The following is a 72,089-nucleotide window of genomic DNA, read 5'->3' on the forward strand; positions in this document are numbered from 1 at the left end:
AGAGGAGTTACCTCACTATGCACAACTTATAAGGTCCTGAGCATGTTGCTGAAGCAACTAGCATCGTACACTGAGAATATACTTGGATCCCAACAAGCAGGGTTTAGAAACGGGAAATCAGCCATAGACCAACTACATATAATAAGGCAAATGCTATGAAAGAGCTGGGATTCTCACAGAGATGTTCACTGCCTTTTTTGTGGATTTCCAAAAAAGTGTATGATAATTTGAACAGGCAAGCAATATGGCAATAACTGGAAAGAAAGGTTCCTAAAAAAACTAATAAAAATAACACAAGCATGTAAACAAGATACAACATGCACGGTGAATGTGAATGGAAAGATATCACAGAAATTAAAACTGAAGATTGGAGTGCAATGGGTGCTAAATCTGTTTCTGGAAAGATACCTTACAAAGGTAATAAGCCTGAAGAAAGGAATACAGCTGGGCAGAAGAATGAACACAATGTCTTATGTGTATAAAGTAGTTTTAGTAGCAAAGAATGAGCAAGATCTACATGGCAAGAGTGCTAATGGAAAAGGCAATGAGAACAGGCCTTAAGATGAATATGGATAAGACCAAATACCTCATTGTGAGCAGAGAGAATGATGACACACCTTTAGATGTGGATGGTAAAATTTCTGAAAGGGCAAGACAGTACAAATATCTTGGGGCAGTACTCTGTGAAAGGAATGAGATGGACCAGGAAATAATGGCAAGAATCCAGGCAGGAAACAAGTAAAGGTTTGCACTCAGAGAGCTGCTGAAGTCCCAGCTTCTACAGAAATCCACGCAGATCGAGATCTACAGGACAGTAATACAGTCTGTTATCCTATATAGAGCAGAGACCTGGATTATGACACAGTAGAAAGAAAACTCCTCACATTTAAGAATGCTGTTCTGAGCCAGATTTTTGGGCCAATGAAGGATGGAGATGACTGGACAAAAAGGAAAAACCATGAATTGCACGAGCTGTACAAGTCACTAGACATAGTGGCTGTGATTAGAGAGACATGATTGAGGTGGTACGGGCATGTAATGCAACGAGAAGCCAGGTCACCAGGCAGATGGTGGAAGATGATATCAGAGGCAACAGAACGAGGGGAAGATCACTTCTGAAATGGACTGATGGGACCAGAGAGGATATGTGTAAGATGGGAGTAGCTGGAGAAGATTACAGGGCCTGAGGAAGATGGAGGAGGCTGACTGGTGAGGCCAAAAGCCAACTGCAGTTTGTGTGGCCAACCTAGTAAGTAAATAAGTTACAAAGTCTTTTCTGAAAGTATTTGTGTAGCCTTATAGAGAAGTGAAACATGGGTTGTAAACAGTGCAGCAAAGAAGAAAATGGAATCTTTTGAAATGTAGTGCCACAAAAGAAGGCTGAAGCTTAGATAGACAGATCATATAATTAATTAAGAGGTAATGAATTAAAATTAGGAAATAAGAAATTGATGGCACAACTTGACTAAATGCTTGGATTAGTTGATAGGACACATCCTGGAGAAGCAAGGGAGACTTAATTTGATAATGGAAATCAGTGTGTGTGTGTGTGTGTGTGTGTGTGTGTGTGTGTGTGTGTGTGTGTGTGTGGAGGGGTGGGGGGGGGGGGGGGGGAGGGGGGGGGCCTCATGATGGCTGGAATACAGTAGACACATTCAAGCAAGTCTATGTTGCAATAACTATGCATAAACAATGAGATGTGCACAGGACAGGCTAGCCTAACGGATAGCTGCAACAAACCAGTCTTCAGAGTGAAGACCAAAATAACAACGAATTGGAGGATGTAAGAATAATCACCACCAACAATACAAACTATTGATATAAAAAAGCTTATCCCATATCTCACTTGAAAAATGGAACAATGAATCACAGATCAAGATGCAGCAAACAACTGCAACGAAATACTTGAAGGAAGTGATAAAAGGAATAAACTAGCCTAAAATTAAACTTGCAGTGACGCAGTACAAAATATACATGGAAAACACTCATCTCAGGAAATTGGTAAAAAGGTACATCCTCCAGAAAAATGCACATAACACCGAACTGCATTACAGTGATGAAAGAATGTCTACCATGATACACACATTTTCAAGTACTACCTGTGCACAAAAAGAAACAAGAATTTTCACATTACTGAAGAGAAATATTTGCCACATTTAGTTGGCCCACCACCATATTACAGCACCTTGTAGACATGTCATCTGGTGACAATGATACAGCCTGAGTTACCACTGGTGCACTTATCGTGCTAACAATGAGACTGTTGATGTCTGCCACAAGGCTTTCCTACTAGTGTTGAACATGGACACCAGGCACTTTCCTCTTACCATGCCCCTCATTCCTCTGACAGTGGATATCTCATGGTGTAACCATAGTATTAGTATATGGCAATTTGTTTACTTTGAAATTCATTCCTACACAGTGACAAGTTTTATCCTAACTGTGGCACTGGACATGCAGTTTATCTGGGCAATATTCTAACACTCCAACATAAAACATTATGAACAAGGTCCAACACAAAACAAACAAGACTAACATTAAAATCTGTATACTGCTTGTTTGGCTAGTGGGGGTTGCCGAGAAAATAAGACCTAACGATGCCCAAATATGTCCGCATTCTTTCCTTCCATTGCTAAAATCACTTCTGCATATCATGTTTCATGTTGCAGTGTTACATTTTATTGACTTCTGGCACAGTGCAATTACATATCTGTAGTAAACATTCGACCACTACCAGTGTGTTTATTGGTTTTAATTAAACTTGTAACAGAATATACATTAAGATTGGTTAAGCACTAATATTTCGTGAAAAATAGTTAATAATGCAAGCATTTTCATGTCTTTTGTGTCTCAGAAACATACCACTGAGGCCTAAGTGTATTGAAGTCCTACATAAATGAAAACACCTAATGTGATGGGACAACTTTAGTATTTGCTCACAGATGCCACACTCCAAGGCACTTACATCATTATTTTACTCATGATTAGCATTACAGAACTGCAGGACAACATGTTAACAACCTGTGGAACAACTAGAAAATAACTTGAACAAAATGGTTTTGACACTTTATCCATATACAACATTGGTCAGCCTTTCATTCTTTCATTTTTTGATAGAGTATTTTTTGATTCAATGAGAAGGTAAGACTAAATACTGAAATACGTCACTAAATGCTGTTGGTGTAACAATCCTTAGTTATGCAAGAGTTTAACATAAGGAAGACATAAAAGCGGTGAAAAAAAGTATGCCATTGTGCCAGAACATACTCACTACATAGAATAAATATTATAAATTTTTGTTAATTGTGTGTATGTCTGGTGTAGAGATCAAACAGTGGCATATATCTGAATAGTAATGCAGTCAACCAGGCCTCTCAAAAATTGGTACTTAAACTTCAAGCCAGAACTTCTGCTCAAAGAAAATGACATTAACAGTCAATATGGATGTGTTGGTGCCACACAGACCACCTATAACAAGAAACAATACTCAAACAGAAATAACCCTTACAAACATGTGCCCACTGAATAGTTTTGCAGTTGCAAATAAGTAGACAGAAAAATTTTTGAGTTCACATGCAATGAAAATCAACAATATAGCATAACATTGTAGCATTGCTCACTGTGACAGAAAACAAATCTGCATTGTTCTTTTTTTTCCTTCATTTGCACAGACTCATTCAAGGTTACTTACTATCCAGTCAATATGGTATCACACATACCTCACTCAGCATGCTTATTGTCACAATTGCGTATCAACACTGATAACCTTACAATCTTCATTTGAATCAAACACTCAATAACAACTGAAGTTTTTCATAAAATTTCCATTTTAACATTTATGCACTTTTTAAGCATGTAATTAAAACTATAAATTTACTTGTGAAAAAGAGTTTAATATACGAAAACATCCTTGGAAACTGAAGATTATACTATGATCTAGTATTTCTCTTTCAAACATGTCAAGAATAAATGCTCTTTATAAACCGTATCTAGTTTCCTGCACGTATATATCTTAAAAATTAATGCCCATATATTTATGAATGAAGATGCAGGTGACACTAATCACTAATAGTTACATTTGGGTAACATGTTTCTCACACACACACACACACACACACACACACACACACCACACACACACACATACACACACACACACACAATTTTCCCAGATACAAGTGTTGTATACAGGCATTGTATACTCATCCATCAGTGACAGATAAATATTATTTTTAGAATACATATGATGATGTGCAAACTTATGGTTAGAAAACAAAACAAACAAAAAAATGGAACGCAAAACATGGAGATACGCACAACTGCTAAACCATCATTTTCGTTCTTCACTGTATAACAACTCCTGACATAAACCTGCTTACAAACTAAAAGTGGAAATATATGCAACTGAAATTAAAGAGTGGGACAATAAATACGGAAAATTATAATTAATTAGGCAATCCAATAAATGATAGATAAACATGCTTCATGCTTTGACAATATATTTTCAGTAATGATTGGCAATTTAAATGGTAACAGACTACTTATGATTATTTCTACTTTCTTTTTGATTTGTAATCAATACTTAATAAACATACACAAAGGATGGAAAAATACCTTGTATTAGCATATTGTTACAAGATTTCTTTCTGTCAAGTACTGAGTAAAGTATTGGTCCAGTCAAATGACCACACTGTATCAATAACCACTGTGTTATAATATTTACCCTTATCTCCACATAAACAGTGACAATTTACCAGTCTTGCAGTGTTCACATGAATACTTATATGCATGCTTAATTTTATTGCATTTATAAACAAAATTTTTAAGTTTTGTGCTTAAATTAAGTCTCTTGTAATTAGCAATATTATGAAAAGGATAGATTCTACTCACCATGTAGACAAGATGTTGAGTCACAGACAGGCAAAACAAAAACTGCTAAACATTGAGCTTTCAGCCAAAATGCCTTCTTCTTTTGGCTAAAAGCTCACACATTTAGCAGCCTTTTTGTTGTGCCTGTCTGCAACTCAGCATCTCCTCTATACAGTAAGTAGCAGTCTATCCTCTTCATAATATTGTCATTATTCCATCTTGGATTTTCTCTTGTGGTTTACATTTTAAAAACCTTTTATGTTTGCACTGTCAGTATCAAAAGATTAAGGGCTCCACTGCAACCAATATTCAGTATTACTGCTCCAAACTATCCTCTAAGCAGTTTTCCATTGGCAACTTGTATGACTATGAGGACAAAATCTGTGGCAGTGATTTTGCCATTATGTGATAAAAACATTCAAATCTACCGTACTGTTCATTCTAAAAGTTTAAGCAACATCTTTTTACTATTTTCATACACTAGAAATAAAGTAGCACAGGCTGGTATTGTTCTGACAAGAGATGGTTGCAAGCCGTTGTACAAGGCAGAAATCCCTGAAAAATAGCAAAAGACACATGGAAAATACCTTAAATTTATATAAATACCAGTAGGTTCATTTTAGTCGATTTTACTAGTAATAAGTACTTCAATAAACAATGCCATACAAATTAGCAAAAATTAGACTAAACTCAAGAATTTAGTGACTCACAAATTTATTTTACATAACATGAAGATAGAAATCTACTACCACATCTATACACTCAAATAAGACTTGGCAGAGGGTCTTTCCCATTGCACAGTATCTTATGTTTCCTCCCTGTTCTGTTCACAAGTGGTACACAAGTAGAATGACTACTTAAATGCCTCTATGTGCATAATAATTAATCTACTCTTGTCTTTGCAGTCCCTAGGGAGCAGTACACAGAGGAAAGTAGTATATTCCTAGATTCCTCTTGCAATACTGGTTCATTAAATTTTGTAAGTAGGCTTTTGTGGAGTAGATGAGTGATATAAAAGACAAATATAAGAGACAACAAGAAGCTACACCAATAGTTGCTCTCTGCTCTTCTGGTACTGCTAAAATTTATATCTTCGAGACTTAGTTGAAGAAAACAGTCATTTATACTTTTGGGGTCATGGGCAGAAAATAAACATATTGCTGGAAAGTATATATCTGATCACTAGAACCCGTATGACAGTTCAAGAAAGTGCAATAGTTAGGATGTTCAACTCATACTCAGAGATTGTCTTCTTAGAGTGGTGAAGAAGTTTGTGAGATTTGTTATTACTCTGGAGCTCTGCAGGACCATCCACGTCTTCCAGGCCAATGGACATTAACTAGAAAAAGAGCAGTCCATAAGAAAGGCCACGAAGAGAAGAGGTAGAGGGAACTCATTAGGTGTGGTGAAACCACTTCCTCTAAAAGAATGAATTTTGAAATGAAACAGAGATAGAGATATTTGTCAGCCATGCCAAAGATAGCTTCTGTAGGAGTAAGAGGCCCTGAAATAAAATCCTCAGTCCCCCTGGTTGGGGGTTTTGTGGCTGGTGGGTATTAAACTACACATGTCTTGACCTTCCAGTTTCATTACACCCACTTCGGATGTTGCAGTTTATTTGTCAGCTGTTCCTGAGGCTCAGTCTTGTAAAGAATGTAACCATCTTATACTGATTCTATTATTCAAGTCTTTCTCTAAGTCTGCAAATGCTAAGAGAGTATCCTTGCTCATCTTCAAATTACCCTCCATTAACAAATGCACTGTCAGAATTATTGCTCTGGTACTTTTTCATTCCTTGGAGCCAAAAAGTCTTTTGCAGCACAGCTTTAATTTTTTTTCTTCATATTATCCTGCTTAACAATTTACAAGTATGACTTGTCAGACTAATCATCCAACAGTTTTCACATTAATCCACATGTGCCTGTTTTGGTAATGTGATGATAAGACTTCACAGGAAATTCAATGGTAAGTCACTTCTTCCATAGATTACTGACATAAACTCAAATAATAATCTAATTCCCACACCTCCCACACAATTCAGTAGCCCCAAAGGTATATCATCGATTCCTGATGACTTGTGTGCTTGTTCATCACCATCATGAAATACAAATTCGTACATGACACACTGACTGTAAGGCTGGAAAATGGGTCAAAGGATTCTGTTCTGATACTGCGCAGTTCTCAAGTTACCATCTGTGATACCAGCATAAAACATGACTCCTAAATCCATGGGGCTGCATACACCTGAGACATGTGTAGGTACATGCCCTTCTCCACAACCTTCAATACTCTTTAGCCACAAGGCAAATCCTGGACTCTGTGAGGAGAGCCCAATGCCACTGATTCAGATTCCATTTCAGATGTTCCTCTGGCCATCATCTTAATGTACCATAGTGGATGAGGGTTTAAACTGTTGAGCATAATGGTAGTCTAGAGGGCAAACTGATGGTATGGAGATGAAGGATTACTGATTGCATGAACACTACCCTTCTAATTGGTGCAAAACTATTTTTGTGCAGTTTATGTCAATGTCTCCAGATCGATTCAGCAAAGGCAGTTCAGTTATCTTCACTCACTGTTGTATAACTTAGAGGAATCTGATCTATGGTGTAATCTTCACATGTGCTAGTTTTTCCAAACAGATGTTTGGTGTCTATATCACATTTTAAGTAAATAAGGCATATACATGGACAAGCAGCATTTGGCAGGCAACATCAATTTATCAGTGCCAAATAACCTGAGTCCTTCTTAGGGAACATAAATTGTTATAGTCATTCCAGTTTTGCACCACCCTCATGACTTGAGTGATTTCCCAATACTGTTTCGACTACGCGAAATTGCTACATACAGTCAGCTGTTTACTAATGGAACTAAAAGTAAAACTGCACTCTCAGCACAGTTCAGTATGTCTTCAATCATGAACAGGTCAGTTTGGCTTGAATACACTGGTCAATCTGGCAACATGCCTTGAAGAGTCACACTGGTGTGCACTGTCACTTTATGGCAAGAAGAGTTTTGTGCGTGTGAAATTGCCCATCAAATTGGTGAACACCACAGAGATGTCATTTAGAAATTCTGTCACTACTGTGAGACACCAAAACTTCAAAGATCTGCCTCATCATGGTCACCTGTGGTCAACACCAGCTGATGATTCCTAACTCCAAATTAAGGCTCATAGGAACCTCAAAGATAATGCTACTGAACTGCATGTTGCCTGGGAGAGCTATGTCAATGCAGACCATATGGAACTGTCTCAACCAATCAGTTTGACCTCTAGGTGCCCATTATGAACAACGTTACAAACATCCCAGCACCGTGTTGCATGATGGTGGAAGGTGGGCAAGGGAACACATGGAATGGAAGTGGGATCAATGGCATCAGGTTCTCTTCAGCAACAAGTGCAGGATCTGTCTGATGCCTGATTATCATCACAGAAGAGTGTGGAGGCAGTCACATACTAGTGCATGTCTGGAGTGTCAGTCCCACAAGTTCTGTAAGGAAATGAGTTGGTCACATTTTAGAACAGTATCGTGTACGGATGTTGGATGCCTCTCATTGCTGTTGAGGCTCATTTGAAGGCTGTGCTGTACTGAAACAGGATTCCCAAGCCTACTTTTTAGCCCTGCAGTCAACATTTTGACAATATGTTCATTTTCTAGACAATGTGTGAGTACCCCATGCCCACCTTGTGAACACTTTCCTCCAGGAGGCAGGAATCAGTCAATTCAATGGTATCTGCTGACATGAACTCAATTGAGCCTACTTGAACCAGAAGAAACTTGCAGCATATCATTGCAGGAACCCTCTTCACACATGGGATGATCTCTGGATGGCTGCCACTGAGGAGTGGGGCAGGCTTGAGAATCAACATCTTCATCAGCTTGTGAACAACATGCGATGGAGGATCCGACTTGCTACAATGTATACAGCAGAGCAACACAGTATCAAATGCTACCCAGCAGCACATTTTTATTTCATACATATGTCACAACTGTCTTTCTGATTTTCTTGATTAAATTTAGCTGGCAAAGGATTAATGGCACAATGCAGTATAATGATAGTCAACTGTTAGAATGGTATACAGGTTAAAGATTCTACAATTTCCATATCTTTCATTAATGTATGCCTCGGCTCATTCCACAGCCCTTGATGGGATCCTAGGAACATGACAAATGATGCAATCAGTCAATAAATTGATCAGTCAATGAAAATGAATGAATGAATGCACTTTTGAACAGGTTTCCTTTATTTTGATTAATGATTTGTTTTTATTTCACAATGACATTCCTTTTTTAAGTTTCCTTGAATCTAAGTCCACACATTTTTGGAGACTTTTTGCAGGCATGAAAGTGGTGCAAAACGTTTTTGGGCAGTTTACATGTTCAACATATGACCAGTTCGGTAGATGGTGCTTCTCAGTATGAAGTCAAAGGAGTTTTATGACAATGAAATCTCAATGCCTCCAAACACCTATAGATTAAACCAAGATGAAGCAGATCTCATGTACTGAAGGACAAGAACCATCAAGCATTTAATATTGTCCAAGAAAAATTAATACCGGACGGAAAGAGATACATACACACATATTTATGATCTGTGGTTTCACTTGTAATGTAATGGAAACTGCTGGTCATTTTTGGACATGCTGCAATATACACAATAAAATTTAACAATACTTTCAATGATGGGCATTATATCTCAGCATCTGAATCTACAAGATTCACTTCAAATTAATCACCAACACCCAAACAATGAAGCTTTGTCGTGAGTCCCCATAGACCTTGGCTCTCTATTCAAGCAGTCTATGAAATTTGTCATTAAAAATATATCACTTTTTCAAACCAACTGCTCCATTAATGGAATCAATACTAGAAATAATAATAATCTTCACAAGGTTTTAAGTCACTTACTCTTGTACAAAAAGGTGTGATTATTCAGAAACACACATTTTCAGTAACTTGCCAGCAGCCATAAAAAGCTTAACAACCAATGAAATTCAGTTTAAGAGAAGCCTAAAGGATTTATTGGTGGCCAACTCCATTGATGAATTTCTTAGTAGAATCAACTGATATCTATCTCCTTTTTTTTCCTCTCTCTCTCTCTCTCTCTCTCTCTCTCTCTCTCTCTCTCTCTCTCTGTGTGTGTGTGTGTGTGTGTGTGTGTGTAAGTACAATCTAACTTCTCAGTGCAGTAGTGTGTTCATTGTAAATAAGTACTGTAGTACTTCTATTATATGTTTATTGCCTAATAAATAAAAAAGAAATTTAATTTTAAATTCAGTGCATTAATGCAATCTTAGTAAATGAGTGATGTAAAATGATCCTTTCATGTGGTGTTAAAAAAGAAAAAAAAAAGACGGTCATTCCACTTGAGACCTGTGGAAGATACATTCACTTATTTGTTTTAGTTGTAAATATTTGTCATGTATTATTGTTTTTCTGACATGTTCTACATCCTGGAGGACCTCCTCATTACAGATCAATTGGAATGAAAATAAATCTAGTCTAATCTAAAGTCTATCAAATAGTATCATCTTGCTCCACACAGAAGAGTACTGTGTGGTCGATTAAAAGTTGTGTTTCCTACACTACAGCCATCGATAGAAGGCTGACATGAAGAACCTAGCCCCACAACATGAGTATTAACCACTATATTAGCACTGAACAGATGATTCATGCTTGTGGGAGGAGTGCAAAAAATCAGGCAGAACTGCACACTTCTGCCACCTGGCTTATGCTGGACATATTAAGAGACAGGTTCCATACTGGCTTTGAGAGCTTAATCTTTAAGCGCATGTTGACGGTGGTGATAGATCCAATATCCAAACACCCCAACTAATGGGTATGCCATACACCTGAAGTGTAGCCACTTTCTGGGCACTAACACTATCTTGACCATTGGAATCTAACCAAAAACTCTTATGTGAGAAAACAGCCTTTAGTTCTCATCACAGATATTGATGCAGCACTAAGATCAAAGCTGTTTATAACATCTAATGATGACACATTCAAGCAGATGACTAAGATTTTCAAGCAATATATGTGGTAGACCACAGGAGAGATATACACTGAGGCTAGGCTGACCCTCCATGTGTACTCTCAATCTCTCAATGGCCACAGCCTCACTGACCACCTACATGTCAGGCAACCTCTCTCTCTCTCTCTCTCTCTCTCTCTCTCTCTCTCTCGCACACACACACACACACACACACACACACACACACACACACACACACACACACACACACAGAGAGAGAGAGAGAGAGAGAGAGAGCCATACATGTTGCATCCAACATCAGCTGCAACCATCTCCCTGCAGATACATGAAATGAATTCTAGTCTGCACAACTTTGAACAGTGTCTGGGTTGACTTAAGTTATAGTACTGAAGGTAACCACATTTTCACTGTTTCATTTAAGGCATCAAAAGACTCCACAAACATACTTCAATAATTATGAGTGCCCCACTTTTCCACAGTGGTTTTTGCAATCCATAAAATGATTTCTCCTAACAAGTGGACATCTGTTCACATCGTGTTCCCCACTTTTCCAAGTCTACATAAATTACTTCAACCTCAAAATGAGCATAAAGCAATGACACTTATTTTTAGAGCCTCTGACTGTAATGCATTAAATAATTGTTGGTTCTGATATGAAGCCTTTCTCATTTTTTTAACATTTAACTAAACTTCAGTACTTTACTCACTGCATTTTCATCCATTTTTAAACTTCACACGACAATTTGTTCACTTCAAATACCTTTTGAACTTCCAATGAACAAATGTAATTTGTACTGCATACTAAAATAATAAAACTTCAAAACAAACCTTCTTGACGGGCCACCCTTAAGGCAACAGATATCATGGGTTCTTTCAGACCGCCAACCTGTATTCTTGATTTTACAGCATCCACAGGAAACACAACAAGCCAAAAAACAAAACCACCTGTAGCACCAGCAACCATTGTACGTACAGCTCCTGTAACACAAATTTCACATTAAAAAGTTCTATCATGTGTGACATAAAATACATACGATGCATGTAGATGTACAAGGTCTGTTCAAAAAATTCCAGAAAATTCATAATTCCGCACCAATGGTGTGTTGGAGCAAAATGCGACTGGCATCCCTGCACATGCTTGTGTTTAATGTGTAACTGCTGGAAGTTTCACTGTTGTATGTTTGTTAGTTATTGTTCAGTGCTGTGTTGAGTAGAACATTATGTCACACAGTTGGCAAATTTCGAAATGGCAGAGTTCAAGGAGCAGCATTTTGCATGAAACTCAAGAAAACCTTTACAGACACAAACCTACAGGAAGCCTATTGTTATGAGTGCTTAAGCTGTACTTGGTGTTACGAATGGTTCACATGGATTAAAAATGACCAGATGGAGGTTAAAGATGACCCTTTCCAGGACGCCCTCCGGTGTCTATCAAGGACACTCATGTCAGGAACATCAACAAAATTGGGTGTGCCAATCAAAGACTGACTGTCCAAGAGATGCAGAAGAGTGTAACATTTCAGTTGGATCATATCATGCAATCTTGACACAGCATCTTGGAATGCATCATATTGCTGCCAAGTTCATCCCATTGCTCACGAGTAAAGACCAGAAAGACCTTTGCCTCACAATCAGTGAAGAGCACAAAAAATTAAACCACTGTGCTGCCTCATCTTCTGTACTCTTCAGACCTGGCCTCTGCAGACTTTTTTCTTTTCCTCCTTAAGTCGAAAACCCCGTTGAAAGGATGAAGATTTGCAACAATACACTAGATAAAAAAAATTTGCAGACGGTGCTTTGCCTGATCCAGCAAGAGGGATACCAAGACTGTTTCAGGAAGTGGAAACGGCACTGGGAGCCATGTATCGATTGTGGAGGAGAGCATTTCAAAGGAGACCATGCACAGTAAGTAAAAGGTAAGCATCGAAAAAATTTGTGGACAAAGTTCAGAAATGTTCTGAACAAACCTCGTATATTTGAAAGAAAATTATTTCAAACATCTTACCAATTTCATCCTTTGATTTCCCTGGAGGTGTGAGCAACTGACGAGCACCTTCATATCCTCCAAAAAAGAAGAAGTTGCCAAACATTTCTCGAGCCATAGTTGAAGTCAGACCTCTAAACAGGCCCATTGCTCCTTCATTTTTTATTATGTATTTCGTCATTTTTATGGGCCCACAGTTTTGCTTCAATGCAGACAATAAATAATTAATTGGGTGGCACTAATTTAGAGCTCAATATTTTTACACATACATCAATACAGTACTTGTGTCAGAATTTTTTTTTTTTTTTTTTTTCATAATGGTTCATAATGGTAAAAAGAAAGATCAATGTACATACAGAATCAATACACATACTGGCAACAACTCTTTTCAACCATAAATATAAACAAATAGGTCTTGTTTCGCACTGACTCCCCATACTCTCCTCATATCTAGTTCATATATGTGTATGAAGTGTCATAGCTTTATAATGATTCTCTCAATTTTTTCCCCCCAAATATTAGAGCAACTTTCACAATTGCCCTCCATGTTATGGATATTGCTAGAAGTTCCTTTATTTCTTGAAAGTTTAATAAGTCAGTGGCCTTTATACAAGCTCATGCCTTAATCACATTTCATTTTGCCTCAGGTACGGGGCATATTTGCATACACCCAAAGAAATTCAGTTGGATCTGTACATAAAAATTTCTTAGTGAACATCAGAAAGCAAACCAACTGAATCTGATATAGCAATCAACGAAACTGCACCAAAGTTATAAAGTAGTACGGAAGGAATATTAGGGTTTAGCACCCCATAACCATCAAGGTCAAATGAGATGGATCACATGCTCACAATAGTGCAAGAACAGGGAAGGAAATCGACCATGCCCTTCTAAAGGAACCCTCCTGGCATTTGCCTGGAGCAATTTAGTGAAAGCATGGAAAATCTAAACCTGGATGGCTGGACATGGATTTGAACCATCACCCTCCTGAGTCGGGGCCCGTGTGCTAATCACTGCGTCATCTTGCTCAGTACAGCCTTAAAGTACTGTGGGGCTCTGCACTGTCACACAGCAGAGACAATAAATTACATTTTGAATTATGTGGTGTTCATACTTTTTTTAATGATGCCAAAAGGGTCTGGAACTTCCTGTGGAGGACACAACTAAAGATGGGATCAATGAAAGTTGTAATTCTGTGTTACAACCAGAAAGTGAAGACCAATGTGAGAGAATGTCTCTGCAACTGGATAAACGTGATAACCTCTGTGCTATATACATTATATATTCTTTAACAGATGATGCTGTTACTTATAGATAGGTTATCACCCATGAGAATTGTACTTGTGAGGTTATATTACATGTCAGCACTTTGTAGAGCAACTAGTAATTGACAATAAGCATGTACAAAGTAAAACACACAAGTAGACAAGTTCCCTACAATGTATCGGTATAGTATCAACTACATATCACTAAGGTCAGTGACATTGCTAGCATTTTCAGATTACTGTAAAAGAGAAAACCATGGTTCTTGTACTGCGGGAATGACAAACACCAGACAACAATTTTCTGAGATACTTCTGAGTAGATGCAGCGTCTCTACAAGGCCATTTGCATGATCCAGTTTCAAGTACTGTTTACCTGTCTGGGCCATATGATTGAAGGGTCCACAAGAACTGAAACAAGAGCTATGTAATTTGCAGAATGTTTGTTTGGCCATTTTGAGTGTTATATAAGAATGCTTGAGTAACTAAAATGTCATACTCTATGAGAAAGGTGTTGTATAGTCTGTCGGTAAACTTATGAAGGAGCAGCCACATGAGAGAGCAACCAGATCCCAACTCTGCCTACTCAGTTACATCACAAGGTACTTCTAAAAGCTGTTTCACAACATTGTACTGGCCCTTCCATGGCATATGCTTTAAATCAGGGACAATAGAGTGAGCAGATATGTCTGAGCAGTGTTTATCTTTTGCTATATGAAACATGATATAGCACAGATTTCATTCACATAGGAATGAAAGTCATAAATCAGGGTTGGTACATATACTACAAATACAGAACAGAATACATGTTCATCTGCATGCATGTTTGTCTACGATCTCCTCCTAAACCGATACACATGTTCCAACACGATTTTCAACGCAACATGGTTCAATTATTCTGTAAAATTGAAGTGTTATTCCTTCATTGTGGTTCTGCAGAAGTATAGTTTTCTTTGATGGGCTGCACTGAAATACAATTCTTATGAGGAGTGCTCAAAAAGTAACAGGGAAATGGTAACTTTGCGTGCTGTATTAGTAAAATTCATGCAACTTTTTCAGCATTATGTTGGTAAACACATCTGAAAAGTATCTGTACAATGATAGGCATATTGAGTATTTAGTCTGTTGTCAGCTGTCAACAAGGTAACATGTGTTTTGGTGGTAACGGTGATTATTTACTTTTTATAAAAATAGATCAGAGAATTTGTGTTAAATTTTGCTATTAGAATGAAATAAAGTGCATCAAAGTTTCAGAAATGTTAAATATTATTTTCAGCGACATTGCTGTGAGTAAAACAAGGGTTTATGAGTGGTACAAGCATTTCAAAGGAGGTTGTGAAGACATTGAGGATGACAAGTGCCCTGGACGCCCCAGCATATCAACCAATCATACCATGGAAAAAGTGAAAGAGACAACTATGACTGATCACTCAATCATAATCAGAGCAATCATTGATGATGCTGGCTTGTCAACAAAAAAGGTGGTGAATTCATGATGTTCAGGAGTCACCAGATGAAATCAACATCAATGCAGACCTACTGAAACAGGTCATAACAGGTAATGAAATATGTGTTTACTAATATAACATTGAAACTAAAACTCAATCGTCCTAGTGGGCGCATTCTGCCAAGGCCAAAAGAAACCGACAAATACAGTCAAATATGAAGGTTATGCTCACAGTGTTCTTCGATTTGAACAGTGCAGTGTACCATAAGTTCTTGCCACAAGGTAAAATGATCCACCCAAGTTTCATCAATACAAAAGAACTTTCTGCCTCGCTCTCTTAATTTCCTTACTTTTATCAACTATTTGCATTGCTAGTCAATTACATCAGTTCTGTCTACCAGAATCTTTTCTTCACTTACAGATCTCTTCCAGATAAATCCCATTGCACTGTGTCTTGTGTAAACACAGGTTGCTGGAAAACTTCCTGCACGAGTTGATATGAGTAGAACTCTTACACAATGTTTTGTCAGTAACCTCTCTTTCAGGGTTACTGTGCGGTTCGGTCTCCAGTGGACCCCCCCCTCCCCCCCCCCCCCCCCCCTCTCCCGGGAACATCCCACACACCAGCAAAGACTTTCAATATCTCAAGTAGACTGATATTTAATATATGCATTTGGATGTAAGGAAGTTGTTGGAAAGATTGGTGTCACAACTCCTCATAATCATGGTTTTTGCACAAGTGTCAGCACTATTTTTTGATTTATGTAGAAGCCCTAATTTTGTAAAACTGTCATTTAATGGTCTTTCACGGCAATTCCAGTAAACACTGTGATTTATTTTCACATTCTTTTCTAAAGTGTCCTATTGTGCCAGTGATAACTTTTGCATTCATTGTAGTCCTTTCACTGGGACTGGTAGTATTAGCCAACAGTTCTTTTAGTGACAACTCTTTAATACAAGATGTAATTACATTAGAGGTGACCAAACACACTTTACTCAAACAGCTCTTCTTTGCATTGTGCATTATTTTCTTGCATTGTAGTATCTTTCTCCACCAGTTCTGAATAATTAAAAATATCACTAAAAAAATCTACTCACCAAGTGGCAGCAGGAGAACACACACATATAAAGATTAATGAAATTTGCTAGCTTTCGGAGCCAGTAGCCCCTCCTCCTGGCAGAAGTCTTGATGAGGAAGGAACACGAATGAAGAAAAAGTACTGGGGAGATGTAGGAAATGGAGAGAGTTTGGAAAAGTCACCCAGAACCCTAGGTCAGGGGTGTATTGCATTATATGTTAACTGGGTGGGGGGCCTAGAAACAACGGAGGCTCTGTCCCCACTGCAGACGCAGTGGTCCACAACCCCATGACGGCTAGCACAGTCCACTTCACCCCTCCGCCACCCCACACCGAACCTATCTTTCAGGGTTACTGTGCGGTTAGGTCTCCAGTGGACCCTCCCCCCCCCCCCTCTCCCCCCGGGAACATCCCACACACCAGACGAGTGTAACCCCTATGTTTGTGTGGTAGAGTAATGGTGGTGTACACGTACATGGAGAACTTGTTTGCACAGCAATCGCCAACATAGTGTAGCTCAGGCGGAATAAGGGGAACCAGCCTGCATTCGCCAAGGCAGATGGAAAACTGCCTAAAAACCATCCACAGACCGCCCGGCTCACCGTACCTTGACAAGTCCGAAGGGCGGATTCATACTGGGGACCAGGCGCTCCTTCCCAATCTGGAAATCCGAGCGTTAGACCGCACAGCTAACCGGGCGGGCCCAGGTCAGGGGTGACTTACTGGTTAGAATGAAAAGGAAAGACTGACTGATGGGGACTGCACCAGATGAGATTTGAAAACCTGTGAGCTTACAGATGGAAGACAGGGCACTAAACAGGACAGAGGTTGCTGGAAAACTTCCTGCATGAGTTGATATGAGTAGAACTCTTACACAATGTTTTGTCAGTAATTTCTGTCTTGCTTATTACCCTGTCTTCCACCTCTAAGCTCTCAGGATTTCAAATTTCATTAGGTGCAGTCTCCAACAATCAGTCTTTCCTTCTCATCCCATGCAGTAAGCCTCCCCTGACCCAGGCTTCTGGGTGGCTTTTCTGAACTCTCCCCATTTCCTAAACCTTGGCAGTCCTCTTCTTCATCTGTCTTCCTTTCCCTTCAGCACTTCTGCCAGACAAAGGAGCTACTGGCTCCAAAAGCTTGCAAATTTCCTTAATCTTTATACATGTGCATTCTCCCACTGCCACTTTATGAATAGATTTTTTATCTATACAGTTACATAACATTTTCAAAAATTGAAAACTGACTAATTTTGTAAGTAGACAAAGTAAGTAAGTAAGTATACAAGTATACAAAATTTTGTAAGTATACAAATATACAAACTGATCTGAGTGATGCTGTAACTAAAATCACATGAATAGAATCGACATAAATCACCTAATGTTGCACAACACCGCTACACAGGAAACGGACAACTGTTTTTTGGTGCCCCTATAGTGCAGTTTCAGGGTTCTTCCAGGAGAGGCCCACTTGCCCTACAAAGAACACTGCTCGTTCACGAGTTTACCAACACACTATACCTACAAATACTGAACACCTCACTTACGTGAATATTCTATGAAATAATTCATCTGCCCCTTTACATATGCCTCACACTGTGACCTTAGTGACCTTATAGCATGAACACAAGCACACTGAAAATTATTATTCTCACAAGTTTTTGAATGTAATGAGATACGGGGAAAATGGTTTTTGCACAAACAACCATCTCCTATGCACCACATAGTGTGTTTTGAGATGCAACAAAGACTTTCAATATCTCAAGTAGACTGATATTTAATATATGCATTTGGATGTAAGGAAGTTGTTGGAAAGATTGGTGTCACAACTCCTCATAATCATGCAAATATTTTATAGCAGCATCTGGAAATGCTAATGTAAACCACATCAACTTCACAGATGGTTTGTCATTGCTGATAAAAGTGTAGCTACATCACTTTCAATCTGGAGAAATTAACAATCAAAACAATGGATGTCTCATATTTAATTTCTCCAAAGAAGCTGAAAATCTTTCTTTTATATGGAAATAAAATAGTGGCAGATATTTGTGATTTAAATGGCGTGATATTCAGGGACTACACACGAGAAATAACATACTGTTCACAAGTGTATATTGTGCCTCATAGTTTATGCAAAAGAGTAACCTCATTTGACAAAGAAAAATATTCCTTTTCACTTGGACAGTGCACCTGGTCACGTCTCTGCAAATGCTTTAGGGAAAAATTGTTGAAATGTGCTACGAATTATATCTTGTTCACTGTGCCAAAAATTTGTCTCCTTGTGATTAGTTTCTCTCCACAAACCTGGAGAAATAGCCCTTGGGTAAAAGGCCCCATGCTGAATGAAGAGATGATGATTAAAACAAACTAGCTTTATATAGGTCCTAGCAACAATACTTTTCCCAAAGATTTTATAAGTCAGATAATGTTTCAAAAAGGTTGTATTGTTCCAACAGAAGACTCTTCTGAGAAATAAACTAGACTTTAATGAGCCAATCATAGGGGCATCTGTTTTGTCATGGCAAGTCACTTATTCTCTATTTTCAGTACATGTAGAAATTTGCCTAGAGTGTTTCAAATAGTGGATATTTTGTTGTAGTGAATCATACAACAACGACATATCCTCTGGACTGAAGTGAAAGGTGCCTTTTAGTTTTCCAGGCAGACACCAACCTTCATCATAAAATTTCAGTCCATGGTAAAGGTATTATACTTACAGATAATGCAATTGACTTATTGTATGAACCTTCTTGACAGATTAAAAATGTGTGGTGTACAGAGACTGTAGCCTGTTCATTTGTCTTTCACTTTCAGCCTTCTACCAACTATAGCTAGCACAAAATCATGTCTCAGCATCTCTCAACTCAAAGCTTTATTCTGGAGTAGGGAAGGAGTTATTTAAGATGGAACACGACGCATTCTTAGTTGGCTCAACCAGTATAGTCCCACCCACAAAATGCATCAGTTTTCCTTAATAACAGCAAGAATATTTATGGAAAATAGCTTGTGGAAGAAAAGTAGCATCTTAGAAATTGGGGATTTGTGGTAAGTCCTATGGGACCAAACTGCTGAGGTCATCGGTCCCTAAGCTTACACACTACTTAAACTAACTTACACTAAAGACAACACACACACACCCATGCCCGAGGGAGGACTCAAACCTCCAACAGGAGCAGCCGCGCAAACCGTGACAAGCTGCCCTAGACTGCACAACTACCCCGGGCGGCAATTGCATCTTAAACAAGCTTTGTACTGAAACCTTTTTATAGGTTGAAATTACATAATGCACTTTAAGATAGTAGCTGATTCACTAAGAACAACTTTGAATTAACATGTTAAAGCTACACAGAAGCTGCTTGTTTTCCCACTCTGATTAAAACACTTTTAAGGTACAGTTTTGACATGTTCAAAGAACTAAACATTCAGTACCATTATATTCACAAAAAGATAAATGCATTAATACAGAGCACACCTCCTTACAGTAGCTGTTTTAGACTGTGAACTTGTCTCTCGCAGAGCCTGCAGTTTGCATTTCACCAACTCTGTTGGACAAAGCGTAAGGGATGAGAAAATCGCAGAAAGTGAACCAGCTGCTGCATTGGAGAATGTTCTTAGTTCCTCCACTCTCTGTAATAAAGAGAAAAATAGGCAAAACCTTACAGCATAAAAAATATTCACTAATCCATAAACACCAAATGAAAACAGAATGCATAAATCACCAAATTCTAGTTAAGCCCCTGACGTATTTTTGAAAGCACACTCTGAATAGGCAAAAGTAGAATAATTCCAATGTTTTTCTCTTCCTAGCAATGTTTCAAGAACTACTGTCTATCTATACAAAGGTGGTTCAAATGGAAACTTTGAAAGTGCAATAAAGTTCATAAAATTTTTACTATTGATTTGGCAATTGGAAGGAGCTATACTTGTGTTTCCGTAAGTGACCAACTGATGATAGCCTCTAGTCGCATCATGGAAAAGGAAGCTGTGTCAGTGCAAAGATGGCCATCCTATTTGAGCCATGCAAGAGCCTTTATCAATAACTGCCCCTGTGGCATATCGACTTTGGTCATAACTACAGCTCAGGCATCCCATTGGGGGGGGGGGGGGGGGGCAGCAACCTAGCACTCTGTAAGGATAAAGGCTCATGCAGGAGCTATGGAAGGGGCATTGGCTAAGCATCCGCTGCAGTACTGCGACTTGTGGGAGGCATTTTGCCGATGGCTCCATGTAACAGCCAAGAGACTGGCTTCAGGCTTCAGCAGTTGGGTATGCCTGGACTACTGATTCAGACATGTTGGCCATTAACGGGGTGGCCACACTGTTGGAAGTGTCTGTCTGCTTCCTGGTAGGAAGTCCCGGGTCCCTGAATAAACAGCCTTGCCTGTTGGAACAATGTGGAAACTACGGTGAACATCTGCTTTACAGCCATCACATTCTGGGAAAGGAATTTTGGAAAATCCCTGTGTTCTGCTGTAAGGTTCCACCATCCTGGTTATCAAGACATATCATGCTGTAATACTGTGTGGTCGCAACGTGTGGGTGCATTGTTTATCTCTATTCTTGTAATAAGCAAATATGTTACAAATGAGTCGTTACTTGTTAAATTTTTATGAAGTTCAGCCTCACATCTGGTGGAGGATTGCCTTGTCAGTCTATATGCAGTTAAGTGGCAGGTGGTCATTGTCTGTATGTAATCTGTTTTACTTGTGTTCACATTGTGTAGAAAACTGTGTGAGATCAGTGGCAGCACTGGCAGAAGTGCTGCTAATGTATATTATTACTTGGCTTTCAACTTGTTCTGTGCCACTTTGGCACTTTATATCTTGATTCTTGTGGTCTCTCACGCTGCTGGTCACTTGGTGACTGTGCTTTGATTTTAAATTCAGGTTTAATTCCATGTGCTTGTTCAAGTGGTATTTAAAAGCTTTAAGACTTTTGATGTGTTTCGGGCAGCCACTTACTGTCTATGGTCCTCAAATTGTAAGGCATTTAAAATCTTAAAAGATAGCCAAGTGGAGGATCTTTTGTTTCCTACAGGTTTCTTTTCAGTAGTTGCTTTCTAAGTTTCGGTAACTCATTTAAAACGATGTTGGCCATTTGAGGTGGATAGTTAAATTTTGATGTTCTTTGTTTTGATAATTTTATCTGACTGCTGTCACATCTAACAGCTAAATGTTATTTTTTTAATTATACTAATCTTGGTTGCCAACTGAAGTGAACTAATAATTGTAACTATTTTAAAATTATATTTAAACACACTGGCCGCCTTGAAGGCACTTCATTCTTTCGCCTTTTAAGGCATCTAATAGTTGCAACTGTTTTTCATATTTTACTATTTGTGACCTCATTATTTTGAGTGTTTACCAGAGCAGAAAAGTTAAAAAGAGTGCAAACTGCTTTTCTAAAGTGTCAGCCTGGAAGATCAAGAGAGCTCAAACTTTGATTGCTTTTGATGTTATTGTTAAATACACTAATTGAAAATGTATCAAATTATTTGACCCAGGACCTTACCACTACGTTTGAGCAGTGATCTGTAATACATTTCTTGAGTACTAAACCTGTTAAACATGTGCAAATACATTGCAAGATGAAACCACAGAGCAGAAATTCATGTGTGCCCCTGCAGCAACTGTATGAGTGGTGCAGCAACTTTAAAACTGGTGTAACTTCCAGGGAAGATACTCCATGCCTGAGCCAGGCATACCATGTAGTGAGGAATAAAACATTGCCACGGTGGAAAAGCTTATAAATTACTGTAAGCAATATAGCCACTACTTTGGATATTAGAGTTGGTTCAGCACACAATATTGTTCATGGCATGCTGTGATTCAGTGAAGTATCTACAATATGGATATCACATCAGTTGATTGCTGAACTGAGAGATCATCACATGATACCTACGAGGAACTTTTGTATTGCTTCCAGATTGAAGGTAATAGATTTCTGAACAAAATTGTTACAAGAAATGAAACTGGGTACACCATTATGAACCTGAAATGAAAAGATCAGACAAGGAATGGCACCATAACTCTGCCAAAACAAAACAAAAAAATCCACAATGAACCACCAGCAGCAAAAGTCATGCTCACTCTCTTTTGGGATACAAAAGGAATAATTTTGGAGCATTACAATCTTGAACACGTAACTTACTCATCAGATCTCATCTTGAATGATTTTCATGTGTTCTGAAGTCTCGAAGCAGTTCTAGGCACTAGGAGGCCAGCATTTCACAAGAGATGAACAGGCGATAGCCACAGTGCATTCAAAACCACAAGCATTTTTCTCATGAGGCATCCATGCACTTCAGAAGCAATGGAATGCTGCATTACAGGACGCAGGGTTAACATATTGCATCATGTGCATAATAATAACTAATTAAGCTTTTTGTTCTTGTGATACTTCAGACGTACAAAACAGACTTGTAGTTATTTGTTGCATCAGAATATTGTTTTATAAAAATAAATAATTACTGTTCTATACCAAGTTTCTGCACGTATTGTGGTTCAGTTTGCAATCTTCTTTGTTAATGATGTAGTAGCAAAAATAGTTACACATCCCGATAAATTCTAAAGCATCAAATAAAATACGAAGCAAATGTTGTCAAAATATGAAACATGTGGAGTTGGATGACCTATCAGTATGTTTTTGACAGTAAAAATGTTCACATTAATTGCTATTCCTAGTTTAACAAGACGTCATCTTTGTATGAAAAAGAGCAAAAACTCTGTTTCAGGATTAAGCGCAGGCATTAATCAGACTACTGAAATGTCATGCACATATAGATGTAAAACAGCTCTTCATCTATAGGCAGCTAATGAGATCATAACCCCCCCCCCCCCCTCTCTCTCTCTCTCTCTCTCTCTCTCTCTCTCTCTCTCTCTCTCTCTCTCTCTCTGTTATAACCTGTAATCACCAATAATTGCGTGGATATTCAAACACACTCACTTAGAAACAATAGCTCATTACATGATAACAACTCAGTATCTCTTATTAAACTGCTGTGCCGTAACATGCGGCCGGCGCCATTCGTAGCTAGGTGGCGCTCCCGCGCTCAGCCGAGTTGCAGAGCGCCTCTATCGCTGTTTGCGTGTACTGTCGTGGTGGCACTGTTAAATGTCGTGGCACTGTCACAACACTTTTCCCCCCTTGAAAAAAAAAACACTCACTTCCTTCGAGACATGCACAGTGTGGAGACATCCATGGCCTATTGTGAGGCCCCGAGAAGATCCCGCGGAGAGACATGAGAGTATGGTCGAAAATGCCCAGGATGGAAGCTCGTGCATGGAACGTGCCTCCTGGACGAGATGATGGGTGAAAACTCCGGAGCAGTATCCATAGGTGTCGTGGACCTGGGAGTGTGCTCCAGCGAGATGGGTCCCGGAGAAGGTGGCGTTGCGACTGGGGCCGGTTCCGGCATACTCGGAAGCGGTAGCGATGTTGGCTGCATCAACACGTATGGTAGATCGGCAGCAGCGACAGGACTGGCTTCTCGGGCTGGTGGAGGTGAAGGAAGGGATGGTGGCACCGGCGTGGCCACCACGTGTGGGCACATCTGGTCGTAATGGCGAACAACCATGCCGTCGTCCGTACGTATTTCACAAAGCCGGCAGCCGCGAAGAGCCTTGACCACCCCTGGGATCCATTTAGGACGAGATCAATACCCTCGTGCCCACATGTCGGCACCCACTGAGTATTTTCCCGCACTAGGGGACACAGCACAAGGCCTGACAGGGTGAAGCAGGTGCAGTAGAGTGTGCGGTTGGCGGCAATGCAATAGTTCAGCAGGGCTGCAATCACCCAGAGACGTGAAGCGATAAGAACTCAGAAATTGCAGCAGAGCGTCATCTGTGGAAAAATCACTAAGGAATTTTTTCATCTGGCTTTTGAAAGTGCGGACAAGGCGCTCGACCTCCCCATTCGATTGTGGATGGAAGGGCGGCGCTGTAACATGATGAATCCCTTGTCCAGTACAAAAATCACGGAAGGCCTGCGAAGAGAACTGAGGGCCATTGTCCGTGACAATCATGGATGGAAGACCTTCTAGCGCAAAGATTTTGGACAAAGCCAGCGTCGTTGCCGCAGTGGTGGGCGACGGACATCGAACAACAAACAGAAACTTCGAGAAAGCGTCAATCAACAGTAGCCAACAAGTACCGAGGAAGGGGCCGGCAAAGTCAGCGTGCACCCGTTCCCATGGCTGGGCCGGATCAGGCCACAGAGAGGGCATTGTACGAGGTGCAGCCAGTTGTTGAGCACACTGACCACACGCAGCAACCATGTGGGGGATGTCTGAATCAATACCGGGCCAATAAACGTGCCTGCGGGCCAGGGACTTAGTCTGAGAAATACCCCAATGGCCTTCATGCAACAGGTTGAGGTCATCTTTGTGAAGAGAGGCTGGCACCACGACCCGTGGAGATGCGCCATCGGTGACCAGAAGAACAACACCATCATGAACAGACAGACGAAGGCGCAAGGCATGGTAGTTGCAAAGGGGATCCGATGCCCGGCCCTTGGTCCTGTCTGGCCAACCCCATTGAACAAAACCGATCACCTCACGCAGAAACGGGTCCCGCGCAGTAGCCGACGGGAACTGCGAACCTGTAAGTGGAAAACCCTCGACCGCACGACGTTCTTCCTCATCAATGTGGAAACAGAGTAGTTCATCACGATCGAAAACCGGGTCGGGGCCCATCGGCAATCGCGGCAATGCATCAGCGTTGGCATGCTGGGCCGTGGGGTGATAGTGAATCTCATAGTGAAAACGAGACAACTATAAGGCCCAACGTTGCAGGCGGTAAGCTGCCTTATCCAGAAGCAACGCCGATGGGCTGAACAGAGAGACCAGCGGCTTGTGGTCAGTGATGAGGTGAAACTTAGAACCATACAAAAACCGCTGAACTTTTTTAGAGCATAAATGATAGCGAGCGCTTCCTTTTCGATTTGAGAGTAATGCCGTTGCGCATCGTTGAGGGTCTTGGAAGCATAGGCGATGGGTCGTTCCGACCCATCCTCATACCGATGGGCGAGAACAGCCCCTAGGCCATACTGTGACGCGTCAGTCGCCAGAACCAAGTGCTGACCCGGACGGAATGTGGCAAGACAAGGCGCCGACTGCAAATGAGCCTTCAGGCAGACAAAAGCCTGCTCACACTCGTCGGACCAACAGAAAGGGACGTTTTTGCGTAACAGCTGATGGAGAGGATGAGCTACCGCTGCTGTGGATGGAATGAATTTGTGATAATAAGCAATCTTGCCTAGAAACGCCTGAAGTTCTTTGACCGTAGACGGCCGGGGTAGAGCGTTAATGGCCGCAATGTGCTGGCATAGAGGACGTATACCCTCACGGGACAAGTGGAAACCAAGATACACAATGGAGGGTTGGAAGAACTGTGACTTGTCCAGATTGCACCTCAACCCAGCCGAATGCAAAACCCGAAACAGTGAACGCAAATTGCGAAGGTGCTCCTCAGTAGAGGCCCCCGTGACAACAATGTCATCCAGATAGTTTATGCAGCTGGGAACGGAAGCCGTGAGCTGTTCCAAAAACCGCTGAAAAATGGTCGGCGCGCTAGCGACGCCAAATGGTAACCGCTGGTACTGATACAACCCACAAGGAGTGTTGATGATGAGAAATTCCTTGGAAGAAGCATCCAACGGCAACTGATGGTACGCCTCCGATAAGTCAAGTTTGGAAAAGAGCTGGCCCCCAGCGAGCTTGGTAAATAACTCCTCAGGACGGGGAAGAGGATAAGTGTCAATGAGGCTCTGCGCGTTGACAGTGGCTTTAAAATCACCACACAGTCGCAGACTCCCGTTTGGTTTAGAAATCACCACGATTGGCAATGCCCATTCGCTGGAGGTAACAGGAAGGAGAATCCCTGAAGCTGTTAACCTGTCTATCTCAGCCTTGACAGGTGCACGCAACGCCACCGGAATAGGGCGTGCCCGGAAAAACTTAGGGCGAGCTGTAGGTTTAAGAGTAATGTGGACTTCAAAATCCTTGGCACGACCCAGACCAGCAGAGAACACGGATGAAAATTCAGAACACAATCCATGCAGCTGTTGATACAGAATATCCTCAGATATGAGGTGCACATCATCATCAATGGAGAACCCGAACAACTGGAAAGCATCATAACCGAACAGGTTTTCAGTGCCTGCATGTTCCACCACATAAAATGTGAAGGGCCTAACAACAGACTTGTAGGCAGTGGAAGCATCAAACTGGCCATTGGTAGGAAATTTCTGTTTATTATAAGTTCTCAGATTTCGCGTAACTGGAGACAAGGGAGGGGAGCCCAACTCCAAATACGTGCGAGAATTAATGAGAGTTACTGCAGAGCCAGTGTCCACTTGCATGCGAATGTCTTTATCCAGAACACGAACAGTGACAAACAACTCATTTGTTTGAGAAAGCACACAGTTAACATCCATGTCTGATGCCTCGTCCTCGTCGACAGGAACTTTAGGGGACTGACACACAGAAGCAATGCGGCCTTTTTTCCTACATGAATTACACATGGCCCAACGTTTTGGACACGCGGCCCTGTCATGCTGTACGAAACAATGTGGACAAGAAGGAAGTGCAGAACGAACCTGCTTCTGTAGTTGCTGTTTTCGCTGCGAGCGTAGCGGCCCAACGCGATGTTGTGTACGCGAGTGAACTGCCGCCACATCTTCGTTCTCCTGTGAAACAGGCAAATTGTCCATGTCGAAAGTTGACTGTACAGCACCTACATCACACCACGCATCTATTTGCACGCCAGCAGCGTGAGACACTTCAAAGGATTGAGCGATGCTTAGAACTTCCGACAACGACGGGTTTGGCAGTTGTAGGGCATGTTGCCAAACTTCTTTATCAGGAGCAAGCCATAGAATAGCATCCCTAACCATTGAATCAGCATAAGACTCATGATGAGTGTCCGTGACAAACTGACATTTCCTACTCAGACCATGTAGTTCCGCCGCCCAAGACTGATGGGGCTGCTTACAACACTGGTAGAACACCACGCGGGTGGCAACGACGTGGGTGTTTTTTCGGTAATAGTTAGACAATAAGTCACACATTTCTTGGAAGGACAGAGAGGCAGGTTCCCACAGAGGGGCTAACTGAGATAGCAGCTGATAGATCCGTGGGGAAATCCAAATAGAAATAACGACTTACACATAGGAGCATCGACAATGCCGAAAGCCAAGAAGTGTTGCCACAAACGCTTCTCATAATCCTCCCAGTCTTCAGCGGCCTCGTCGCAAGGAGGAAATGGAGGCGGAGAAGAGGAAGACAGACGATGAGTAAGCGACGTCGACAATGCCTGAATAGCAGCCGTCAGCTGTGTTTGTTGTGCCTGAATAGCAGCCGTCAGCTGTGTTTGTTGTTCAATGAGCACTTGCATAAGCTGTTCCATGTCTGCCCCGTCACGAACACACAAATCCATAACGCAGTGAAAATATCTCATCCTCGTCGCCAAAAAGTGTTACAACCTGTAATCACTAATAACTGTGTGGATATTCAAACACACTCACTTAGAAACAATAGCTCGTTACATGATAACAACTCAGTATCTCTTATTCGACTTCCGTGCCGTAACATGTGGCCGGCGCCGTTCGTAGCTAGGTGGCGCTCCCGCGCTCAGCCGAGTTGCGGAGCACCTCTATCGCCGTTTGCACGTACTGTCGTGGCGGCACTGTTAAATGTCGTGGCACTGTCACACCACTCTCACACTCTCTCTCTCTCTCTCTCTCTCTCTCACACACACACACACACACACACACACACACACACACACACACACAGAACAGTAATGACGAACTTTCATCCCCTTAGCAAATTGCACATACTATCTTTCATCTTCTATTTCCTGTGTCATTTTGACTCTGTATCCCAACACAGACACGCAACATTAGAAGATAAATCACATTAGCGACTTTCAGATAATTCTCACACAGAGAATATGGCTGTCTCTTCTCACAAAGCTCCAGCAACGTGTGCAGACTCCCCTCATTTGAAAGCTATATGAAGCAAAAATTCCCCACAGATTTACGGAACTGCCAAGAAACTGGGAAAAGATTATAAAAACTCTACATGAAACCAAACCAACAGACTGTCTATGTTGACTTCAGATTGTAGGCCATTTTACTTGAATATGGGGTTAATAACACCACACAGAAAAAGACACATCACAATTTGTTGCATGTGGATTCCTGCTGAGTTCACACTGAATACACAATAGGGAAGACTTATCTTCTAATTGCAGGGAAGACTTATGTTCCAATTACATAAATAGCAAGCATCTCATATAATCACATGGAATATCAAGGCACTACAGTTTTTAAGAAAGAGGAAAATATTTACTCCATTTATCTACACCAATTTTCAAATTGCCTGACAATGTCCTCAAACGATAAGAACTATTTAACAATATACATATATCTAAAAACACAGATGATGTGACTTACCGAACGAAAGTGCTGGCAGGTCGATAGACACACAAACAAACACAAACATACACATGAAATTCAAGCATTCGCAACAAACTGTAGCCTCATCAGGAAAGAGGGAAGGAGAGGGAAAGACGAAAGGATGTGTGTTTTAAGGGAGAGGGTAAGGAGTCATTCCAATCCCGGGAGCGGAAAGACTTACCTTAGGGGGAAAGAAGGGGTATACACTCGCACACACACACATATCCATCCGCACATACACAGACACAAGCAGACATTTGTAAAGGCAAAGAGTTTGGGCAGAGATGTCAGTCGAGGCGGAAGTACAGAGGCAAAGATGTTGTTGAAAGACAGGTGAGGTATGAGCGGCGGCAAATTGAAATTAGCGGAGATTGAGGCCTGGTGGGTAACGAGAAGAGAGGATATACTGAAGGGCAAGTTCCAATCTCCGGAGTTCTGACAGGTTGGTGTTAGTGGGAAGTATCCAGATAACCCGGACGGTGTAACACTGTGCCAAGATATGCTGGCCGTGCACCAAGGCATGTTTAGCCACAACACTATCTGCCTGTGTCCATTCATGCAAATGGACAGTTTGTTGCTGGTCATTCCCACACAGAAAGCTTCACAGTGTAGGCAGGTCAGTTGGTAAATCACGTGGGTGCTTTCACACGTGGCTTTGCCTTTGATCGTGTACACCTTCCGGGTTACAGGACTGGAGTAGGTGGTGGTGGGAGGGTGCATGGGACAGGTTTTACACCGGGAGTGGTTACAAGGGTAGGAGCCAGAGGGTAGGGAAGGTGCTTTGGGGATTTCATAGAGATGAACTAAGAGGTTACGAAGGTTAGGTGGACAGCGGAAAGACACTCTTGGTGGAGTGGGGAGGATTTCATGAAGGATGGATCTCATTTCAGGGCAGGATTTGAGGAAGTCGTATCCCTGCTGGAGAGCCACATTCAGAGTCTGATCCAGTCCGGGAAAGTATCCTGTCACAAGTGGGGCACTTTTGTGGTCCTTCTGTGGGAGGTTCTGGGCTTGAGGGGATGAGGAAGTGGCTCTGGTTATTTGCTTCTGTACCAGGTCGGGAGGGTACTTGCTGGATGCGAAAGCTGTTTTCAGGTTGTTGGTGTAATGGTTCAGGGATTCCGGACTGGAGCAGATTCATTTGCCACGAAGACCTGGGCTGTAGGGAAGGGACCGTCTGATGTGGAATGGGTGGCAGCTGTCATAATGGAGGTACTGTTGCTTGTTGGTGGGTTTGATGTGGACGGACGTGTGAAGCTGGTCATTGGACAGATGGAGGTCCATGTCAAGGAAAGTGGCATGGGATTTGGAGTAGGACCAGGTGAATCTGATGGAACCAAAGGAGTTGAGGTTGGAGAGGAAATTCTGGAGTTCTTCTTCACTGTGAGTCCAGATCATGAACATGTCATCAATAAATCTGTACCAAACTTTGGGTTGGCAGGCCTGGGTAACCAAGAAGGCCTCCTCTAAGCGACCCATGAATAGGTTGGCGTATGAGGGGGCCATCCAGTCATTCTGCCAGTCGTATCGACAGGATTTATTCAACATCCAATTTAAGGAGACACGTTTTACAGTCCGAGCTATGGCCCACTATTTTTTCTGATCATATCGCGCCTCAGCGATACAGATAGCCGTACGGTAGGTGCAACTACAATCGAGGGGTATCTGTTGAGACGCCAAACAAACGTGTGGTTCTTGAAGAGGGGAAGCAGCCTTTTCAGTAGTTGCAGGGGCAACAGTCTGGACGATTGACTGATCTGGCCTTGTAACACTAACCAAAACAGCCTTTCTGTGCTGGTACTGCAAACGACTGAAAGCCAGGGGAAACTACAGCCGTAATTTTCCCAGAAGGCATGCAGCTTTACTGTATGCTTAAATGATGATGGCGTCCTCTTGGGTAAAATATTCTGGAGGTAAAATAGTTTCCCATTCGGATCTCCGGGCACGGACTACCCAGGAGGACATCTTTATCAGAAGAAAGAAAACGCGTTCTACAGATCGGAGCGTGGAATGTCAGATCCCTTAATCCGGCAGGTAGGTTAGAAAATTTAAAAAGGGTAATGGATAGTTTAAAGTTAGATATAGTGGGAATTAGCGAAGTTCGGTGGCAGGAGGAACAAGACTTCTGGTCAGGTAAATACAGGGTTATAAATACAAAATCAAATAGGGGTAATGCAGTAGTAGGTATAATAATGAATAAAAAAATAGGACTGCAGGTAAGCTTCTACAAACAACATAGTGAACGCATTATTGTGGCCAAGATAGACATGAAGCCCACGCCTATTAGAGTACTACAAGTTTATATGCCAACTAGCTCCGCAGATGATGAAGAAATTGATGAAATGTACGATGAGACAAAAGAAATTATTCAGATAGTAAAGAGAAATGAAGATTTAATAGTCATGGGTGACTGGAATTCAATAGTAGGAAAAGGAAGAGAAGGAAACGTAGTATGTGAATATGGAATGGGGGTAAGAAATGAAAGAGGAAGCCGCCTGGTATAATTTTGTATAGAGCATAACTTAATCATAGCTAACACTTGATTCAAGAATCATAAATGATGGTTGTATATATGGAAGAGGCCTGGAGATACTCGAAAGTTTCAGACATGTTATATAATGGTAAGACAGAGATTTAGGAACCAGGTTTTAAATTGTAAGACCTTTCCATGGGCAGATGTGGACTCCAACCACAATCTATTAGTTATGAACTGTAGATTAAAACTGAAGAAACTGCAAAAAGGTGGGAATTTAAGGAGATGGGAACTCGATAAACTGACAGAACCAGAGGTTTTAGAGAGTTTCAGGGAGAGCATTAGGGAACGATTGACAGGAATGGGGGAAAGAAATACAGTAAAAGAAGACTGGGCAATTTTGAGGGATGAAATAGTGAAGGCAGCAGAGGATCAAGTAGGTAAAAAGACAAGGGCTAGCAGAAATCCTTGGGTAACAAAAGATATATTGAATTTAATTGATGAAAGGAGAAAATATAAAAATGCAGTAAATGAAGCAGGTAAAAAGGAGTACAAACATCTCAAAAATGAGATCGACAGGAAGTGCAAAATGGCTAAGCAAGGATGGCTAGAGGACAAATGTAAGGATGTAGAGGCATATCTCAACTAGGGGTAAGATAGATACTGCCTACAGGAAAATTAAAGAGACTTTTGGAGAAAAGAGAACGACTTGTATGAATATCAAGACCTCAGATGGAAACTCAGTTCTAAGCAAAGAAGAGAAAGCAGAAACGTGGAAGGAGTATATAGAGGGTCTGTACAAGGGTGATGTACTTGAGGACAATATTATGGATATGGAAGAGGATGTAGACAAAGATGAAATGGAGTTTGACAGAGCACTGAAAGACTTAAGCCGAAACAAGGCCCCAGGAGTAGACAACATTTCATTAGAACTACTGATAGCCTTGGGAGAGCCAGTCCTGACAAAACTCTACCATCTGGTGAGCAAGATGTATGAAACAGGCGAAATACCCTCAGACTTCAAGAAGAATATAATAATTCCAATGTCAAAGAAAGCAGATGTTGACAGATGCGAAAATTACTGAAGTATCAGTTTAATAAGCCACGACTGCATAATACTAACACGAATTCTTTAGAGACGAATGGAAAAACTGCTAGAAGCCGACCTCGGGGAAGATCAGTTTAGATTCCGTAGAAATGGTGGAACATGTGAGGCAATACTGACCCTACAACTTATCTTAGAAAATAGATTAAGGAAAGGTAAACCTACATTTCTAGCATTTGTAGACTTCGAGAAAGCTTTTGACAATGTTGACTGGAATCTCTCTTTCAAATTCTGAAACTGGCAGGGGTAAAATACAGGGAGCGAAGGCTATTTACAATTTGTACAGAAACCAGATGACAGTTATAAGAGTCGAGGGGCATGAAAGGGAAGCAGTGGTTGGGAAGGAAGTGAGACAGGGTTATAGCCTATCCCTGATGTTATTCAATCTGTATATTGAGCAAGCAGTAAAGGAAACAAAAGAAAGATTTGGAGTAGGAATTAAAATCCATGGAGAAGAAATAAAAACTTTCAGGTTCGCCGATGAGATTGTAATTCTTTCAGAGACAGCAAAGGACCTGGAAGAGCAGCTGAACAGAATGGACAGTGTCTCTAAAAGAGGATATAAGATGAACATCAAAGAAAGTAACATAAGGATAATGGAATGTAGTCGAATAAAACCGAGTGATGCTGAGGGTATTAGATTAGGAAATGAGACGCTTAAAGTAGTAAATGAGTTTTGCTATTTGGGGAGCAAAATAACTGATGGTGGTCGAAGTAGAGAGGATATAAAATGTAGATGCAATGGCAAAGAAAGCGTTTCTGAAGAAGAGAAATTTGTTAACATCGAGTATAGATTTAAGCATCAGGAAGTCATTTCTGAAAGTATTTGTATGGAGTGTGGCCATGTATGGAAGTGAAACGTGGACGATAAATAGTTTGGACAAGAAGAGAATAGAAGCTTTCGAAATGTGGTGCTACACAAGAATGCTGATGATTAGATGGGTAGATCACATAACTAATGAGGAAGTATTGAACAGAATTGGAGAGAAGAGAAATTTGTGGCACAACTTGATTAGAAGAAGGGATCGCTTGGTAGGACATACTCTAAGGCATCAAGGGACCACCAATTTAGTATTGGAGGGCAGTGTGGAGGGTAAAAATCGTAGAGGGAGACCAAGAGATGAATATACTAAGCAGATTCAGATGGATGTAGGTTGCAGTAGGTACTGGGAGATGAAGAGTCTTGCACAGTATAGAGTAGCTTCGAGAGCTGCATCAAACCAGTCTCTGGACTGAAGACCACAACAACATCATTGTTATATTCACACTGTCAAGAGGCTTCATCACATCTCCACACATGAAAGTGGATGCTAGCACTATACAAAAATGATTAATGGTACCCCAACACTTGAGGAATGACTCATATATCTGTCTTGTATCACGGTGAAGTGCCTTGAACAGCAAAATTGATTTTCTCCTTTTTGTGATATTACTTAGAGGTAGCACTCCAAAATATCTCATTCTATTTATTGTTCATGCAACAAATATCATGTCAGATAAATGATCATTCAGTTCAAAAATAAAATTAAAATACAATCTTACTCACAACAGTGGGTCACATAGATTAAACACCTACACATGATGATAAGCAACACTGTAAAATAGGAAAAGTAATATTGAAAAATTCGTAAGATCATATTCAGATCTATATCTTTACTCTGCAAACCAAACTGCTGTGAAGTGCATGGCAGATTGCACTTCCCAATGTACTAGTTACTCCTGCTTCTTCCCATTATATTCACATATGGACTGCAGGAAGAATGATGGTTTAGTCCAGTTTTGTACAGTCCCACACTCTTGAGTAACATTTTAGGTTGGGACACATGAGTGACTGGTAAACAACCTCCTTCAAAAACTATTTTGCAGAACATGTAAATCCTTCTACTAGTTTTAATTTCTCTTTCTACTTTGGTAATAATTGTTGCTGCAACTGCCTCATGGTCGCTTGTACCAGTTCCTATGCGGACATTCTCAATGAGGTCAGTTCTATCTGTTTGCCTTAATTCTAACATATTTCCACTGTGAGTCAGATTCCAAACAAACTGTTCTAGGAGTAGTACTCAAATAATACATTTAGTAATGTTTTACAGGATGTCTTGTCAGGTCTATCACTTACAAACTGTAATTTTTCCGACTGATCATTGGATGATTAAAGCCTCTTCCAATGACAACACTGTAACTGGGAAACATACATACTGGTGAAGTTAAGTTTTCTCTAAAGTTCTTGTTAAATCTGAATGTGCACTTGGTGTTTGATAGAAGGCTCCTATTGTAATTTTATGTACACCTTTGATAGTGAGTCTTGCCCAGGCAACCACATCGCAGTTTCAGTTTAAATCTCATTCGGTTTGAGTTTCTTGTCTACTGTGATAAACATACCACCTCCATTTACCATTAGCTTATCCTTCCTATATCTGCTTAAATCTTCTCCAAATATCTCACTGCTGTCAATTTTGGATTTTAATCAACTTTCTATACCTAATATAATGCGAGTTCCACAGTTTTTCAGGAGCACTTGAAACTCTGGTACACTGTTGTGAATGCTTTAGCACTTAATCACTAGGATATTAATACTCCCACCTGTGGGGGGCCACTTCTTTGGGTCTTATCACACTTCAGATTTTGCTAGTAAAGAAGTGCTTATCAGGAATGGATGGACAGTCGCCTAATCTAAAAAAAAAATCTTGTGTGCACCCCATATGTAGTCAGCTAAATGGATAGCAGACTCTTATGTGTAGTGCACACCCAACCCCATTTAGAGTGCCCTATTGCCCAAGTCCATAAAATCGCAGCCTAGCTTGTCACTGGATCTTCAAAGTCTCGGTTCAATCTTTCCACTTGGCTCATAACCAGAGGGCCATGATCAGCTCTGGAGAAAATGCTGCAAAGTGTGAGCTTTGTTAAAACTCTGTGCTACTGGTAGAATGATACAAGTATGACCTTGGAGGCCAGATGACGGGCATCATTTGTTCTAATAGAAGCCACTACCTGCACTTGGTTGCATCCTGTTCCCTCAACGGCTGCCAGAATAGCCTCTTCAGCATATTGAACAAGGCCCCCAGAAATGCACTGTGAGTGCACTTGTTGTTCCTTTCCTTTCCTTGCTGCTATTTCCGTAAGTGGTACCATGATTTGGTGTACTTTTAAACTGCTAACAATTAGTACATGCTTATCCTTTTGCATTTGCCTTGAAATTACTGAAACAGTTCAATGAACAAACATACAAGCAAATTTCAGTCACTCCAAGCTCAGTTACAGAAATTAAGAATGAAATTAACTCCCTCAAAACCAAAAACTCTCACAGAATTGATAATACACCAAGAACTAAAATCCTGTTCCTCACATACAAAAATAAAAAAAAATTAAAAATATGAAGTGTTTTCAGTCAAATATTAAACACATCACTGTCACAGGGGATTTACAGACATACTGAATCACGCTATTGTTAAATCCCTTAACAATAAAGTTAGCATGACAGATATTATAACCATGCACTAGTCTCATTATTTACCTCCTCCAAAATACTGTAAAAAATGATGTACACAAGAACTGTTACCCATCTCTTTCAAAATAAGGTACTCAAGTGAGTTTCATTTTGGATTTCAAAAGGGGTCTCTCCACATGACATATTATTTTCAATTCAAAGTCAGATAACACAAAATTTGAATGGCAGAATATTGCCAATTGATATTTTCTGTAACTTGTCAACAGCATCTGAATGTGCACTTCACAGGATTCTCCAACAAAAGTTCAAATATTATGCTATCAGAGATCTTGCTGGTTACTGGTTTTTATCCTGAAACTTCCTGACAGGTTAAAACTGTGTGCTTGACCAAGATGTGAACTTGGGACCTTTGCCTTTCACAGGCAAGTGCTCTACTGACTGAGCTAGTCAAGCACAACTCACAAACCATCCTCACAGCTTTACTTCGGCAAGTACCTCGTCTTCTACCTTTGAAACTTCACACAAATTCTCCTGTGAATCTTGCAAGACTAGCACTCCTGGAAGAAATGATATTGTAGAGACATGGTTTAGCCACATTCTGGGTGACGTTTCCAGAACGAAACTTTCACTCTGCAGTGGAGTGTGTACTGCTGTGAAACTTCCTGGCAGATTAAAACTGTGTGCTGTACCAAACCTCAAACTCGGAACCTTTGCCATTTGTGGGCTGGTGCTGATGGAAGTAAAGCTGTAAGGACAGGTCATGAGTTGTGCTTGGGCAGCTCAGTCGGTAGACCATTTGCATGTGAACGGCAAAGGTCCCCAAGTCCAGGACTTGGTCCAGCAAACAGTTTTAATCTACCAAGAAGTTTCAAATCAAGGCACACTCCACTGCAGAGTGAAAGTTTCATTCCAATTTTCATCCTATCTCACGAAAAGGATACAGTGGGTAACATTAATGAACTTCAAGATGCTGATGTAAATATTTATCTTTGCTGATGACACAAGTATTATAATTAAGCACAACTGAATAACTTGAATACACAAAAACATTAATATTTTCTTGAAAATTAATAACTGGTTCTCTGCAAATGTACATAAAAGACAATACTCACAATTCTATACTTCTTGTGGCCTGAGCACTCCATTAGAAATAAAGCAAGAGGGTAAGTCATTAATGTAACAAAATGTTCACAATTCTTCTACGAGTTTATATTGAACACAGCTGGAAGTCGAAAGTTATAGATATTCTTAAATGTCTAAGCCCTGCAACTTTTGTGTTACAGATAATATCAAATTTTGGAGAACTAAATGTCAAAAATTTTATTTACTTTGCATTCAGTAATGTCTTATGAGATCATATTCTGGGGTAACTCGTCATCAAGCAAAAAAGCATTGTTGCACAGAAGCATATGATAAGGAAAATGTATGGTGTCCACTCTAGAGCCTCTTGTAGACAGCTCTAAATAGTTGGGCACACTGATGACAGCTTCACAGTATATTTACTCCCTTACGAAGTTCGTTGTCAATTATCAATCATAGTTCCAAAACAGCTGTAACATTCATAAATGTAATAATAGAAGGAAAAATGGTTTGTACTATGTCACTCGGCCTTAGTGTGCCACAGAAAGGAGGGAAGTAGTCATCCATAAAAATCTTTCGCCATCTACCCAGTAATGCAAAGAAATTTTTTAATATAGTTAAGTACAAACCACTTACGTATGTACACATGTAAAAAGAAACAACTTAAAAATTATGTAAATGGTCAGCATGTTGCCATATTTTCCAATAAGCAGGTGTACTATAATTGTAAAACTGACATGTTCCATATCACAGCAAGAGGTCATGATTATTATCCGTGGAACATGTAAATGAGTAACTAATGAATAAACTAGCAAGACTGTTTCATCAATTCAAATGTATTACACAATTATTACTTCTGTGCTCCAGAAATATTGTTGCTATTACATGTTGTGAAGGAGAAAAATACATACAAAATGAGATCAAATTGACCAGCTATACAAACAGGAGGTCAGCTTCACTTTACAGCCAAAAATTCTGCTGTCTGAATTGATTTTTCATTTTCTTCAAGTAAACTGTTTATAATAAATGGTCCATGAAACTTCCTGCAGAAGGGCGGTTGTCTCTCCTGCACTTTCCCCATATTCACGTAGAGCCTCTTCAGTTACGTCTCCCACAGTCTTAGGTTCCCCAGCAAACTTTGTCATTCCAGATGTCAGTTTGTTCAGTGTCTTCTTTGTCATATATGGCATGTCATGACCAACAGCAAGTCTCTCTCCAAAATCTTGAGATTGACGTCCAGGTGGTCCAATTAACCAGAGCACTATCTGAAAGGACCAAGGAAATGGTGGAGTATGCTCCCCTTTCCTCGGGAAGAGTTTTCGGTAAGTGACCCTAACAGTCATGTTTCTTAGTCATATAATGGTGTTATTTTCTCGCTTCTTCTCTACTGTTTCACTGTTTTTGTGTGCTACCTGGGAGTGGAGTAGGGGAGAAGGGGGACTTTTCTCATATGGGAATACACTATACTGAATAACCACACGTATTTTGTTACAGTGCAGATCAATCTGTGTCATGAGTATTTGCACTCTAGGTCAGATTAGATGTACTTTTCGTTCCACAAGTCCATAGTCAGGAGATCTTTGAGTATGTGGAACATATCAGAAAACAAGAATAAGCAATACATATTTTTAAAGAAAAAAAGATGTACTAATGTGTTTCCTCAGATTCCAAGTGAATGGTCCTCAAGGATGTGGAATATGTCAAAAAATTTAAAGATAAGTTCATTTGAAAGGTAATAAACAGCTGTCACAAAACATGCATACACTGTGGTGTTTATAATCATTCTTAGGCTATTGTACCCACTCACCATCAAAGAGAAAAATCTCCAACACCTACTTTCATTGCTCACATTACTGCACTGCAGATGTGCAGTGCAGATGTACAGAAGTCGGACTATATGTTATAATCATGCAATTTGATATTATTAATAATATACACACATCAGTCAGTTCTATTACGAAATTTGTCAATGGAGTACAAGGACTTGGTCATCAATAAATCCTTTGGCTCCTCTTAAACTGAATGCTACTGTTAGTTAAACTTTTTATGTCTGCTGTCAAGTTAATGAAAATGTGTTTTCCCAAATAATGTACAATTTCTGAACTAAAGTCAGCAATACTTCGTCTGAGTTTAATTTTTTCTTATTTTCCCATGAAGGTCATTCGTCAGCCATATTTGAGAGGAAGTAACAAGTTTCTCAACTCTACCTGGAACATATACAAAGAATTTTAACTGTGGACTTTTCTGTGGTGTGCTAACTGAACAAACTCATAATGAAATACACATCTCTTTTTTTAATTGTGTTTGGTTTTCTTCCTTCCTTCCTCATTAATAATCTTACTGATTTGGGGCTGGCCATCATAACGTCCTCCCTTGCACAACTGATTCATCCCAGAGAAGCTCTTATACCCAACAACATCTATTATTTCTTTAATTTATTCAAGTCTCTGCCTACAGACACTGTCCTCTACAGCTTCCTCTAATACTATGGAAGTTATTTCCTAATTTATTAACAAGTGTTTAGTCATGCTGTTCAATATTTTAGTCAATGTTTTCCGTATATTCCTTTCTTCACCTATTCTGCAGAAAAATCCTCATTTCTTATTTTAAGAGTTCATCTAATTTTCAAGATTATTCTGTAGCACATATGAAACATGTCATTCTCCTCTTTTCCAGTTTTCACAAAGTCCATGATACATTCTCATACAGTACTGTGCTCCAAACATACATTCTCAGAAATTTCTTCCTCAAATTAAAGCCTATGTTACATACCAGTACATGTCTTTCAGGGAGGAATGCCTTCTTTTCCTGTGCTAATCTGCTTCTTATATCCTCCTTGCTTTGCAAGTGATGCATTACTCTGCTTTAGAGGCAGCAGAATTCCACCACTTTCTCTGCTATGTAGTACCCAACTTCGATGTTAAACTGGTCACTAACCTCATTTGTGCTATTCCTCACTTTTTTCGACTTTCTTTCTTTTACACTCAATCCACATTCTGTGCTCATTGAATCAACATATCCTATAACTGTTTCTCATGTTCAATGAGGTTAGCAGTACCACTAGAAAATCTTATTGTAGATATCCTTTCACCCCGAATTTTAATTCAATTCCTGAACCTGTCCTGTGTTTCCATCACTACTTTTACAATACACAGAATGAACAGCAGGGGAAAAAGACTGCATCCCTGATTTACATCCATTTTAAATTTTAGTGCTTTTCTCTTGGCCTTCCATTCTTACAGTTCCCTTTCATACACAATGTGATCAAAAGTAACCGGACACCCCAAAAACATAAGTTTTTCATATTACGTGCAATGTGCTGCCATCTACTGCCAGGTACTCCACATCAATGACCTCAGAAGTCATTAGACATCGTAAGAGAGCAGAATGGGGCACTCTGCAAAACTCACGGACTTCAAATGTGGTCAGGTGATTGGGTGTCACTTGTGTCATGTGTCTGTACACAAGATTTCCACATTCCTAAACATCCCTAGGTCCACTGTTTCCAATGTGATAGTAAGGTGGAAACATGAAGGGACACGTACAGCACAAATTGTACAGACTGACCTCGTCTGTTAACTGACAGAGACTCCGCCGACAGTTGAAGAGGGTCATAATGTGTAATAGGCAGACACCTATCCAGACTATCACACAGGAATTCCAAACTGCTTCAGGATCCACTACAAGTACTATGACAGTTAAGCAGGAGGTGAGAAAACTTGGATTTCGTGGTCGAGCGGCTGCTCATAAGCCACACATCGCTCCAGTAAATGCCAAATGACGTCTTGCTTGGTGTAAGGCACGTAAACATTGGACGGTTGAACAGTGGAGTGACAAATCACAGTACACAATGTGGCGATTTGATGGCAGGGTGTGGGTATGGCGAATGCCCGGTGAACGTCATCTGCCAGCATGTGCAATGCCAACAGTAAAATTCGGAGGCGGTGGTGTTATAGTGTGGTCATATTTTTCACATAGAGGACTTTCACCCCTTGTTATTTTGCGTGGCGCTATCACAGCACAGGCCTCCACTGATGTTTTAAGTACCTTCTTGCTTCCCACTGTTGAAGAGCAATTCAGGGATGACGATTGCATCTTTCAACATGATCAAGCACCTGTTCGTAACGCACGGCTTGTGGCGGAATGGTTACATGACAATAACATCCCTGTAATGGACTGGCCTGCACAGAGTCCTGACCTGAATCCTATAGAACACTTTTGGGATGTTTTGGAATGCCAACTTCATGCCAGGCCTCACTGGCCAACATCGATACCTCTCCTCAGTGCAGCACTCCATGAAGAATGGGCTGCCATTCCTTAAGAAATCTTCCAGCACCTTATTGAACGTATGCCTGCGAGAATGGAAGCTGCCGTCAAGGCTAAGGGTGGGCCAACACCATATTGAATTCCAGCATTACCAATGGAGGGTGCCACGAACTTGTAAGTCATTTTCAGCCATTTTTCTAGTCATTTCAAACATATTGTACAATTTCACATTGTCAAATGCTTTTTCTAGGTCTGTAAATCCTATGAGTTAAAGTGCAATTCATTGGCATTTGTCGTAAACTATTGGGCGATAACATACAGTAGCCAGTGATAATCACTGAATCTAACAATTTCTTTGGCAGATGATATCAATCGATAACATTTGTTTTCAATATGGAGACCACCAGAATAATTTTCACTGCTTTGTTATTATGAATTTTATGGCTGCTTACTGTTTTTCATAATTCTTTGGTGATTGAAAAAACTACTTATGCTACTAGACTGACATCTAGCAAAGTCTGAGGCCTACATTAGTTTGGAATGCAATAGTCTTGTGGTGTTGGTGAAGCAAATGAATATGAATGGAAGAAAACTGAATGTGCTAACAGACTGACCTGTAGCATATGCCGAGGCCTAGGTTAGGTTGTAATGTGATAATTTGCTTGAGAGTTGATGAAGCTAATAAATCTCAAAACAAAAGTACAACTGCCATAACAGAAAGACATGTAGCATAGCCAAAGATATACATTTGTCACTGCAATAATCTATTTTCATTTTTATTTCTCATTCTGCCAAAAATTCCAACAATATGGTTAAATTCGCAAATGCAAGCTAACTTTATTTACGAACCACTAGAAATTACAAATAAGAATCTCATTTGCTACCTCCATCTGATTTGTGATTTGTTGTGTCTATTTCCTGTGACTGACTGTAACCGTTACCAACAGCAGTATCTCCCGGAAAAGCAACATCATAAGTGCACTTTCACCAATCCTATGAATTGTGTTGATCCTCAAATACAAGATGCCTTTACTTACCTTTCCTACAGCCAATCTGGTCATTATTTAACAGATCTTAAATTTTATTTTCCCTTCATTTGCATATCATTCTTTTATCACCTTTGATGCATCACCTGTGAAACTGAGTGTGCAATAATTATTGTGTATATTTCCTTAGTATTCTAGCAATGAACAGCAACATGGTACCTGCTTTCTGACAACTACTTTTCTTTTTATGATCCAATTTAGGTCAGGCAGTATGGATACTTCTTGATACTTCACAACTGTTACTGTTTCCAGTGATATGTCAGCAATAGTGCAGTTCAATAACATGTTTCTTCTACCACTTACGCACAATATGACAGATTAATTTAGCACAATATGACAGATTAATTTATATTCAGTGTGATTGAATTGTATCTTTTTCCTTTTACTTATGCACAAAATGTGTATTTCATTATGTTGTGCATCTGCTACCAGCCCTTCACCAAGAAGCCACACTTACCAGGTGTTCCTGCATGTCGCTAGTATTTTCTGCATGTGGATTTTTTTTTTTTTTTTTTTTTTTTTTTTTTTTTTTTTTTTTTTTTTTTTTTTTTTTAAAAAAAAATGTACAACAGCATTCTCTGTGAACAGCCTCAAAGATCTTCTGATGTTATACATCAGATCATATAAACATATTTTGAATACTAATTACCCCATAATACTTCCTTAGGATGCTTCCTAAACTACTAGCCCTACTATATTTGATACTGGCACATTAAGAATGAAATGTTGAGTTCTATTCACTAACAAATCCTGAATGCAGTCGAAAAGCTGGACCAGTATGCCATAAGACTGTATTCTGTTTACAACCCAATAGTGCACATCTGCAAAAATGTCTTCCAGAAGTCAAGGAATGGGGATCAACATGGTCATTGCATTCTACAGGAAGAGTTATGTATTCAACCCCTTGCGTATTATGTAGCTGACGTTTGGCATACCCTACATAATACACATCAAAATACTCATTAAATGTTTTTTAATGTGTAATACAGCCTTTCCGGATTTAGCTCATTGTTTTAGTCATTTATAATGGAAGTTACATTACATATGGAGTGAACACAGTCTTCAAGCTACACTTCCAAATCAGTCTGTTACAACCAAGTTTATTTCATAATCACATTAATTGCCTTCACCAACCCAAAATGAAATTTTGTCTTTCAATGCAATTACCCCGAGCAATACTACAGATCAGTCTGTCACCACAAACAATATTTCTACTGCCACCAGTTCTCAAAATTTAAGTGAAAGTAAATATATGACAAAAATATTGATAATAATTATAAGAAACAGCATAATAACAAAAAAAGAACATTGAACTTGAGTAAGCAAGGACACAAAGTAACTTCAAATTATTTGCAAGTTGTGAAACAAACAGAACAGCGTAATGGTGAAGAATTATTATTCTGCCTGAGTTTTATAAATTTTGATAAAGCTTTCAAATGTTTCAATAAAACCAGTCCTAGCACCCATTTCTTGGTAGGGAGGATGCAGCATGTTATCTTGGTTGGAGTGACATCAATATGCGTAACAGTAACTTCTGGAATATCCCAGGCAAGTGTCGTGGGACCCACGCTGTTCACGTCATATATTATTAACCTGGCTGACAATATTAATAGAAATCTGAGACTTTTTTGCAGATGACACAATCACCTATAATGAAGTACTGTCCAAAAAAATGTACAAGTATTCAGTCTGGTCTTGACAAGATTTCAAATAGATGCAAAAACTGTCAATTTGCATACAAATGTTCAAAGATGTAAAATCATGCACTTCAAAATATGAGGAACAAAAAGTATTTATGATGACCGTAACAATCAGCCACAAATGGAATTAAATCAGTTCATACAAATACCTGTTTAACAATTTGTAGGAAAATGAAGTGGAATTATCAGACCGGCTGTTATAGGTAAACCCAGGTGGTAAATTTCAATTCATTAGTAGAATACTGGGAAAATGCATTCCATCTGCAATGGAGATTACTTGCTGTGCAGCCCACCCTAGAATGCTGCTCAATTGTGTGGGATCCACACCAATTATTACTGTCAGGTGTACTGAGTGTATACAAAGGCAGCTCATATGCATCATCTTTTGCTCAACTGAAGAGCAGCACGGAAACACAGAAAAACCTGAACTGTCAAAAACACTGGGAGACAGACCTCAACTATTATGAAAAAAACAACTTAGAAATGCACGCTTTCATGGCCAGCATTTGATTTCTGTTTCATGGGCTATCTGTCATGATCCAAGGAATATTTCTCTATATAATGCTTCATCTGCCAGCCAGTGCTGGAGACATCATCAGAGGCTACAATGACTCAGAAAGCAATTTCAAACTAAAAAAACTCAGCAAGCTGGAATGGTTACCCATACAAAAAGTGCAGCTTGCCGATCTTTTATGTTTAAAACTGATTTCTGAGTCTTTATGGCCTTTGATTGTGTCTCCAGTACTGGGAGACAATATGGCAAATATGCCCTAGACCATGGCCTAATGGGCACAAAACAAAAATCATCAAGGATCCTACTAAGTTTTAAGAAGCACCATTAAGAGAGAAATAGAAACTTACTACAACTACCATCACCGAGCCATTACCATTTTGATGTTAACACTGTACTGTTTACCTCCAGTGCAGATGAAATTCACACGAAGTGAAAATTTAATTGAGCAAATTTTAAAGTAAGCCCAAAAATCAACTATAATAAGACAAGCTTCCAGAGCGACCAAAATGAAAATTTTAAATTTGTGTTAGTGTACATGTTTTGACTTATGGCAAATTAAACATGGGTTTCTTTATTACGAAAGCTATTCAACATGAGAAAATGCAGATGACACACTTAAGAGGACGATGCAATTATGACATACAAAAATGAAATGGGGTTGGCCACAAGAAGTTCCCAGAGGTACAGGTAGTAGATTAACCAAGTGTGTTGTCTCTTAGATCGCAAGGAGAGCCAGAGGCAGGGATCTACTCAAGGGTGGATATATGAAATTATAAAATGTGAAGCAGCATGTGTGTGTATGTGCTTTGTTGAAGACTGTAATGTATGTGAAAGACTTGAGAAGTCCTTCATCCTGCAGCTTCATGGCTGATGATGTGATTGGAAAGCTTTTTTCCTATTCCATTGTAGCGTGAAGACAACACAAGGAATTTCCACATAAAGCATATCTACTTCAAGTTAAAAGAACACTAAACTGGAAACATTGGTCTACTGCTCTGAACATTTCATTCATTCAATTTGATCTTTTAACGCAGTTTTTCTTCTGAGAATGATAATAGGGAAACGAGCTTTTGTGTGAGTACTAAAACTGTTATTGACTGACCTGTATGCCCGTCAGCTTCATAATCAGTTTTTGGCACGAACCATAAGCAACAAAGAGAACTGATTTCTCAGCAACATTTGCAATTACTGCGGGCACTGCACCGGCATACAAGCCACGACGTAAACCTTCTTTCATCCATGTCTGTCGCAAACAGTCCATCATACCCCGGTACAGATTTGGAAATGTCTGCATTTTGACTTTGACAGTATCCAGCGGCTGACCCGCATAAACCATACTGATTCCACCTATTGGTAAACAATGTTTTTTCCGCTATTAGAACCACAATTCACCAAGTAAAAGTATGAAACAGGTTGTAAGGAGATTCTTTTTTTTTTAATTACCCAGTGAACCAGCTATAAAATCCACAGCGGCGTGCATGACGTTACCGCTGCTCTTAGCACGAATTATTCTATCCGCCGGCAGCGACTCCATCCTTCCTACTACGCGCCACTTGACTACAGATTGTTTCAATTAGCGATTTATTGAGGCTTGCGTAATGCCTTCCCCCTCCTATCAACCCATAATAACAAGTGCCTGACAGTAAGAATGCAGTATAAGGAATTATTGGCATAATTTTTCTTCCATTATTGACAGTGGGACTACATTTATACTGCATGTTCATCATGTCTCCAAATTCGCATTCAACGCAATGAACACATGCAGTCAACGATAAGTGGTACGTGTATGCAACAGAAGCAACAGGTGACCAGAGATTACAGATACATGCCTTGAAGGGAGAATAAAGTCTCTGGGGACACTGTAGTGCAGACGATTCGAACGAGAGTGGATGGATCCAGTTTAGATCGAAATAATTCACATGCATCGTATTGTGTGCCGCCGCTCGTGTCGTATTTTGATACAGCTGTTACAATAAATGTGAAATTATGGAATAATCTCAATATTAAATGAAGCTGTTCTTCATCTGAATTTTGCTCTCAGTATGGAGGTTGGGTAGGACCCAGAAAGAATTATCCTGTTTGAGATCAGATCCTGTTTTCCTCCGAACTGCGAAATGATTTGTTCAGCAACCGCAGGGGTAGCTTCAGTTGAGCATGTATTCAAACGATAGCACAATTTGGCAATTTTCACATTCGTTAAGTATTGCCACAGGCATAAAAATAGATAAGAGACCAAAAATATCCAAGAAACAAACCCCAAATCTTGCATTTGACGTGTTCTTAAAATCTGTACTTTTTTACTATCTTTTATCGTACAAAATGTTCAACCGCAATACAGAGAACGAGTTTTGAAACATGTTCTGACAAATAAAGCTACAGTCAAATTAATAACGGTCTGTAATAACACGTTAAATAAATTTATTCAAAAAACCATTCCAGAAAATAAAAACCAAAAACGAACGAAAGTAAAACTGTCCAGCGTTTCAACTCAGATTATTTACGTGCGTTACATGCATTTATTTACCTCAAGAGTAGGCCTACAGTGTTTGTACTTCTGGTTCCAGAATTTGTGCTGTGGTTCGATTTCCAGTAAACTTTTGTCTCATTCATTTTTAACTTCTAACAAACATTTTATCTGTTATTTTCCTCTTGTCATTCCTCTATAGAACACCACTTTCATACTCAATTTACACTACTCGATGCTATCCAATATAATTTTATGGGTGGCATAGTTTACTTAGTTACTGCATAGGCACATAATAACTTTATTTTTCAGTCGCCCAAAATAAATCATACATGAAAAAATCAATTCTGATGTAGTAAAGTTACTCTTGTCATGACTTCTGAAGGAGGTTACCAAATTCAGTATTCAAATCTTTATAGCACTATGCACTTCAAAGTATCTCTTCAACTAAGATGAGAAGAAAATTATTGTTCTCATTCATTTCTATTGAATGCAATCTATTATTTTTTTATACAATAACAGTAACCACCTTATAGAAGGTGGACTTAAATTTATTGTTAATATTTTATAATTAGTGCTATATTTTACATTTTCCCACCTTTGATAACATCCTTTGCTCTCCTTTTATTATTTGCCTTTCTTCTTTGGATGTAACATGAGTGACAGACTGTTATACTTCTATAAATTTATGCATAGTTTCAGTTTAGCTTTAATTAGTCCTGGCAGGTTTCAAATTGAATTTTATGGAACTAGTAAAAATTCGCTGCTATAATACTTTCTGGGCATTTAATAAAATCATAGTCTTCTGTCAGATTGCTTTAGTTACAACCTCTTCCCCCACCTCATGTGATCAATGTCCCAGTCAGGACAGTTCACAAACTGATTTGGAGACTGCAAACTGTTAACAAAGGTATGATTGTATGGAATAGGTTCCCAGATGTATGGGTACCTTGATCACTTTTTAGTAATAGTCAGTACAATGTCATCAAAAGTGATTGTTCATCAGAGACAAAGGTGTCTTTAGGAGTGTCCCAAGAAAGTGTGTTGGCACCACTTTTTTTCTCTATATACATAAATAACCTGACAGACAGGGTGAGTAGCAGTCTGCAGCTGTTTTTTATGATGCTGTGGTGTACGGGAAGGTATCATCGTTGAGTGACTGTTGAGGGCTACAAGATGACTTAGACGAAACCTCTAGTTGGTTTGATGAGTGGTAGCTTACTCTAAATGCAGAATTATGTAAGTTAATGCAGATGAGTAGGAAAAAATAATCCTGCTATGTTCAAATACAGCATTATTGGTATGCTGCTTGACACAGTCATGTCACTTAAGAATCTAGGCATAATGTTGCAAAGCGATACGAAGTGGAATGAACATGTACTGATGATAGGCAAATTCTTGAGTTCTGTTTATTGGGAGAACGTTAGGAAAGCTTGTCTATAAAGGAGACAGCATATAAAACAATAGTGTGGTCCATTATTGAGTTCTGCTCGAGTGATTGGGATCCCTAACAGGTAATATTAAAGGAAGACAGCAAAGGAATTGAAAGACATCATGCTAGATTTGTTACTAGTAGTTCAATCAGCATGCAAGTATTACAGATATCCTTCATGAATTCAAATGGGAATCCCTGGAAGGAGGACAGCATTCTTTCAGTGAGGCACTATTGAGAAAATTTAGAGATACAGCATTGGAGGCCAAGTGCAGATAGATTCCACTACCACCAATGTACATTTCATGCAAGGTCCGTGGCGGGAGAAATTAGGAATCATACAGAGACATATAGATAGTCGTTTTTCCCTTGCTCCACATATGAGAGAAACAGGAAAGGAAATCGCTAGTAATACGAGGGCGGTTCAGAAAGTAACCTCCGATTGGTCACAGTGTGGGTTGTGGGGGGAGTAGCGACGCCATCTGTGCGTTCACGCACTCAACAGGTCAGTCGGCATCAAGCCATGGTCGAGTGAACGTCGTACCTGCGCTAGTTTAGTTTTTGTGGCAGTTTGAAATGTGTGCTGCAATAGAAAACCCCGCCAAATGTGAAGTACGTGCTGTCATAAGGTTTTTTACAGCCAAAGGATATTCTGCAGCAGCTATTCATCGTGAGCTTTGTGCCGTGTACGGACCAAGAGTTATGAGTGAAGGAGTTGTCCGTGAATGGGTACGTTTATTTAAAAGTGGACGAGAAAACGTTCATGATGAAGAGAGGAGTGGTAGACCATCATTGGTGACTGACGAACTCGTTCAGACAGTTGATGCAAAAGTTCGTGAAAATCGACGTTTCTCAATGTCGGAGTTGTCTACTGGTTTTCCACAGATTTCTAAGACTCTCTTGTATGAGATAGTGACAGCAAGATTGGGTTACCGTAAGTTCTGTGCACGATGGGTGCCCAAAATTCTTACCGACCACCACAAAACTCAAAGAATGGCCTCTGCATTAGACTTTCTGTCACGTTATGAGGACGAAGGAGAACCATTGTTAAACAGAATCGTGACCGGTGACGAAACCTGGATCAAGTACATGAACCTTGAGACAAAAGAACAATCAAAGATGTGGGCACATTCAAATTCGCCTACCAAACCAAGAAAAGCCTCGCAAGATTTTTCTGCCAGAAAACTGATGGCAACAGTGTTTTGGGATGCCAAAGGGGTGTTTTTGGTTGAATTCATGGAATGTGGTACGACCATTAATCAAGACGTGTACTGTGAAACAATAAAAAAGTTACGACGGGCTATACAGAACAAACGCCGTGGTATGCTGACTTCCGGTATCGTTTTTTTGCACGATAACGTCCGTCCTCACTCTGCTCGCAGAACAACGGCCCTTCTTGAGTCCTTCAAGTGGGATGTTATCAACCATCCACCTTACAGCCCAGACCTGGCGCCAGGTGATTATCACCTCTTCATGCATTTGCAGAAATGGCTCGGGTCACAGCAGTTTGATGACGACGAAGAGCTCAAAGATGCGGTCACAGGCTGGCTCCAGGCACAAGCGGGTGATTTTTATGCAGAAGGAATTTCAAAGCTTGTGAAGAGATACGATAACTGCCTCAATCGCTATGGAGACTATGTAGAAAAATAGTGCAAAGATGTAGTTGTAAGATGTATATATTAAAATATTTTTATTTAACTTGGTGTATTTTTTTAAATCAACCGGAGGTTACTTTCTGAACGGCCCTCATAGTAGTGGTACAAGGTATTCTCCGCCATGTACCGTACAGTGGCTTACAGAATATGTATGTAGATGCAGATGTATATGCTGTTAGTAGTCCTCAAATGTGTACATACAAGAACTAATCTTCATATAACATATTTGAAAGAAGAATATTAGCCGGCTGCGGTGGCCGAGCGGTTCTGGGCACTTGAGTCTGAAACAGCGCGACTGCTACGGTCGCAGGTTCGAATCCTGCCTCGGGCATGGATGTGTGTTATGTCCTTAGGTTAGTTAGGTTTAAGTAGTTCTTCGTTCTAGGGGACTGATGACCTCAGGTGTTAATTTGAACCATTTTAGAACAATATTCATGATTAGCTGCACTTTCTGTGTTACATTTTCATCTCTATTGATGTAGAATTCACGGAGAATGGCCTTCAATATCCGCCCAGAAAAAATGTTATGTCTGTTTTAGATTATTTATGATTTTACTAAATTGAACAAGATAAGTACTGGTTTGATTCCCTTCAAAAATGCGTAGTCGATGTCCTTCCCAGCCCTTACTTAGTTTGCAGACTGATTAGATATCCAGAAGTAGACTGGATGTACTTTCTATTCCATAGATCCTTAGTCAGGAGATCCTCAGAGATGTAGAACATATCAGAGAACGAGAATACACAATACATGTCTACAAAGAACAAAAGATATGCTACATACACCTTCCACAGATCGAAAGTGAAATGGATGTTGGATAGCTCAAAAATGTTCAAATGGCGTAGGTTCCTCTTAAAGTGAACTTTATTACCAGTTAAACCTTTTATGATTGCTGGAAAACTGAAATCTTTATGTAGATTACTCTTATCTCTAGTACTCATTCTATGAAATGAGCTGTTTCAAAGAAGGGATATATTACTTATGACAAATGTCATTAAGGAATAAATATATTTAGGATCAGTACATAGTATCCCAGTTCCTTGAACAGGGATTTGCAGGAAATTTTTGAGTTCACACCACAAAAAATTTGTATAAAACATTTTTAGATTTGGAAAGCTTTAACATGGATTGATAAGTAACTGCAAAAAATGATCCCTTATGAGAGTTTTGAACGAAAGTAAGTGAAGTATGGTAGCTTTCTTTATTTTTATATCGTTACCTGATAACATCCAAATTGTAAATAAAGATTTGGTCAGGCACTTACGCAGTCCTGAGGTATGCTCCTTCTAGTTGAATTTATTATCAAGCTGTAATCCCTACAATTTAAAGTTGTCAATTTCTTCTATCTGCGTGTCATCGTATTTTAGGTGTATAATGAAGGTAAATCTCTTAAAAGTTCCAGAACAGCTCACAGTGTTTTTTTTTAAGCTTAGTGACGAAGAACTGGCTAGGAACCATTTATTAATATCAATGAAAATTTCATTAGCCAATCTTTCTAAGACTATACTTGATTTGCTATTTATTGCAGGATTTATGTCATCTTAAAATAAAAATCTTGGGATCTGGTAACGTTATTGATAAAAGGTCATTGATATACACCATAAAAAGTAAGGTTCCTAAAATGGAACCTCGTTGGACACTACATGTAATTAACTCCTAGTTGAATAATGCCTAATAGCTTAATACAGGACCCTTTCCTGTGGACATATTCTGTTTCTTACCAGAAGGTACGATTTTAACTTCCCTCTTACACCATAATATTCTAATTTACGCTAAGGATATTGTGATTTATATAGTTAAATGTCTTTAACAGATCATAAAATATACCAGTAGCCTGTAATTTATTGTTTAATTGATTAAGGACATTCACATTGTATGTGTGAGTAACTTTGTCAGTATCAGCTCTGTTTAGAAATGTGAACTGTGGTTTGGTCACTATGTGATTTGTAGTCAGATGGTTATAAACCTGATAGTAAATTAGTTACTCTAAAATTTTTGGGACATCTGGCAAAAGTCAAAACAGACAGATATTTGATGGAATTTTTTTATCTTATGCAAAGTCATAACTTCAATATTTCAATCACTTAGGAAATGGTTTATTCATAAATGGCAGGTTACATAAATAACTTAATTGGTTACTTAATTCAGAAGAACACTCTTTAGTTAACTTCTGCACCTACATGAATACTCTGCAATTCACACTTAAGTGCCCGGTAGAGGGTTCATCGAATCATTTTCACAGCATTTCCCTACAGTGTCATTCTCTAACAGCACGTGGAAGAAACAAACACTTGAATGTGAGGTATGATTTTTACAATTATCATTTCTCCCAATGTAGGTGGATGTCAAAAAAATATTTTTGCATTTGGAGGAGATTTTTCGAGTTTGAAATGTCGTGAAAAGATCTTGTAGCAACAAAAAACGCCTTTGTTTTAATGATTGCCATCCCAGTTCACATATCATGTCTGTTTAACTCTACCCTATTTCGTGATATTACAAAACGAGATGCCCATCTCTGAACTTTCATGATGTCATCTGTTAATTCAATCTGGTAAGGGTCCCACATTGCCCAACAGTACTCTGGCAGAGGGTGGACAACCATATTGTAGGCAGTCTCTTTAGTATGGCTGTTGCATCTTCTAAGAGTTCTGCCAATAAAATGCAGATTTTGGTTTGCCTTTCTCACAACATTATCAATGTGATTGTTCTAATTTAAGTTGTTCAGAATTGTAATACCTAGGTACTCAGTTGAACTGACAGGCTTTAGATTTGCATCATTTATCATGTAAGCGAAATTTGCCGGGTTCCTGCAACTACTCAAGTGGATGACCTGACATTTTTCTTACTTAATGTCAATTGCTATATTTTGCACCATACCGATACTTAGGCCAAACCATTTTGCAGTTGATTTCGATCATCTGGTGACTGTATAAGATAGTAACTGCAAGCAATCTAAGAGGGCTGTTTAGACTGTCTTCTAAATCGTTTATATATAATAGGAACAGAAGAGGGGGATATAGCACTTCCTTAGGGAACGCCAGATTTCATTTATGTTTTACTTTCCGTTCTTTACTACCGTTCTGACAGTACATCACGAATCCTGTTGCAGCCGGCCGTAGTGGCCGTGCGGTTCTGGGCGCTACAGTCTGGAACCGAGCGACCGCTGCGCTCGCAGATTCGAATGCTGCCTCGGACATGGATGTGTATGATGTCCTTAGGTTAGTTAGATTTAATTAGTTCTAAGTTCTAGGCGACTGATGACCTCAGAAGTTAAGTCGCATAGTGCTCAGAGCCATTTTAACCATTTGAATCCTGTTGCACAACAGATAGCGAATTCCATAGGCACACAATCAGACTACAAGACATTTATGAGGAACGGTGTCAAAAGCCTTTTGGAAATCTAGAAATTTGGAACCAATTTGAGATCTCCTGTCGGTAGCATTCATAACTTTGTGATAACAAGGAGCTTGTGATGTTTCGCAAGAACGACATTTTCTAAATCTGTGTTGACTGTGTGTCAATATATAATTTTCCTTGAGGTAAGCCATAATATTCGAACACACTATATATTGAAAAATCCTACTGAAAATCAACGTCAGTGAAATGGGTCAGTAATTCATCAGATTACTACTACTTCCCTTCTTGACATGACCTGTGAAACTTCCCAGTCTTTAAGGACAGCTCTTTCGTCGAGCGAGCTGTTGTATGCGATTATGGAGCTATTATACCAGCACCCTCTGAAAGTAATGTAATTGGTATTCTACCGGAACTGGAGATCTTGTCTTTACTACATGTTTTAAGCTGCTTTCTTACACAGAGAATATGTACACTACTGGTCACTAAAATTGCTACACCACGAAGATGACGTCATACAGACGCGAAATTTAACAGACAGGAAGAAGATGCTGTGATACGCAAATGCTTAGCTTTTCAGAACATTCACACAAGACTGGCGCCGTTGGCGACTCCTACAACGTGCTGACATGAGGAAAGTTTCCAACTGATTTCTCATACACAAACAGCAGTTGACTGGTGTTGCCTGGTGAAACGTTGTTGTGATGCTTCGTGTAAGAAGCAGAAATGCGTACCATCACGTTATCGACTTTGATAAAGGTCGGATTGTAGCCTATCGCGATTGCGGTTTATCGTATCGCGACACTGCTGCTCGCGTTGGTCGAGATCCAATGACTGTTTGCAGAATATGGAATCAGTAGGTTCAGGAGGGTAATACGGAACGTCGTGCTGGATCCCAACGGCCTCGTATCACTAGCACTCGAGATGACAGGCATCTTTTCCGCATGGCTGTAACGGATCGTGCAGCCACGTCTCGATCCCTGAGTCAACAAATGGGGACGTTTGCAAGACAACAACCATCTGCACAAACAGTTCGACGACGTTTTCAGCAGCATGGACTATCAGTTCGGAGACCATGGCTGCAGTTACCCTTGACGCTGCATCACAGACAGGGGCGCCTGCGATGGTGTACTCAACAACGAACCTGGGTGCACGAATGGCAAAACGTCATGTTTTCGGATGAATCCAGGTTCTGTTTACAGCATCATGATGGTCGCATCCATGTTTGGCGACATCGCGGTGAACGCACATCGAAGCGCGTATTCGTCATCGCCATACTGGCGTATCACCCGGCGTGATGGTATGGGGTGCCATTGGTTACATGTCCCGGTCACCTCTTGTTCGTATTGACGGCACTTTGAACAGTGGACGTTACGTTTCAGATGTGTTACGACCCGTGGTTCTAACCTTCATTCGATCCCTGTGAAACCCTACATTTCAGCAGGATAATGCACGACCGCATGTTGCAGGTCCTGTACAGGCCTTTTTGGATACAGAAAATGTTCGACTGCTGTCCTGGCCAGCACATTCTCCAGATCTCTCACCAATTGAAAACGTCTGGTCAATAGTGGCCGAGCAACTGGCTCGTCACAATACACCAGTTACTACTCTTGATGAACTGTGGTATCGTGTTGAAGCTGCATGGGCTGTACCTGTACACGCCATCCAAGCTCTGTTTGACTCAATGCCCAGGCGTATCAAGGCTGTTATTACGGCCAGAGGTGGTTGTTCTGGGTACTGATTTCTCGGGATCTATGCACCCAAATTGCGTGAAAATGTGATCACATGTCAGTTCTAGTATAATATATTTGTCTAATGAATACCCGTTTATCATCTGCATTTCTTCTTGGTGTAGCAATTTTAATGGCCAGTAGTGTACTTCTAAGTTATTCATTGGCAGCAGTTCTTGATTCGAATTAAGGAATATTTAAGTCATTTTTTTGGGGGGGGGGGATTTCGGAAAATTGTGTTTAATAACTCCTCTTTAGGGTTAGAGTCACAGGTAACATTACCTTCTTTCTTTCAGGGTGAAGGAATTGATTGTGTCTTACCGCTAGTGTGCTTCACATACTACCAGAATCTCTTTGGATTTTCTACCAGGTTTCGAGACAGAGTTCGTTACGCTGAATGGTCTCTACATGAGGCTCTTCATCTTTTTAACATTTAACTTAACGTACCCATCTCTGGCACCTATATTGGGGCATAAAAGATAAACTACATTAAAAAAAGACTGAGCAGCTGAGTGTGTGTGTATTGGCCACAATATATATTACCTTTATTTCACCTCACATTTCACTATGATTTTTGGTAATTATCGGAGCCTCACACGCATATTCAGTACACCTATGTGCAGTACGTCAGTATATATATCCTTTCCTCCTCTCACCTTATGAATGAAAAGCATGACTGAGAGTGCACAAAGTAAATTTCAGTATCTATATCTATGGAAGTAAAAGTAGTCTGCTACTGTGGACGAAGAGCCAACACTGTAAAGCATGTACCAGGTAGCAAAGAGGTTTCATTTCGCCTCGGGCGAAGCTCTTGTACAGGTTGGCATCCACAACAGGGAGCTCTCTGGACACTTCCGGAGGAATGGGACACATAGGCTTCAAAAGAGTTTGCTTCGCCAGGCGACGGACGACCAAGTGCGAGTGTGCCTATTGATAGTTAACTCATTATCTTATTTTTGTAGATTTCAGCTCCAGCAAAATTAATGTCTTGCTTTCATTGCTTTCATCGCTCATTTTTCTGGTTAATTTCGGAACAGTCGGTCGTGGTGGCCGTGTGGTTCTACGCGCTGCAGTCCGGAACCACGGGACAGCTACGGTCGCAGGTTCGAATCCTGCCTCAGGCATGGATGTATGTGATGTCCTTAGGTTGGTTAGGTTTAAGTCCCATAGTTCCCAGAGCCATTTTTTTTTTTTTTGTAATTATGTAACTTAGCTGAGAATGTTATGAAAAACAGTAACGATCACCCTTTTATTAGCTGTTTATTTTATTAGTTTGTTCAGTTGTGTCTTCAATAAACGTGATACTTTTACCAGAACACATGCTTATGTACTCCTCAGAAACTTCTATTTTATGTCTTTCTGCTATGTGTTGTGTAACAAATAAATATGGCCAAGTTATTTAATTAATATTTATTCAAATATCATAAATGTGCAGATCCAGCAACTCAGTTCATTTAAACATCAAAAGGTTTTTCTTTCATGTATATCCAGATACCGTCTTTCCACCTTCTGTGTTAACAGATACCGCATTTTTATGAACACCTTCATCACGAGCACCGATCACCAACCTGATTCTTCACCGACAAAAAAATGGCTCTGAGCGCTATGGGCCATCAGTCCCCTAGAACATAGAACCACTTAAACCTAACCAACCTAAGGACATCACACACAACCATGCCCGAGGCAGGATTCGAACCTGCGACCGTAGCAGTCACGCGGTTCCGGACTTAGCGCCTAGAACCGGGAGACCACCGCGGCCGTCTCTTCACCGACAGATACCCTTCATAAGGCGACCCTGACCATTGACTACGCTCTTCCTATGAGTTTTCTGTGAAAAAGTTTTATTCTTTAGGATGTATAAATGTACTAACCAAAAGTTTTTTCCCATTTAGCACTTGAACAACTTTTCCGCTGTTTGAAGTATCCAGAAGCGTGAAAATAGCATTGTGTTGTGTACCGCGTTGTTTCTTTTGTACTAGTTCTGAATTAATGTGTTTAAATTTTAAATTTTTCATTGTGTTTTGCATGCTGAAGATTGTATTAGTTTTAGATCGTTTCAATCTACATGTGACGGGTGGTAATTTTCGTGTTAGGCGCGTCTCCAAATATTAGTCAGACACCAGCTATAAGAATGGAAACGCGCAGACGTCCTAAGAGCAGTTCGAGATACAACGAAATTGAAGATACCGTGCCATCAGCAGAAGGTTCACTTCACGAGTCAGAAAACATGGAGAATATTGTAGACAATATACACACCCCACAGAGTGTTAGAGACACAAGCGCATCGTTCTGCATACCTGATTTCAGTGGTGCTGCTGAAATATTACAATTGCAAAGCGCACAACCGCTACCACCAGTCAGCTCTGAGAAATAATGTGCAACACAGAGTTCCTGAAATGCAGACAACACACTTGCTGCATCCACTAATGGCGTGCTGATGAACCAGGTGCCGTGTATACCAGATTGAGCGCAGTTCATGGTGCGATTTGAGGAGCTAAAATTGAAAATTTAGCAGTGCAAATGATCGCCAATAATGTACAATTAGCGGCGCACATGACCGCCAACAACGAACACTTACAGGTGAGGATCACCACCAACAACGAACAACTAAGGGAACTTATGGCAAATTTTGAAAGCGAATTATGTGAGGTAGCAACAAACATTAAAGAAGCTATTGTCGCCGAATTCGGCCCAAGGTTTGAGTGCATCAAACAGCGACTCAACACAGTGGACGCAACGCAGGTACGCGCGACAGGCGACCGAAGAATTCAACGACAGAATATAGGGGGATTTCCAGGCTCTCAGAGAACGTTGCCAATACGAACGCGAGATAGTCGTTGTGTTAGTGGTAAGGACAGAGGGTAGAGGGCAGAGGACAATAGGTCCACAGATACCAAAGCAGGAAACAATACTACGGCCATTTCCGCGGTCGAAGAACTTTTCCAGCAACTTAAACCAAACTGCGAGAAGGAAAATTCTAAAGTGAAGCGCAACCTACTAAAGCTGCTTTCACACTGGCGATTTCGTCGCCGCGATTCAGCCACGCGATTCAATCGCTGCAATGCGCGACTACCGCGCAGCTAAACCGTGCGACTGAATCGCGAGGCATGCGGTTCAACCGCGGAGCAGCAGCTCTGTGGCAGGAGCTGTCTGTGTGCTTGTGCCAGGCACTTTTGAAATGGATTCTGATGAGGAAGTGCTGCTTTTCGCTCTGTTGTTGAAAAGGAAATACAGGCGCCGCCGACGTCAAAGAAAATACTGGATTCATCCTCTACTGAATACTCGAGAGAAATACGGACTTTTTTTACAATTAATTACGAATTAAGACAACACCCTGCAAAATTCATGAACTATTTCAGAATGTCTGTGACATCTTTTGACGAATTATATGCTATGCTGAGGTCAAATCTCACAAAGCAAAATACCCAAATGAGGAACAGTATTTCACCAGAGGAAAGACTAATGATTACTTTAAGGAAAATAAAATGCTTATTTTAGATATATCTTGATTTTTAAAGTAAGTTTAACAGTAAATTTCTCCAGAGTCTAATTTTGAAATACAGTGAGCCAAAACTGTGGTATTTCGCTACCCAGAGAAAAAATCAGTGACCACTGATGAATCACATGATACAGGTGAAAGTGTGGCATCACGATTTGATGTACATGGGCTTGGATTAGATGCAGGTTCTGTTAAGGGTTAATTTGAGTATACAGGCATTGGTAAGAGGGTAATCCCAAAAGTAAAGACTCCTTTTTTTTTATAAGTGCATAAACCTCTTTATTTCTACTATGGTTTGCATCAGTTTACAGCTTGAACATTTAGCTATTTTTCGACGTATCACCATTACTGGCGATGCATTTTTGTAGATGCTGTGGCAGTTTTTGTATGCCCATGTCATACCAGCTCGCCGCCATGCTGCGAAGAAGGATGCCGCCACTGGCGTGATTGTTGCTTGGTCCCAGGTGTAAAGTGGTATGCCCAGTCGCCGGCCGGAGTGGCCGAGCGGTTCTAGGTGCTACAGTCTGGAACCGCGTGACCGTTTCGGTCGCTGGTTCGAATCCTGCCTCGGGCATGGACGTGTGTGATGTACTTAGGTTAGTTAGGTTTAAGTAGTTCTAAGTTCTAGGGGACTGATGACCACAGCAGTTAAGTCCCATAGTGCTCAGAGCCATTTGAACCATTTGGTATGCCCAGGTTTCGTCACCCATGACATTTGAGTCCAGAAAGTTGTCCTGTTCGGCTGCAAGGCGGTGAAGAAATGCGCGGGAAGCATCAAATCGTTGCCACATGTGGTCCTCAGTCAACATGCGTGGCACCCATCTTGTGCACACCTTCCGGTAGTTCAATGTTTCCGTTAAAATTCTGTGAGCGGTTTTTCGGGAAACCTCAGGAACCTACGTGCAGAAATCATCCAGGGTGATCCGCCGATCTTCACGCATGCTTTGCTCAGCCTTCAACACTGTCTCCTCATAAATTGACCGTCTCTCGCTCCTTTTTTCGTAGTGAATTTCGGTCCGAACAGCTGCAAACTCTCTACAACACTTACGAACATTTTTAACATCCACGCAGGACTCAACATACACTTCCGTCAATTGACGCTGGATTTCAATCGGTGCAGTGCCCTTTGCGTTCAAAAACTGAATAACTGCGCGCAATCCGCACTTGGCGGTAACATCCAAGGGGAGCTCCGTTCTCAACGGGTGCCAAGACAAGACAGCGCCTCAGCGCGGCGTGCGCATGTTTATGCACAGCGCGTGAGGCGCTCTTCATAACAGTGTGACCAACTGCCACACAAACAGAGTTTTGTACTTACAAAAAAAATAAGAGACCTTACTTTTGCGATTAACCAGTGAAGTGAAGTGAACTGAAAATTATAGTTGTCTAGTGAACTGTAAGACCTGCTGTACTTCCTTGAAACTGTCATTATTTCAAATTTAGCGTCCATTTTCAAATGTTGTGGCACAGATTTCAAATCATCTAATAATGATAGTACAAAATGTTTGTCAGGGTCATCTTCTTCGGCCATTGATGGTTTTTTTTCTTGATGTTTGCTGCAAGTACCTGAACTAATTTCTCCTTGTCTGTCATCTTTTGTCTGTTATGGGAATTGGAGGCAACTCCATCCTGTACATCAGAATTATTTGCCTCATCAGTATGTGCATCAGTTTCTTCCAACTCTGGTGGTTTAGTGGCAGCTACAGGTGACAGGAAATTAAGCATATCGAAATATACATATTTTTCGTGGGTTTCTGCAGGAGAACCACTTTTGAGGCTTTTCTCTTGTTGAGTTCTCTTGTAACTATATCAAAAATCGTGCGAGATATGGGATAATCTACAAAGCATATGCATGCCACCTGCATCAGAAGAAGGTTGGATTAATATAGCAGAAAAATTTAAAGTGTATGCTGATTTTCCGAACTGTCTTGGTGCAATTGATCGAAAGCATGTAAGAATTGTTAAACCTGAGCACATTGGCTCTTTATACCATAACTACAAAAACTTTTTTCTCAATAGTGTTACTAGCAGTTTGTGACGCTGATTATTATTTTACATTCACAGACGTATGTTCATATGGCAAAAGTGGGGACTCAGAAATTTACAAAAACAGTGAGCTTTACAAAAGAATGAAAGACAATTTAAATTTGCCAGAGCCTCGACCTTTGACTGACTCGGGTGTGCCTCTTCCAGTCTGCTTTGTTGGAAATGCACTTTAAGAAAACATGCAACATCCGTACAGTGGAAAAAAATTTGACAGAGAAAAGAAAGTTTTATAATTACAGGTTATCGAGGGCACGACGTTACATTCAGTGCACTTTTGGAATCCTATCCAATAAATGGTGAATTTTTCATCACCCTTTAAATGTCAATGAAGACTTCTGTTCAGTAATAATTACAGCATGTTGTGTTCTGCACAACTTTGTTCGCAAAAGTGATGGGTTCAAACTGAATGAAACTTTAGAAATAATTGGGTTGGACGATGTACAGAGCACCACGCCTGTAAGAAGCTGCTATGCCGCGAGTGTACGAGACAAATTTGCTGATCATTTTGTCAGCAGTGGAGGTGCTCTTACTTGGCAAATGAGCAAGACAAAAAATGTATTCTAATTTTTATAAAAAAAACTGTCTTGAGAGCAAACTTTTGAATTTATTAGCAACTAGTTTCAATCCATAGGTGGATCATGTTCAGGCAGTACCACAGTTGGCATGGAGCAGAGCAGGTGCAGTGGATGCCTCCAGGTGCTGTTACTGCTCATGAAAATTGAAACTAAGTTTGCACTCTAGACTGTTTCCCATAAAAATCCAAAATATTCCCAAAAATATAAGATGTATTCTAATGAGAGATAAACAGAATACATACCACTTTCGTTTTCCTCTGATACCGTTTTTTTTTTCGAAGACAGGAACAAATTTCTTGCACATCTCCTCCAAAACATTACGTTTTTCGATCTTATTACTGTAATCGTTGTTTCTTGAATCCCAAATTACAGGGCGATGTTCTACTTGAATGATCAAAAGTTCCATGTCGAAAGTCATTCTTCTAGCAAAAATAGCACAATAGCATGCAAGTCAACAATCATCCTGGCGAAGCGAGGCGTCAGCTGTTTACCCCCTCCCCAACTGTGCAGTCCCACTGCCAGAATGCCGCGTGTGAAAGGGTCAAACGCGGCTCAATCGCCGCGACTAGTCGCGGGGATAGGCGGCCACACTGCGGGTGCGCGGCCAAATCGTCAGTGTGAAAGGCCTTAAGGCCGGTTCCCACTAGAGCATGGTAGCGCGTCGCGCAGCAATGGCAGTGGCAAGCGTTTTCCGCTTTGACGCGGTGGCTCGCGGAATTGGCGTTCCCATCTGGAAGCGGCAGACGCTAGCAGTAGCCAATGACGGACAACCACTGAGGTACGGGGTGGGACCCACTAAAACGCCCGGCGCGTTTGGTTAACTATATCTTACATCTACATGAAGGAAAGACGAAGTTGGGTGACGACATACCAATTTTTCATTTTCTGCACAATGTACTCTTTCACATATTTCATTATTCATGTTTTCTCATTTCGCTGTAAACAGATTTCATGACTATCGTTCATGATTGTTCACTATCTCGTAACACATTGAAACAATGTACGACAAAAGAGATTATTCAGATAGTTAAGCGAGACAAAAATTTAAAATGTGATACGGTAGCAGGTATAGGAAAACAGTACGAACACAAGGCTTGGGGGAAGGGATGAAAGTTGAAGCCACCTGATAGAATTTCGCACAGAGCATAATGTAATCATCGCCAGCACCTTGCGAAGAATCAGGAAAGAATAATACATATTTGGAACAAAGTTTTCGAAACCAGATTTTAAATTATAAGAAATTTCCCGGTGCAGATGTAAACCTACAATACTTTATTGGTTACGAGCTGCAGTTTACAACTAAAGAGACAGTAAACGGTAGCAAATTAAGGAAATGGAACTTGAATAAGACCCACAGTTTTTCAATAATCTTAAAGTTACCGCAATGCAACGACTGACTGAAACAGAGGAAGGAATCCGCTAGAATATGAATGGATATCTTTGAGAGAAGAAGTGGTGAATGTAGCAGAGTATCTGAACGGGAAGAAGGTACAGTAGAAATCGTTAGATAAAACGTGATATATTAAATCTGACAAGAGGGAACAATATAAAAATGCAGCAAATAAAGTAGGGCATGGGAAATAGAAACGTCTAAACATGAGGTTGACAGAAAGTCCAAAATTGCAATGCGATCTTGCACTTGGAAAACATAGGGGAATGAAAATGAGAAAGAACAAAGAAAACTTTGCTCAAAGGATAAGTAACTGTCAAGAACTCATTTGGCAAGCCATAACTAAGCAAATAAAAGAAGGCTAGAAAGTGGAAGGAATATGTAGAGAGGAGAGGGGGAGGGGTTGTACAAACTAACATAAGCACAATGTTAGATTCCTGTGAGATGTCTGAACAAGCAAGACAATACTGATCCTACCACTTAGCAAAGTAGACACATTGAAGAACTGTGAAACTGTGTTTATAGCATTTGCATCCTTAGAGAAAGGTTTAGACAATCTTATTTAGAATATCCTTTGAAGCTCTGGAGATGTCATCGATAAAACACAGGGCCACAAGATTATCTACAACTTATACAGAAACCAAACTGCATTTCTCAGACTTCAATGACTTGAAAGGGAAGCAGTAATTGAGAAGGCAGAAGTAGAGAGGATATAAAATGAAGACTGTGAATAACAAGAAAAGCGTTCTGAAAAAGAAAATTTGTTCACATCGAATATAAATTCTAATGATTGGGTACTATTTTACAAAGGTATTTGTGTGGAGTACGGTATTTGTGTGCAGTGCAGCCTTGTATGTAAGCGAAACGTGGGCGATGAACAGTTCTGTTAAGTAGACAATGGACACTTTCAAAACGTGGTGATCAATAAGAATGCATAAGATTAGATATGAGGATCTTGTAACTAAAGAAGAGGTATGGAATTAAATAGAGGAGTAAGAGGAAATTACGGCACAACTTTGACTACAAGAGGGGAAGTTCACAGCACATATTATTAGGTGTCAAAGAGTGAGGACAAAGGGGTTGGGTGATAGTATTCTGATAATAATCATCTGTTGAAATGCTATTCTACTATTTTATCTATTAATGTAAGCAATGCATTTACTCTTCCATGCACTCCTCCACATAACAGTTAAACCGAAACTGAAATCAGCTGAACATCAAATCTTTCAACCACTGTCTGACAACTACTGCACTCACTTTCAACTTTTTATAACTATCACTGGCTAGCCACACACACATACAGATATAAGGAGAACGGAAGTAAACAAACATTAGTTTTCAGCATGTAATTCTTTAGGTTGGCAACATGAACATAAACAAACCAAACAGGAAGGGACATGAGGTGAACACACTGTAGTTACGACTTCAAATCAGTGTTTTCAGTAAAATGTCTACAGCTAGTGACAGAAGAAAAAAAGAGCGAACATGAAAATGTGCTTATGTTCCATAATCTAAGTTTTAGTTCAACCTTCAGCATATGACCAGGTGAGGGGAAACGCAGATGTCCACCAAAAACTCGATTCACTGTAGGTAGTCAGTTATTCACATAAAAAAAGATGTGAACTGTTTTATAATCTGCAAGTATCACATATCAAAAGAAAACTGAATGATTCTAGATTCCACCGAAAAAGCCTTAAAGTAAAAGGCGAAACGCGTCTTCAACCAATAAAGTACACTGGATCAAGAGAAAAACGTTTGTTACTTACCAAAGGAAATAATCAATAGCTGTAGATACTTAGCAAATTACATCTTATGATGTACCAACAAATTAGTTTCAGTTTAAGTTCTCATTCCACATGCAATTAAATGCTGTTTAAAAAAATTCATCTATCCCTTCTGAAAAACTGTAGTTACTTTCATATCTCGGTAGATAAACAGATTTTGGATATTTGTCATGCGACGAAATACATGACTTTTACAAGTTATCGTTTGCAAAAAAAACGTTTTGATTTCTTGAACCGTTTACGAAATTTGCAGTTGATACAACCACATGGTTTACGACGAGCAGGACGAAGTATCGTTTGCGTCGCGAGTGACCCGCGCGCAGTCACCGCACAGCCCGTCCGCCGACATATCATTCAATATCTCGAGAACGGTGATAGCTATCGTTCTGCACTCAAACAAACAATTTCGATATGTTGACTAAATTTCATACGCATTAATGTAGTACCTAAAATGAACTGTACGCAAATTCCACGCAGTGCGTTTTTACCTCTGCACACTCATTAATATTTCGTGTAAAGGTTTACGTAAATGCGCTACAGCAAGTAACCACGAAGAATAACGAAAAGAAATTCGCTCCTTTATCGAGAGAAGATATCAGGCTGTAACATTCCCAAGAATCAAATTTTTCTACCGAATAGTTTCCCTGGAATCGGATGATAAGTATTTCATAGCTGCTGGCGCGGACGCGAAAGTTCGTGTGGTCCGAGGTTGCGTACCTGACGTCAAGCTCAGCGCGTTCTGTGATTGGCGGCGCGGACCTGGAGCGCGGCAAGCGGCAGCGGAGGCGGTTCGACATGGTCAAACCGCGACGGAGAGCCTGCCGCGCGGCGCCGCTGACGGCGTTTCCATGGCAACCACGCCGCTGCCGCGCGGTTTTGACGCGCGGCAGCCCTAGTGGGAACCGGCCTTTATGGGAACTGCGTGTTAAAGGACAGACGCGACTCCGCCTAGCGGGCAAGTCGCGCGACCAAATCGCCAGTGTAAGGGGGCCAAAGCTTGAAGAGAGCTTGACTAATTTAAATGCATATGTGGATAGCGTACACACTGTGCCAACAACTGTGCACAAAACTCAGGAAGTGCGGTCCCTGCTTAGATTCCAAGATGGACAATGCGAAATTAACAGGGGAAAGAGAGGCGCCACAGAGGCCTAAACGAGTGTGTATCTTTATTGGAGAACCACCTCAAATGCAATAATAAGACAGATATATGCAATGATAAGAATGGGCAATAGAGACTCAGGTCATGAGGACAGCTTTGATTCCAGGCATGAAAGCAGAACAGTGCATGGGAGAACGAATCTCTCATTTTCACGAGCGTCCCCCGAGACAAGGATCGAACGACTTTGACTGCAAACATTTCCTCGTCATCAGGCGATTTGAGGACCAATTTCGGTTTTCGTTACCTGCCTCGTGGCCTCACGCACATAAGGTCCAGTTCATGTGCAGCTATTTACAATGAGGATCTGCATTCTGAATGCGATCACTTGCGCGGAACCACAAGACAGTTTACGAATTTCTTGAGGCATTCCTTTTGGCCTGTTGGTTAGAGGCGGTCCAAGAACAAGTCAAACATGTCGTAATAATGCTACCACACCTGAACCTGTCTGGTTTCACGAGTCCTGCGAGCTTTTTTGGCGACGTTCTGGAAAGAAACCAATTCCTGTACAACCTGTATGGAGCAGCGGAGCTCGTTCACATCTGTATCACAAAGTTGCCATCACATTTTCATCACGCACTCCTAACAAGTAGATGCAAATATGACCTACAAACGTTCAAAAACCTATAACAAGAGCTAAAATGCGATGCAATCGACAGTGGAACAAACAGTAGGCAAGACCAGCATGACAACTGACAACAGATATACCGAAACAATCGGAGTCACAATGGTGGCAATGATTGCAATGCCGACACGAGGAACAATAGGCATGATGAACGTAATGCACCGAACAACAACAGAAGCAGTTACAGTAATCAAGACCGTGGCAAGCAACAAAACCACAACATGTCTTCTGGACCTGATATTTAAATAAGGTAGGCCAATCCCTGACGCAATCGGGCAAATGACAGTGACACTTGCCAAATGTGGAGGGCATTGTCCCTAGCCACAGCATACTGGAAATCTGCAAAGTACGGCTTGTTGCTGAAGTAGCTACGAGGGAAGAATTACTGCACGAAACAACTAGCAGGACAACCCCAGCCGTTAACCAGGTGGTTACCATCTCAGTTAAAGAAGTATCACTTACGTCCGTAATCGACACTGGGAATCCCTTCAGCATCTTGACCGAAATGGCATTTCGTAGATATGAGGAGACAGGGGCCATGGCCCACTCTTTAGTTGCATGGAACAAAGGTAAGGAGAGCAATCTATGGAAAGAGTATTGAAATTAGGAAGCAGACTCGCATTATACTTATATTCAAGGGAGAGAATTCGAATGGAACTGCTAAATGTAGAAGCAACCCCGGGGACTGATTTTCTGGGTACCGACCAGCCAGTAATTGACCTGGGTGGAGGAACAATGACGGTTAAAACTGGGAAAGACCCCACTGTACTTTTTGTTGAGTGCGCCAATCATGGCGAGTCGGAGGTGAGATGCTTAAAATTTTCGTACTCGATTCGAATTGCGACCCGAACTAGAGTTCCTTGTGAATTACCTTAGTGAGAGGAGCTAACCGTCTGACAAGCGTCAAAAAGATGCCACTCTCGCAAAGACTGGAAAAAGGTATTGCACCAGCATTGGAGCACTGGAGGCTGACCGACAGAGATTGTACCATATTTTGCGGAGTCATGCGAGGGTATTTTCGGACCCGCCAGGCGCGATCCAAGGTTTCGTCTATCAGTTTAGGGTGCATGAGGACAATCCATTCTTTGTGAAACCATACCCGATTCCGCTGGCATTGATGCATGCCTGTATTCTTCATGGTATAGTATCCACAAGTTCATCAAGGTACTGTTGGTCAAGATTGCCCCACTCCTCATCGGCGATTCGGCGTAGATCCCTCACAGTGGTTGGTGGGTCACGTCGTCCATAAACATCCCTTTTACATCTACATCTACGTTTATACTCCGCAAACCACCCAACGGTGTGTGGCGGAGGGCACTTTACGTGCCACTGTCATTACCTCCCTTTTCTGTTACAGTCGCGTATGGTTCGCGGGAAGAACGACTGTCTGAAAGCCTCCGTGCGCGCACGAATGTCTCTAATTTTACATTCGTGATCTCCTCGGGAGGTATAAGTAGGGGGAAGCAATATATTCGATACCTCATCTAGAAACGCACCCTCTCGAAACCTGGACAGCAAGCTACACCACGATGCAGAGCGCCTCTCTTGCAGAGTCTGCCACTTGAGTTTGCTAAACATCTCCGTAACGCTATCACGGTTACCAAATAACCCTGTGACGAAACGCGCCGCTCTTCTTTGGATCTTCTCTATCTCCTCCGTCAACCCGATCTGGTACGGACCCCACACTGATGAGCAATACTCAAGTATAGGTCGAACGAGTGTTTTGTAAGCCACCTCCTTTGTTGATGGACTACATTTTCTAAGGACTCTCCCAATGAATCTCAATCTGGTACCCGCCTTACCAATAATTAATTTTATATGATCATTCCACTTCAAATCGTTCCGCACACATACGCCCAGATATTTTACAGAAGTAACTGCTACCAGTATTTGTTCCGCTATCATATAATCATACAATAAAGTATCCTTCTTTCTATGTATTCGCAATACATTACATTTGTCTATGTTAAGGGTCAGTTGCCACTCCCTGCACCAAGTGCCTATCCGCTGCAGATCTTCCTGCATTTCGCTACAATTTTCTAATGCTGCAACTTCTCTGTATACTACAGCATCATCCGCGAATAGCCACATGGAACTTCCGACACTATCTACTAGGCCATTTATATATATTGTGAAAAGCAATGGTCCCATAACACTCCCCTCTGGCACGCCAGAGGTTACTTTAACGTCTGTTGACGTCTCTCCATTGATAACAACATGCTGTGTTCTGTTTGCTGAAAGCTCTTCAATCCAGCCACACAGCTGGTCTGATATTCCATAGGCTCTTACTTTGTTTATCAGGTGACAGTGCGGAACTGTATCGAACGCCTTTCGGAAGTCAAGGAAAATAGCATCTACCTGGGAGCCTGTATCTAATATTTTCTGGGTCTCATGAACAAATAAAGCGAGTTGGGTCTCACACGATCGCTGTTTCCGGAATCCATGTTGATTCCTACAGAGTAGATTCTGGGTTTCCAAAAATGACATCAATCTATCCCAGGCATATTCGATAGGGTTCATGTCTGGAGAACATGCTGGCCACTCTAGTCGAGCGATGTCGTTATCCTGAAGTAAGTCATTCACAAGATGTGCACATTTTTAACACTCTGTGTGTTCTTAAATTCTACTACAAATTTTATTTCGCGAAATTGGCCTATACACGTACTAGATGCAGTTGCAGGGGGTATAAACTCTAATAGGGGAGCAGAGAAATCGGAATTAATCCAATAAATAATTGAGAACGTTGGGTGTAAGTGCTTTTCTGAGATGATGAGATTTACGTGGGAGAGCGAGTCGTGGGATGTCGCATCAGATCAGTAAGAAGACTGACAACTCAAATAAAACAAGCACTTCCTGACAAATGGTGATATCCATTTCGCGCAGTGGAGCACATACACTCTGCTGATGATTTCCTCCCGAACACATCATGCAGCCCATGACATCAGTTTCTTCCACACAAGACAGTCCATTAAGCTGGCCGAGGTGGCCGTGCGGTTCTAGACGCTACAGTCTGGAACCGCGAGTCACAGGTTCGAATCCAGCCTCGGGCATGGATGTGTGTCATATTCTTAGGTTAGTTAGGTTTAAGTAGATCTAAGTTCTAGGGAACTGATGGCCTCAGAAGTTAAGTCCCATAGTGAAAAAAGAAAAAAAATCCGTTAGCAGCTAATTGTTTCCTGGTCCAATTGCTTGTGTTTGTGGTCTTCGCTGTATAACAGTTGCGATTGCAAAGTTATGAAGGTACCCCTGAAAATACAGAAACGGGATAGTAATGATAAATCTGGAGAGATTTGAGCACCTGCAAAAGCGTAGAAGCAGTCATCTTGCATTCATAAGTGAAATAGGAACGGAAGGAAAACCTGGTATCGTGTACCTTCCACAGCACGCCATTTCGCTGACTGCGGATGTTAAACGTAACGGTAAATCGACAGCTGTCCCTTAACATTCTAGGAAAGAGCCTAAACTCATTTTAATTGGTAACCGGCGTTGCGGTGTCTCTGGGACTCCGTGGAAGTATGAAGTTGTACTAACTTCCGTATTTGTTGACCAGGTAGTATGCCCTGTTCAGTACCTTCCTAAGGTGAGGAGACACGTCGCGTGCTTAGGCGACTGCATTTGTTATCAAGACAATTATTGTGAACAACGGATTTAATTGTCACCGGGACTCCGCGACTCAGTTAGTGTAATATTTTCAGTTTAGTAATATGTCCGCATATCCAAAAAAGCAAACGCTACAAATCCTAACTTTGAGGAATGTGTACTAAGATGGACTGTGGAATGTGATGCTAACTATTCAGATCAAGATGGCGATCCGGAAAGCAATGTTACCATCGAGAACGCTTTCCAGGTGAACTTTCTGGCGATCAGTCTGCCGGCCGTCGTGGCCGAGCGGTTCTAGGCGCTTCAGTCCGGAACCGCGCTGCTGCTACTGTCGCAGGTTCGAATCCTGCCTCGGGCATGAATGTGTGTGATGTCCTTAGGTTAGTTAGGTTTAAGTAGTTCTAAGTCTAGGGGGACTGATGACCTCAGATGTTAAGTCCCATAGCGTTTAGAGCCATTTGAACATTTGAGCGATCAGTCTGATGACGAAGATGAAATGCATGTTACTGAAAGTGAAGACGAAAATTGTGTGTTCAGTGCACTGCAAATCAGCAGAGCTTCTAAGTATTACCTGTTTTTTGTATGCGTGTTCCGACCGTTGTCAATATTTTACAGTTTTTCTATATATATGGATAAAATACTTTTCCTACAGAAGTAAATGTATCCTCTTTTCTTATGATTTAGACATTACCAAATGTGTATTCGACAAAAGTAAGTTGTTATTTGTCACTTTCTTCTTGGAAAATAAATTTAACAGAAAGATTATGTCTATTTTGGTAATATCCTAAGTTTCTGATTTTTTCGCTTTAGTTTGTTTCTAAATTTGTTGTAAAAAAAAAGTTTGTTTCTTTATACATCTTTGATTATGTATACGTATCAAAGCAACAACAACAAAAATCATTTTTTTGTGTCCCCAGGACTCCGCAACGCATTTAGTGTTAAAATTTCCGACCACGCCGGTTAAGGGTTAAGCTTGATAGTGTTGCGGCATGTCGACCTCCTAATGAGCACTTTTGTCCCCATGGAAAAGCAGCTCATTTCCTCCACGAGAACAAATAATGCCTTATCACAGCTGCTAGTACTCGTGTAGTGTTGGAATAACAACCCCTCAGATCCTTGTTGCCTGCCCACCGGCAGAAAGATGAAAATTTTTACTTTTTCAGACAGAGGAAGCTGAAGCCTGAGATGGACGTCAGTAGTTTGCGGCGTTTGTTAGCGGGTCTACACGACGGCAGGCGTGACGCCGGAGCCAGCATTTGCAACGGACAAAAAAACGCCAAGGTCCTGTGTTCCCAGTTCGTCTCAGTAAACATAGCAGGCGCGCGCTCTTGTTTACAACACTTTGAAGTCTTGTTGGGCAGACGTGACGTGCTTCGAGAGAGTGAATGAGGAAAGAAGGAAAAGGATCACATATTCGATTCGGTTGTCACAAAACGCCTTAATTTTTTAATGTTTTCCGCACTTAAACACTTCGACGTCAGGCCAGTGTCATTCACGAGAAGCAAAGCATTCTTCATTGCAATTTAAGTAGAGGTACTGGCAGTAGCCGTCAACTGAAACTAAACTCACCGTCACGTCAAGAAAAACTTTCAAGTCGAGGGTTTTTCGACGTTACGTTGAGGATCCGGTAGCGTCGCATGACCATCTTATCCGCACTTGTGCCACGATTTATTTGGGGGAGGGAAGCAATTTCAGAAAGAGACATTCCATGAAGAATAAAAATATTTTTCAGATTGCGTAATACATGGACAATGTAAATAATAACATAAAGAAACGACGTGAAACGCTTTCCTTGTGTTTTGCCTAATAGTCGTAGGTACACCGCCGATGAATCGAAGAGGGAAAAATTGAAAAAAATGTTCTAATGTGTGTGAAATCTTATGGGACTTAACTGCTAAGGTCATCAGTCCCTAGGCTTACACACTACTTAACCTAAATTATCCTAAGGACAAACACACATACCCATGCCCGAGGGAGGACTCGAACCTCTGCCGGGACCAGCCTCACTGGGAAAAATTGAATTTTTTGTATTATTTCGCAGTCACAAAGGAAACCACTTT

The 72,089-nt window shown here is 40.6% G+C and overlaps 1 protein-coding gene across 1 annotated transcript; it reads right to left on the bottom strand.

Moving 5' to 3' along the window:
• Window positions 1-4,629: 4,629 nt before the first annotated feature.
• On the bottom strand, window positions 4,630-46,297 carry LOC124789754 (mitochondrial ornithine transporter 1-like). Its single transcript, XM_047257207.1, has 6 exons — window positions 46,168-46,297; window positions 45,827-46,071; window positions 20,114-20,260; window positions 12,872-13,052; window positions 11,695-11,844; window positions 4,630-5,424 (listed from the first exon to the last, which is right to left on the bottom strand). The coding sequence occupies exons 1-6, from the start codon at window positions 46,256-46,258 to the stop codon at window positions 5,306-5,308; spliced, it is 933 nt and encodes a 310-aa protein (XP_047113163.1). The 5' UTR covers window positions 46,259-46,297; the 3' UTR covers window positions 4,630-5,305.
• Window positions 46,298-72,089: the final 25,792 nt, after the last annotated feature.

Source organism: Schistocerca piceifrons, chromosome 3 (genome assembly GCF_021461385.2).
Source record: "Schistocerca piceifrons isolate TAMUIC-IGC-003096 chromosome 3, iqSchPice1.1, whole genome shotgun sequence".
In the NCBI taxonomy this organism is placed as follows: Eukaryota; Metazoa; Arthropoda; class Insecta; order Orthoptera; family Acrididae; genus Schistocerca; species Schistocerca piceifrons.

Excerpts from the sequence above, each read along its gene's own strand:
- LOC124789754 (XM_047257207.1), bottom strand. The coding sequence starts at position 46,258 with ATGGAGTCGCTGCCGGCGGATAGAATAATTCGTGCTAAGAGCAGCGGT. Across the intron at positions 11,845-12,871 it reads GAAATCAAAGGATGAAATTG|GAGCTGTACGTACAATGGTT; the intron begins GTAAGATGTTTG and ends TTTGTGTTACAG. Across the intron at positions 5,425-11,694 it reads AAGGGTGGCCCGTCAAGAAG|GGATTTCTGCCTTGTACAAC; the intron begins GTTTGTTTTGAA and ends GCTATTTTTCAG.